General features: G+C 58.8%; 2 protein-coding genes across 4 annotated transcripts; one reads left to right on the top strand and one right to left on the bottom strand.

Moving 5' to 3' along the window:
• Nucleotides 1-28,185: 28,185 nt before the first annotated feature.
• Nucleotides 28,186-34,798, top strand: LOC148138333 (leukocyte cysteine proteinase inhibitor 1-like). Of its 2 annotated transcripts, XR_015753899.1 has the most exons (4): nt 28,186-28,346; nt 28,625-28,726; nt 33,440-33,961; nt 34,205-34,798. XR_015753899.1 is itself a non-coding variant. In XM_087981542.1 (3 exons), exons 1-3 carry the CDS (start codon nt 28,266-28,268, stop codon nt 33,563-33,565), a joined length of 309 nt encoding a protein of 102 aa, XP_087837668.1. In that variant the 5' UTR covers nt 28,186-28,265; the 3' UTR covers nt 33,566-34,798. The 2 variants fall into 2 exon arrangements, 1 of the variants encoding a protein (XP_087837668.1); XM_087981542.1 differs by having other exon boundaries at nt 33,440-34,798.
• A 4,818-nt stretch (nt 34,799-39,616) lies between these two features.
• Nucleotides 39,617-58,350, bottom strand: LOC122546382 (FACT complex subunit SSRP1-like). 2 transcript variants are annotated; one of them, XM_087981759.1, is made up of 9 exons: nt 58,290-58,350; nt 57,415-57,487; nt 54,173-54,305; nt 52,850-52,895; nt 49,098-49,227; nt 47,601-47,777; nt 43,320-43,417; nt 42,494-42,641; nt 39,617-39,812 (listed from the first exon to the last, which is right to left on the bottom strand). In XM_087981759.1, the coding sequence occupies exons 2-9, from the start codon at nt 57,421-57,423 to the stop codon at nt 39,756-39,758; spliced, it is 798 nt and encodes a 265-aa protein (XP_087837885.1). In that variant the 5' UTR covers nt 57,424-57,487; nt 58,290-58,350; the 3' UTR covers nt 39,617-39,755. The 2 variants fall into 2 exon arrangements, with proteins under 2 accessions (XP_087837885.1, XP_087837886.1); XM_087981760.1 differs by lacking the exon at nt 58,290-58,350 and adding an exon at nt 57,726-57,773.
• Between the last annotated feature and the right edge of the window lie 9,449 nt (nt 58,351-67,799).

Raw genomic sequence — 67,799 nt, forward strand, 5'->3', positions numbered from 1 at the left:
TCGAGGGGTTAGGGTGTGGAACGTGCTGCCTGAGAGTGTGGGGGAGACAGGGTCATTCGAGGGGTTAGGGTGTGGGACGTGCTGCCTGGGAGTGTGGGGGAGACAGGGTCATTCGAGGGGTTAGGGTGTGGGACGTGCTGCCTGAGAGCGTGGGGGAGACAGGGTCATTCGAGGGGTTAGGGTGTGGGACGTGCTGCCTGAGGGTGTGGGGGAGACAGGGTCATTCAAGGGGTTAGGGTGTGGGACGTGCTGCCTGAGAGTGTGGGGGAGACAGGGTCATTCGAGGGGTTAGGGTGTGGGACGTGCTGCCTGAGAGTGTGAGGGAGACAGGGTCATTCGAGGGGTTAGGGTGTGGGACGTGCTGCCTGAGGGTGTGGGGGAGACAGGGTCATTCGAGGGGTTAGGGTGTGGGACGTGCTGCCTGAGAATGTGGGGGAGGGAGGGTCATTCGAGGGGTTAGGGTGTGGGACGTGCTGCCTGAGAGTGTGGGGGAGACAGGGTCATTCGAGGGGTTAGGGTGTGGGACGTGCTGCCTGAGAGTGTGGGGGAGACAGGGTCATTCGAGGGGTTAGGGTGTGGGACGTGCTGCCTGAGAGTGTGTGGGAGACAGCGTCATTCGAGGGGTTAGGGTGTGGGACGTGCTGTCTGAGAGTGGGGGGAGACAGGGTCATTCGAGGGGTTAGGGTGTGGAACGTGCTGCCTGAGAGTGTGGGGGAGACAGGGTCATTCGAGGGGTTAGGGTGTGGGACGTGCTGCCTGAGAGTGTGGGGGAGGGTGGGTCATTCGAGGGGTTAGGGTGTGGGACGTGCTGCCTGAGAGTGTGGGGGAGGGAGGGTCATTCGTGGGGTTAGGGTGTGGGACGTGCTGCCTGAGAGTGTGGGGGAGACAGGGTCATTCGAGGGGTTAGGGTGTGGGACGTGCTGCCTGAGAGTGTGGGGGAGACAGGGTCATTCGAGGGGTTAGGGTGTGGGACGTGCTGCCTGAGAGTGTGGGGGAGGGAGGGTCATTCGAGGGGTTAGGGTGTGGAACGTGCTACCTGAGAGTGTGTGGGGGAGACAGGGTCATTCGAGGGGTTAGGGTGTGGGACGTGCTGCCTGAGAGTGTGGGGGAGGGTGGGTCATTCGAGGGGTTAGGGTGTGGAACGTGCTGCCTGAGAGTGTGGGGGAGACAGGGTCATTCGAGGGGTTAGGGTGTGGGACGTGCTGCCTGAGAGTGTGGGGGAGACAGGGTCATTCGAGGGGTTAGGGTGTGGAACGTGCTGCCTGAGAGTGTGGGGGAGACAGGGTCATTCGAGGGGTTAGGGCGTGGGACGTGCTGCCTGAGGGTGTGGGGTAGACAGGGTCATTCGAGGGGTTAGGGTGTGGGACGTGCTGCCTGAGAGTGTGGGGGAGGGAGGGTCATTCGAGGGGTTAGGGTGTGGGACGTGCTGCCTGAGGGTGTGGGGGAGACAGGGTCATTCGAGGGGTTAGGGTGTGGGACGTGCTGCCTGTGAGTGTGGGGGAGGGAGGGTCATTCGAGGGGTTAGGGTGTGGGACGTGCTGCCTGAGGGTGTGGGGGAGACAGGGTCATTCGAGGGGTTAGGGTGTGGGACGTGCTGCCTGAGAGTGTGGGGGAGGGTGGGTCATTCGAGGGGTTAGGGTGTGGAACGTGCTGCCTGAGAGTGTGGGGGAGACAGGGTCATTCGAGGGGTTAGGGTGTGGGACGTGCTGCCTGAGAGTGTGGGGGAGACAGGGTCATTCGAGGGGTTAGGGTGTGGGACGTGCTGTCTGAGGGTGTGGGGGAGACAGGGTCATTCGAGGGGTTAGGGTGTGGGACGTGCTGCCTGAGAGTGTGGGGTAGACAGGGTCATTCGAGGGGTTAGGGTGTGGGACGTGCTGCCTGAGAGTGTGGGGGAGGGAGGGTCATTCAAGGGGTTAGGGTGTGGGACGTGCTGCCTGAGGGTGTGGGGGAGACAGGGTCATTCGAGGGGTTAGGGTGTGGGACGTGCTGCCTGTGAGTGTGGGGGAGGGAGGGTCATTCGAGGGGTTAGGGTGTGGGACGTGCTGCCTGAGGGTGTGGGGGAGACAGGGTCATTCGAGGGGTTAGGGTGTGGGACGTGCTGCCTGAGAGTGTGGGGGAGACAGGGTCATTCGAGGGGTTAGGGTGTGGGACGTGCTGCCTGAGAGTGTGAGGGAGACAGGGTCATTCGAGGGGTTAGGGTGTGGGACGTGCTCCCTGAGGGTGTGGGGGAGGGAGGGTCATTCGAAAGGGTTAGGGTGTGGGACGTGCTGCCTGAGGGTGTGGGGGGGAAAGGGTCATTCGAGGGGTTAGGGTGTGGGACGTGCTGCCTGAGAGTGTGGGGGAGACAGGGTCATTCAAGGGGTTAGGGTGTGGGACGTGCTGCCTGAGAGTGTGGGGGAGACAGGGTCATTCGAGGGGTTAGGGTGTGGGACGTGCTGCCTGAGAGTGTGAGGGAGACAGGGTCATTCGAGGGGTTAGGGTGTGGGACGTGCTGCCTGAGGGTGTGGGGGAGACAGGGTCATTCGAGGGGTTAGGGTGTGGGACGTGCTGCCTGAGAATGTGGGGGAGGGAGGGTCATTCGAGGCGTTAGGGTGTGGGACGTGCTGCCTGAGAGTGTGGGGGAGACAGGGTCATTCGAGGGGTTAGGGTGTGGGACGTGCTGCCTGAGAGTGTGGGGGAGACAGGGTCATTCGAGGGGTTAGGGTGTGGGACGTGCTGCCTGAGAGTGTGGGGGAGGGAGGGTCATTCGAGGGGTTAGGGTGTGGGACGTGCTGTCTGAGAGTGGGGGGAGACAGGGTCATTCGAGGGGTTAGGGTGTGGAACGTGCTGCCTGAGAGTGTGGGGGAGACAGGGTCATTCGAGGGGTTAGGGTGTGGGACGTGCTGCCTGAGAGTGTGGGGGAGGGTGGGTCATTCGAGGGGTTAGGGTGTGGGACGTGCTGCCTGAGAGTGTGGGGGAGGGAGGGTCATTCGAGGGGTTAGGGTGTGGGACGTGCTGCCTGAGAGTGTGGGGGAGGGAGGGTCATTCGAGGGGTTAGAGTGTGGGACGTGCTGTCTGAGAGTGGGGGGAGACAGGGACATTCGAGGGGTTAGGGTGTGGGACGTGCTGCCTGAGAGTGTGGGGGAGGGTGGGTCATTCGAGGGGTTAGGGTGTGGGACGTGCTGCCTGAGAGTGTGGGGGAGACAGGGTCATTCGAGGGGTTAGGGTGTGGGACGTGCTGTCTGAGAGTGGGGGGAGACAGGGTCATTCGAGGGGTTAGGGTGTGGGACGTGCTGCCTGAGGGTGTGGGGGAGACACGGACATTCGAGGGGTTAGGGTGTGGGACGTGCTGCCTGAGAGTGTGGGGGAGGGAGGGTCATTCGAGGGGTTAGGGTGTGGAACGTGTTGCCTGAGAGTGTGTGGGGGAGACAGGGTCATTCGAGGGGTTAGGGTGTGGGACGTGCTGCCTGAGGGTGTGAGGGAGACAGGGTCATTCGAGGGGTTAGGGTGTGGAACGTGCTGCCTGAGAGTGTGGGGGAGGGAGGGTCATTCGAGGGGTTAGGGTGTGGGACGTGCTTCCTGAGAGTGTGGGGGAGACAGGGTCATTCGAGGGGTTAGGGTGTGGGAACGTGCTGCCTGAGATTGTGGTGGAGACAGGGTCATTCGAGGGGTTAGGGTGTGGGACGTGCTGCCTGGGACTGTGGGGGAGACAGGGTCATTCGAGGGGTTAGGGTGTGGAACGTGTTGCCTGAGAGTGTGTGGGGGAGACAGGGTCATTCGAGGGGTTAGGGTGTGGGACGTGCTGACTGAGGGTGTGGGGGAGACAGGGTCATTCGAGGGGTTAGGGTGTGGGACGTGCTGCCTGAGAGTGTGGGGGAGGGAGGGTCATTCGAGGGGTTAGGGTGTGGGACGTGCTGCCTGAGATTGTGGTGGAGACAGGGTCATTCGAGGGGTTAGGGTGTGGGACGTGCTGCCTGAGAGTGTGGGGGAGACAGGGTCATTCGAGGGGTTAGGGTGTGGGACGTGCTGCCTGAGAGTGTGGGGGAGACAGGGTCATTCGAGGGGTTAGGGTGTTGGACGTGCTGACTGAGGGTGTGAGGGAGACAGGGTCATTCGAGGGGTTAGGTTATGGAACGTGCTGCCTGAGAGTGTGGGGGAGGCAGGGTCATTCGAGGGGTTAGAGTGTGGGACGTGCTGCCTGAGAGTGTGGGGGAGACAGGGTCATTCGAGGGGTTAGGGTGTGGAACGTACTGCCTGAGAGTGTGGGGGAGGGAGGATCATTCGAGGGATTAGGGTGTGGAACGTGCTGCCTGAGAGTGTGGGGGAGGGAGGGACATTCGAGGAGTTAGGGTGTGGGACGTGCTCCCTGAGAGTGTGGGGGAGGGAGGGTCATTCGAGGGGTTAGGGTGTGGGACGTGCTGCCTGAGAGTGTGGGGGAGACAGGGTCATTCGAGGGGTTAGGGTGTGGGACGTGCTGCCTGAGAGTGTGGGGGAGACAGGGTCATTCGAGGGGTTAGGGTGTGGGACGTGCTGCCTGAGAGTGTGGGGGAGACAGGGTCATTCGAGGGGTTAGGGTGTGGAACGTGCTGCCTGAGGGTGTGGGGGAGACAGGGTCATTCGAGGGGTTAGGGTGTGGGACGTGCTGCCTGAGAGTGTGGGGGAGGGAGGGTCATTCGAGGGGTTAGGGTGTGGAACGTGCTGCCTGAGAGTGTGGGGGAGGGAGGGTCATTCGAGGGGTTAGGGTGTGGAACGTGCTGCCTGAGAGTGTGGGGGAGACAGGGTCATTCGAGGGGTTAGGGTGTGGGACGTGCTGCCTGAGAGTGTGGGGGAGACAGGGTCATTCGAGGGGTTAGGGTGTGGAACGTGCTGCCTGAGGGTGTGGGGGAGACAGGGTCATTCGAGGGGTTAGGGTGTGGGACGTGCTGCCTGAGAGTGTGGGGGGGACAGGGTCATTCGAGGGGTTAGGGTGTGGAACGTGCTGCCTGAGAGTGTGGGGGAGGGAGGGTCATTCGAGGGGTTAGGGTGTGGGACGTGCTGCCTGAGAGTGTGGGGGAGGGAGGGTCATTCGAGGGGTTAGGGTGTGGGACGTGCTGCCTGAGGGTGTGGGGGAGACAGGGTCATTCGAGGGGTTAGGGTGTGGGACGTGCTGCCTGAGGGCGTGGGGGAGACAGGGTCATTCAAGGGGTTAGGGTGTGGGACGTGCTGCCTGAGAGTGTGGGGGAGACAGGGTCATTCGAGGGGTTAGGGTGTGGGACGTGCTGCCTGAGAGTGTGGGGGAGGGTGGGTCATTCGAGGGGTTAGGGTGTGGGACGTGCTGCCTGAGAGTGTGGGGGAGGGCGGGTCATTCGTGGGGTTAGGGTGTGGGACGTGCTGTCTGAGAGTGGGGGGAAACAGGGTCATTCGAGGGGTTAGGGTGTGGGACGTGCTGCCTGAGAGTGTGGGGGAGGGTGGGTCATTCGAGGGGTTAGGGTGTGGAACGTGCTGCCTGAGGGTGTGGGGGAGACAGGGTCATTCGAGGGGTTAGGGTGTGGGACGTGCTGCCTGAGAGTGTGGGGGAGACAGGGTCATTCGAGGGGTTAGGGCGTGGGACGTGCTGCCTGAGGGTGTGGGGTAGACAGGGTCATTCGAGGGGTTAGGGTGTGGGACGTGCTGCCTGAGAGTGTGGGGGAGGGAGGGTCATTCGAGGGGTTAGGGTGTGGGACGTGCTGCCTGAGGGTGTGGGGGAGACAGGGTCATTCGAGGGGTTAGGGTGTGGGACGTGCTGCCTGTGAGTGTGGGGGAGGGAGGGTCATTCGAGGGGTTAGGGTGTGGGACGTGCTGCCTGAGGGTGTGGGGGAGACAGGGTCATTCGAGGGGTTAGGGTGTGGGACGTGCTGCCTGAGAGTGTGGGGGAGGGTGGGTCATTCGAGGGGTTAGGGTGTGGAACGTGCTGCCTGAGAGTGTGGGGGAGACAGGGTCATTCGAGGGGTTAGGGTGTGGGACGTGCTGCCTGAGAGTGTGGGGGAGGGTGGGTCATTCGAGGGGTTAGGGTGTGGGACGTGCTGTCTGAGGGTGTGGGTTAGACAGGGTCATTCGAGGGGTTAGGGTGTGGGACGTGCTGCCTGAGAGTGTGGGGGAGGGAGGGTCATTCAAGGGGTTAGGGTGTGGGACGTGCTGCCTGAGGGTGTGGGGGAGACAGGGTCATTCGAGGGGTTAGGGTGTGGGACGTGCTGCCTGTGAGTGTGGGGGAGGGAGGGTCATTCGAGGGGTTAGGGTGTGGGACGTGCTGCCTGAGGGTGTGGGGGAGACAGGGTCATTCGAGGGGTTAGGGTGTGGGACGTGCTGCCTGAGGGTGTGGGGGAGACAGGGTCATTCGAGGGGTTAGGGTGTGGGACGTGCTGCCTGAGAATGTGGGGGAGGGAGGGTCATTCGAGGGGTTAGGGTGTGGGACGTGCTGCCTGAGAGTGTGGGGGAGACAGGGTCATTCGAGGGGTTAGGGTGTGGGACGTGCTGCCTGAGAGTGTGGGGGAGACAGGGTCATTCGAGGGGTTAGGGTGTGGGACGTGCTGCCTGAGAGTGTGTGGGAGACAGCGTCATTCGAGGGGTTAGGGTGTGGGACGTGCTGTCTGAGAGTGGGGGGAGACAGGGTCATTCGAGGGGTTAGGGTGTGGAACGTGCTGCCTGAGAGTGTGGGGGAGACAGGGTCATTCGAGGGGTTAGGGTGTGGGACGTGCTGCCTGAGAGTGTGGGGGAGGGTGGGTCATTCGAGGGGTTAGGGTGTGGGACGTGCTGCCTGAGAGTGTGGGGGAGGGAGGGTCATTCGTGGGGTTAGGGTGTGGGACGTGCTGCCTGAGAGTGTGGGGGAGACAGGGTCATTCGAGGGGTTAGGGTGTGGGACGTGCTGCCTGAGAGTGTGGGGGAGACAGGGTCATTCGAGGGGTTAGGGTGTGGGACGTGCTGCCTGAGAGTGTGGGGGAGGGAGGGTCATTCGAGGGGTTAGGGTGTGGAACGTGCTACCTGAGAGTGTGTGGGGGAGACAGGGTCATTCGAGGGGTTAGGGTGTGGGACGTGCTGCCTGAGAGTGTGGGGGAGGGTGGGTCATTCGAGGGGTTAGGGTGTGGAACGTGCTGCCTGAGAGTGTGGGGGAGACAGGGTCATTCGAGGGGTTAGGGTGTGGGACGTGCTGCCTGAGAGTGTGGGGGAGACAGGGTCATTCGAGGGGTTAGGGTGTGGAACGTGCTGCCTGAGAGTGTGGGGGAGACAGGGTCATTCGAGGGGTTAGGGCGTGGGACGTGCTGCCTGAGGGTGTGGGGTAGACAGGGTCATTCGAGGGGTTAGGGTGTGGGACGTGCTGCCTGAGAGTGTGGGGGAGGGAGGGTCATTCGAGGGGTTAGGGTGTGGGACGTGCTGCCTGAGGGTGTGGGGGAGACAGGGTCATTCGAGGGGTTAGGGTGTGGGACGTGCTGCCTGTGAGTGTGGGGGAGGGAGGGTCATTCGAGGGGTTAGGGTGTGGGACGTGCTGCCTGAGGGTGTGGGGGAGACAGGGTCATTCGAGGGGTTAGGGTGTGGGACGTGCTGCCTGAGAGTGTGGGGGAGGGTGGGTCATTCGAGGGGTTAGGGTGTGGAACGTGCTGCCTGAGAGTGTGGGGGAGACAGGGTCATTCGAGGGGTTAGGGTGTGGGACGTGCTGCCTGAGAGTGTGGGGGAGACAGGGTCATTCGAGGGGTTAGGGTGTGGGACGTGCTGTCTGAGGGTGTGGGGGAGACAGGGTCATTCGAGGGGTTAGGGTGTGGGACGTGCTGCCTGAGAGTGTGGGGTAGACAGGGTCATTCGAGGGGTTAGGGTGTGGGACGTGCTGCCTGAGAGTGTGGGGGAGGGAGGGTCATTCAAGGGGTTAGGGTGTGGGACGTGCTGCCTGAGGGTGTGGGGGAGACAGGGTCATTCGAGGGGTTAGGGTGTGGGACGTGCTGCCTGTGAGTGTGGGGGAGGGAGGGTCATTCGAGGGGTTAGGGTGTGGGACGTGCTGCCTGAGGGTGTGGGGGAGACAGGGTCATTCGAGGGGTTAGGGTGTGGGACGTGCTGCCTGAGAGTGTGGGGGAGACAGGGTCATTCGAGGGGTTAGGGTGTGGGACGTGCTGCCTGAGAGTGTGAGGGAGACAGGGTCATTCGAGGGGTTAGGGTGTGGGACGTGCTCCCTGAGGGTGTGGGGGAGGGAGGGTCATTCGAAAGGGTTAGGGTGTGGGACGTGCTGCCTGAGGGTGTGGGGGGGAAAGGGTCATTCGAGGGGTTAGGGTGTGGGACGTGCTGCCTGAGAGTGTGGGGGAGACAGGGTCATTCAAGGGGTTAGGGTGTGGGACGTGCTGCCTGAGAGTGTGGGGGAGACAGGGTCATTCGAGGGGTTAGGGTGTGGGACGTGCTGCCTGAGAGTGTGAGGGAGACAGGGTCATTCGAGGGGTTAGGGTGTGGGACGTGCTGCCTGAGGGTGTGGGGGAGACAGGGTCATTCGAGGGGTTAGGGTGTGGGACGTGCTGCCTGAGAATGTGGGGGAGGGAGGGTCATTCGAGGCGTTAGGGTGTGGGACGTGCTGCCTGAGAGTGTGGGGGAGACAGGGTCATTCGAGGGGTTAGGGTGTGGGACGTGCTGCCTGAGAGTGTGGGGGAGACAGGGTCATTCGAGGGGTTAGGGTGTGGGACGTGCTGCCTGAGAGTGTGGGGGAGGGAGGGTCATTCGAGGGGTTAGGGTGTGGGACGTGCTGTCTGAGAGTGGGGGGAGACAGGGTCATTCGAGGGGTTAGGGTGTGGAACGTGCTGCCTGAGAGTGTGGGGGAGACAGGGTCATTCGAGGGGTTAGGGTGTGGGACGTGCTGCCTGAGAGTGTGGGGGAGGGTGGGTCATTCGAGGGGTTAGGGTGTGGGACGTGCTGCCTGAGAGTGTGGGGGAGGGAGGGTCATTCGAGGGGTTAGGGTGTGGGACGTGCTGCCTGAGAGTGTGGGGGAGGGAGGGTCATTCGAGGGGTTAGAGTGTGGGACGTGCTGTCTGAGAGTGGGGGGAGACAGGGACATTCGAGGGGTTAGGGTGTGGGACGTGCTGCCTGAGAGTGTGGGGGAGGGTGGGTCATTCGAGGGGTTAGGGTGTGGGACGTGCTGCCTGAGAGTGTGGGGGAGACAGGGTCATTCGAGGGGTTAGGGTGTGGGACGTGCTGTCTGAGAGTGGGGGGAGACAGGGTCATTCGAGGGGTTAGGGTGTGGGACGTGCTGCCTGAGGGTGTGGGGGAGACACGGACATTCGAGGGGTTAGGGTGTGGGACGTGCTGCCTGAGAGTGTGGGGGAGGGAGGGTCATTCGAGGGGTTAGGGTGTGGAACGTGTTGCCTGAGAGTGTGTGGGGGAGACAGGGTCATTCGAGGGGTTAGGGTGTGGGACGTGCTGCCTGAGGGTGTGAGGGAGACAGGGTCATTCGAGGGGTTAGGGTGTGGAACGTGCTGCCTGAGAGTGTGGGGGAGGGAGGGTCATTCGAGGGGTTAGGGTGTGGGACGTGCTTCCTGAGAGTGTGGGGGAGACAGGGTCATTCGAGGGGTTAGGGTGTGGGAACGTGCTGCCTGAGATTGTGGTGGAGACAGGGTCATTCGAGGGGTTAGGGTGTGGGACGTGCTGCCTGGGACTGTGGGGGAGACAGGGTCATTCGAGGGGTTAGGGTGTGGAACGTGTTGCCTGAGAGTGTGTGGGGGAGACAGGGTCATTCGAGGGGTTAGGGTGTGGGACGTGCTGACTGAGGGTGTGGGGGAGACAGGGTCATTCGAGGGGTTAGGGTGTGGGACGTGCTGCCTGAGAGTGTGGGGGAGGGAGGGTCATTCGAGGGGTTAGGGTGTGGGACGTGCTGCCTGAGATTGTGGTGGAGACAGGGTCATTCGAGGGGTTAGGGTGTGGGACGTGCTGCCTGAGAGTGTGGGGGAGACAGGGTCATTCGAGGGGTTAGGGTGTGGGACGTGCTGCCTGAGAGTGTGGGGGAGACAGGGTCATTCGAGGGGTTAGGGTGTTGGACGTGCTGACTGAGGGTGTGAGGGAGACAGGGTCATTCGAGGGGTTAGGTTATGGAACGTGCTGCCTGAGAGTGTGGGGGAGGCAGGGTCATTCGAGGGGTTAGAGTGTGGGACGTGCTGCCTGAGAGTGTGGGGGAGACAGGGTCATTCGAGGGGTTAGGGTGTGGAACGTACTGCCTGAGAGTGTGGGGGAGGGAGGATCATTCGAGGGATTAGGGTGTGGAACGTGCTGCCTGAGAGTGTGGGGGAGGGAGGGACATTCGAGGAGTTAGGGTGTGGGACGTGCTCCCTGAGAGTGTGGGGGAGGGAGGGTCATTCGAGGGGTTAGGGTGTGGGACGTGCTGCCTGAGAGTGTGGGGGAGACAGGGTCATTCGAGGGGTTAGGGTGTGGGACGTGCTGCCTGAGAGTGTGGGGGAGACAGGGTCATTCGAGGGGTTAGGGTGTGGGACGTGCTGCCTGAGAGTGTGGGGGAGACAGGGTCATTCGAGGGGTTAGGGTGTGGAACGTGCTGCCTGAGGGTGTGGGGGAGACAGGGTCATTCGAGGGGTTAGGGTGTGGGACGTGCTGCCTGAGAGTGTGGGGGAGGGAGGGTCATTCGAGGGGTTAGGGTGTGGAACGTGCTGCCTGAGAGTGTGGGGGAGGGAGGGTCATTCGAGGGGTTAGGGTGTGGAACGTGCTGCCTGAGAGTGTGGGGGAGACAGGGTCATTCGAGGGGTTAGGGTGTGGGACGTGCTGCCTGAGAGTGTGGGGGAGACAGGGTCATTCGAGGGGTTAGGGTGTGGAACGTGCTGCCTGAGGGTGTGGGGGAGACAGGGTCATTCGAGGGGTTAGGGTGTGGGACGTGCTGCCTGAGAGTGTGGGGGGGACAGGGTCATTCGAGGGGTTAGGGTGTGGAACGTGCTGCCTGAGAGTGTGGGGGAGGGAGGGTCATTCGAGGGGTTAGGGTGTGGGACGTGCTGCCTGAGAGTGTGGGGGAGGGAGGGTCATTCGAGGGGTTAGGGTGTGGGACGTGCTGCCTGAGGGTGTGGGGGAGACAGGGTCATTCGAGGGGTTAGGGTGTGGGACGTGCTGCCTGAGGGCGTGGGGGAGACAGGGTCATTCAAGGGGTTAGGGTGTGGGACGTGCTGCCTGAGAGTGTGGGGGAGACAGGGTCATTCGAGGGGTTAGGGTGTGGGACGTGCTGCCTGAGAGTGTGGGGGAGGGTGGGTCATTCGAGGGGTTAGGGTGTGGGACGTGCTGCCTGAGAGTGTGGGGGAGGGCGGGTCATTCGTGGGGTTAGGGTGTGGGACGTGCTGTCTGAGAGTGGGGGGAAACAGGGTCATTCGAGGGGTTAGGGTGTGGGACGTGCTGCCTGAGAGTGTGGGGGAGGGTGGGTCATTCGAGGGGTTAGGGTGTGGAACGTGCTGCCTGAGGGTGTGGGGGAGACAGGGTCATTCGAGGGGTTAGGGTGTGGGACGTGCTGCCTGAGAGTGTGGGGGAGACAGGGTCATTCGAGGGGTTAGGGCGTGGGACGTGCTGCCTGAGGGTGTGGGGTAGACAGGGTCATTCGAGGGGTTAGGGTGTGGGACGTGCTGCCTGAGAGTGTGGGGGAGGGAGGGTCATTCGAGGGGTTAGGGTGTGGGACGTGCTGCCTGAGGGTGTGGGGGAGACAGGGTCATTCGAGGGGTTAGGGTGTGGGACGTGCTGCCTGTGAGTGTGGGGGAGGGAGGGTCATTCGAGGGGTTAGGGTGTGGGACGTGCTGCCTGAGGGTGTGGGGGAGACAGGGTCATTCGAGGGGTTAGGGTGTGGGACGTGCTGCCTGAGAGTGTGGGGGAGGGTGGGTCATTCGAGGGGTTAGGGTGTGGAACGTGCTGCCTGAGAGTGTGGGGGAGACAGGGTCATTCGAGGGGTTAGGGTGTGGGACGTGCTGCCTGAGAGTGTGGGGGAGGGTGGGTCATTCGAGGGGTTAGGGTGTGGGACGTGCTGTCTGAGGGTGTGGGTTAGACAGGGTCATTCGAGGGGTTAGGGTGTGGGACGTGCTGCCTGAGAGTGTGGGGGAGGGAGGGTCATTCAAGGGGTTAGGGTGTGGGACGTGCTGCCTGAGGGTGTGGGGGAGACAGGGTCATTCGAGGGGTTAGGGTGTGGGACGTGCTGCCTGTGAGTGTGGGGGAGGGAGGGTCATTCGAGGGGTTAGGGTGTGGGACGTGCTGCCTGAGGGTGTGGGGGAGACAGGGTCATTCGAGGGGTTAGGGTGTGGGACGTGCTGCCTGAGAGTGTGGGGGAGGGAGGGTCATTCGAAAGGGTTAGGGTGTGGGACGTGCTGCCTGAGAGTGTGGGGGAGACAGGGTCATTCGAGGGGTTAAGGTGTGGGACGTGCTGCCTGAGAGTGTGGGGGAGACAGGGTCATTCGAGGGGTTAGGGTGTGGGACGTGCTGCCTGAGAGTGTGGGGGAGACAGGGTCATTCGAGGGGTTAGGGTGTGGGACGTGCTGCCTGAGAGTGTGGGGGAGACAGCGTCATTCGAGGGGTTAGGGTGTGGGACGTGCTGTCTGAGAGTGGGGGGAGACAGGGTCATTCGAGGGGTTAGGGTGTGGAACGTGCTGCCTGAGAGTGTGGGGGAGACAGGGTCATTCGAGGGGTTAGGGTGTGGGACGTGCTGCCTGAGAGTGTGGGGGAGGGTGGGTCATTCGAGGGGTTAGGGTGTGGGACGTGCTGCCTGAGAGTGTGGGGGAGGGAGGGTCATTCGAGGGGTTAGGGTGTGGGACGTGCTGCCTGAGAGTGTGGGGGAGGGAGGGTCATTCGAGGGGTTAGGGTGTGGGACGTGCTGTCTGAGAGTGGGGGGAGACAGGGACATTCGAGGGGTTAGGGTGTGGGACGTGCTGCCTGAGAGTGTGGGGGAGGGTGGGTCATTCGAGGGGTTAGGGTGTGGGACGTGCTGCCTGAGAGTGTGGGGGAGGGAGGGCCATTCGAGGGGTTAGGGTGTGGGACGTGCTGCCTGAGAGTGTGGGGGAGGGAGGGTCATTCGAGGGGTTAGGGTGTGGGACGTGCTGTCTGAGAGTGGGGGGAGACAGGGTCATTCGAGGGGTTAGGGTGTGGGACGTGCTGCCTGAGGGTGTGGGGGAGACACGGACATTCGAGGGGTTAGGGTGTGGGACGTGCTGCCTGAGAGTGTGGGGGAGGGAGGGTCATTCGAGGGGTTAGGGTGTGGAACGTGTTGCCTGAGAGTGTGTGGGGGAGACAGGGTCATTCGAGGGGTTAGGGTGTGGGACGTGCTGCCTGAGGGTGTGAGGGAGACAGGGTCATTCGAGGGGTTAGGGTGTGGAACGTGCTGCCTGAGAGTGTGGGGGAGGGAGGGTCATTCGAGGGGTTAGGGTGTGGGACGTGCTTCCTGAGAGTGTGGGGGAGACAGGGTCATTCGAGGGGTTAGGGTGTGGGACGTGCTGCCTGAGAGTGTGGGGGAGGGAGGGTCATTCGAGGGGTTAGAGTGTAGGACGTGCTGACTGGGAGTGTGGGGGAGACAGGGTCATTCGAGGGGTTAGGGTGTGGGAACGTGCTGCCTGAGATTGTGGTGGAGACAGGGTCATTCGAGGGGTTAGGGTGTGGGACGTGCTGCCTGGGAGTGTGGGGGACACAGGGTCATTCGAGGGGTTAGGGTGTGGAACGTGTTGCCTGAGAGTGTGTGGGGGAGACAGGGTCATTCGAGGGGTTAGGGTGTGGGACGTGCTGCCTGAGAGTGTGGTGGAGACAGGGTCATTCGAGGGGTTAGGGTGTGGGACGTGCTGCCTGAGAGTGTGGGGGAGACAGGGTCATTCGAGGGGTTAGGGTGTGGGACGTGCTGCCTGAGAGTGTGGGGGAGACAGGGTCATTCGAGGGGTTAGGGTGTGGGACGTGCTGCCTGAGAGTGTGGGGGAGACAGGGTCATTCCAGGGGTTAGGGTGTGGGACGTGCTGCCTGAGGGTGTGGGGGAGACAGGGTCATTCGATGGGTTAGGGTGTGGAACGTGCTGCCTGAGAGTGTGGGGGAGACAGGGTCATTTGAGGGGTTAGGTTGTGGAACGTGCTGCCCGAGAGTGTGGGGGAGGGAGGGTCATTCGAGGGGTTCGGGTGTGGAACGTGCTGCCTGAGAGTGTGGGGGAGACAGGGTCATTTGAGGGGTTAGGGTGTGGGACGTGCTGCCTGGGAGTGTGGGGGAGACAGGGTCATTCCAGGGGTTAGGGTGTGGGACGTGCTGCCTGAGAGTGTGGGGGAGGGAGGGTCATTCGAGGGGTTAGGGTGTGGGACGTGCTGCCTGAGAGTGTGGGGGAGACAGGGTCATTCGAGGGGTTAGGGTGTGGGACGTGCTGTCTGAGAGTGGGGGGAGACAGGGTCATTCGAGGGGTTAGGGTGTGGAACGTGCTGCCTGAGAGTGTGGGGGAGACAGGGTCATTCGAGGGGTTAGGGTGTGGGACGTGCTGCCTGGGAGTGTGGGGGAGACAGGGTCATTCGAGGGGTTAGGGTGTGGGACGTGCTGCCTGAGAGCGTGGGGGAGACAGGGTCATTCGAGGGGTTAGGGTGTGGGACGTGCTGCCTGAGAGCGTGGGGGAGACAGGGTCATTCGAGGGGTTAGGGTGTGGGACGTGCTGCCTGAGGGTGTGGGGGAGACAGGGTCATTCGAGGGGTTAGGGTGTGGGACGTGCTGCCTGAGAGTGTGAGGGAGACAGGGTCATTCGAGGGGTTAGGGTGTGGGACGTGCTGCCTGAGAGTGTGAGGGAGACAGGGTCATTCGAGGGGTTAGGGTGTGGGACGTGCTGCCTGAGAGTGTGGGGGAGGGAGGGTCATTCGAGGGGTTAGGGTGTGGAACGTGCTGCCTGAGGGTGTGGGGGAGACAGGGTCATTCGAGGGGTTAGGGTGTGGGACGTGCTGTCTGAGAGTGGGGGGAGACAGGGTCATTCGAGGGGTTAGGGCGTGGAACGTGCTGCCTGAGAGTGTGGGGGAGACAGGGTCATTCGAGGGGTTAGGGTGTGGGACGTGCTGCCTGGGAGTGTGGGGGAGACAGGGTCATTCGAGGGGTTAGGGTGTGGGACGTGCTGCCTGAGAGCGTGGGGGAGACAGGGTCATTCGAGGGGTTAGGGTGTGGGACGTGCTCCCTGAGAGTGTGAGGGAGACAGGGTCATTCGAGGGGTTAGGGTGTGGGACGTGCTGCCTGAGGGTGTGGGGGAGACAGGGTCATTCAAGGGGTTAGGGTGTGGGACGTGCTGCCTGAGAGTGTGGGGGAGACAGGGTCATTCGAGGGGTTAGGGTGTGGGACGTGCTGCCTGAGAGTGTGAGGGAGACAGGGTCATTCGAGGGGTTAGGGTGTGGGACGTGCTGCCTGAGAGTGTGGGGAGACAGGGTCATTCGAGGGGTTAGGGTGTGGGACGTGCTGCCTGAGAGTGTGTGGGAGACAGCGTCATTCGAGGGGTTAGGGTGTGGGACGTGCTGTCTGAGAGTGGGGGGAGACAGGGTCATTCGAGGGGTTAGGGTGTGGAACGTGCTGCCTGAGAGTGTGGGGGAGACAGGGTCATTCGAGGGGTTAGGGTGTGGGACGTGCTGCCTGAGAGTGTGGGGGAGGGTGGGTCATTCGAGGGGTTAGGGTGTGGGACGTGCTGCCTGAGAGTGTGGGGGAGGGAGGGTCATTCGTGGGGTTAGGGTGTGGGACGTGCTGCCTGAGAGTGTGGGGGAGACAGGGTCATTCGAGGGGTTAGGGTGTGGTACGTGCTGCCTGAGAGTGTGGGGGAGACAGGATCATTCGAGGGGTTAGGGTGTGGGACGTGCTGCCTGAGAGTGTGGGGGAGGGAGGGTCATTCGAGGGGTTAGGGTGTGGGACGTGCTGCCTGAGACTGTGGGGGAGGGAGGGTCATTCGAGGGGTTAGGGTGTGGGACGTGCTGCCTGAGAGTGTGGGGGAGGGAGGGTCATTCGAGGGGTTAGGGTGTGGAACGTGCTGCCTGAGAGTGTGTGGGGGAGACAGGGTCATTCGAGGGGTTAGGGTGTGGGACGTGCTGCCTGAGAGTGTGGGGGAGGGTGGGTCATTCGAGGGGTTAGGGTGTGGAACGTGCTGCCTGCGAGTGTGGGGGAGACAGGGTCATTCGAGGGGTTAGGGTGTGGGACGTGCTGCCTGAGAGTGTGGGGGAGACAGGGTCATTCGAGGGGTTAGGGCGTGGGACGTGCTGCCTGAGGGTGTGGGGTAGACAGGGTCATTCGAGGGGTTAGGGTGTGGGACGTGCTGCCTGAGAGTGTGGGGGAGGGAGGGTCATTCGAGGGGTTAGGGTGTGGGACGTGCTGCCTGAGGGTGTGGGGGAGACAGGGTCATTCGAGGGGTTAGGGTGTGGGACGTGCTGCCTGTGAGTGTGGGGGAGGGAGGGTCATTCGAGGGGTTAGGGTGTGGGACGTGCTGCCTGAGGGTGTGGGGGAGACAGGGTCATTCGAGGGGTTAGGGTGTGGGACGTGCTGCCTGAGAGTGTGGGGGAGGGTGGGTCATTCGAGGGGTTAGGGTGTGGGACGTGCTGCCTGAGGGTGTGGGGTAGACAGGGTCATTCGAGGGGTTAGGGTGTGGGACGTGCTGCCTGAGAGTGTGGGGGAGGGAGGGTCATTCAAGGGGTTAGGGTGTGGGACGTGCTGCCTGAGGGTGTGGGGGAGACAGGGTCATTCGAGGGGTTAGGGTGTGGGACGTGCTGCCTGTGAGTGTGGGGGAGGGAGGGTCATTCGAGGGGTTAGGGTGTGGGACGTGCTGCCTGAGGGTGTGGGGGAGACAGGGTCATTCGAGGGGTTAGGGTGTGGGACGTGCTGCCTGAGAGTGTGGGGGAGGGAGGGTCATTCGAAAGGGTTAGGGTGTGGGACGTGCTGCCTGAGGGTGTGGGGGGGAGGGTCATTCGAGGGGTTAGGGTGTGGGACGTGCTGCCTGAGAGTGTGGGGGAGACAGGGTCATTCGAGGGGTTAGGGTGTGGGACGTGCTGCCTGAGAGTGTGGGGGAGACAGCGTCATTCGAGGGGTTAGGGTGTGGGACGTGCTGTCTGAGAGTGGGGGGAGACAGGGTCATTCGAGGGGTTAGGGTGTGGAACGTGCTGCCTGAGAGTGTGGGGGAGACAGGGTCATTCGAGGGGTTAGGGTGTGGGACGTGCTGCCTGAGAGTGTGGGGGAGGGTGGGTCATTCGAGGGGTTAGGGTGTGGGACGTGCTGCCTGAGAGTGTGGGGGAGGGAGGGCCATTCGAGGGGTTAGGGTGTGGGACGTGCTGCCTGAGAGTGTGGGGGAGGGAGGGTCATTCGAGGGGTTAGGGTGTGGGACGTGCTGTCTGAGAGTGGGGGGAGACAGGGTCATTCGAGGGGTTAGGGTGTGGGACGTGCTGCCTGAGGGTGTGGGGGAGACACGGACATTCGAGGGGTTAGGGTGTGGGACGTGCTGCCTGAGAGTGTGGGGGAGGGAGGGTCATTCGAGGGGTTAGGGTGTGGAACGTGTTGCCTGAGAGTGTGTGGGGGAGACAGGGTCATTCGAGGGGTTAGGGTGTGGAACGTGCTGCCTGAGAGTGTGGGGGAGGGAGGGTCATTCGAGGGGTTAGGGTGTGGGACGTGCTTCCTGAGAGTGTGGGGGAGACAGGGTCATTCGAGGGGTTAGGGTGTGGGAACGTGCTGCCTGAGATTGTGGTGGAGACAGGGTCATTCGAGGGGTTAGGGTGTGGGACGTGCTGCCTGGGAGTGTGGGGGAGACAGGGTCATTCGAGGGGTTAGGGTGTGGAACGTGTTGCCTGAGAGTGTGTGGGGGAGACAGGGTCATTCGAGGGGTTAGGGTGTGGGACGTGCTGCCTGAGAGTGTGGTGGAGACAGGGTCATTCGAGGGGTTAGGGTGTGGGACGTGCTGCCTGAGAGTGTGGGGGAGACAGGGTCATTCGAGGGGTTAGGTTATGGAACGTGCTGCCTGAGGGTGTGAGGGAGACAGGGTCATTCGAGGGGTTAGGTTATGGAACGTGCTGCCTGAGAGTGTGGGGGAGACAGGGTCATTCGAGGGGTTAGGGTGTGGGACGTGCTGCCTGAGAGTGTGGGGGAGACAGGGTCATTCGAGGGGTTAGGGTGTGGAACGTACTGCCTGAGAGTGTGGGGGAGGGAGGGTCATTCGAGGGATTAGGGTGTGGAACGTGCTGCCTGAGAGTGTGGGGGAGGGAGGGTCATTCGAGGGCTTAGGGTGTGGGACGTGCTGCCTGAGAGTGTGGGGGAGACAGGGTCATTCGAGGGGTTAGGGTGTGGGACGTGCTGCCTGGGAGTGTGGGGGAGGGTGGGTCATTCGAGGGGTTAGGGTGTGGGACGTGCTGCCTGAGTGTGGGGGAGACACGGCCATTCGAGGGGTTAGGGTGTTGGACGTGCTGCCTGAGAGTGTGGGGGAGGGAGGGTCATTCGAGGGGTTAGGGTGTGGAACGTGCTGCCTGAGGGTGTGGGGGAGACAGAGTCATTCGAGGGGTTAGGGTGTGGGACGTGCTGTCTGAGAGTGTGTGGGAGACAGGGTCATTCGAGGGGTTAGGGTGTGGAACGTGCTGCCTGAGAGTGTGGGGGAGACAGGGTCATTTGAGGGGTTAGGTTTTGGAACGTGCTGCCCGAGAGTGTGGGGGAGGGAGGGTCATTCGAGGGGTTCGGGTGTGGAACGTGCTGCCTGAGAGTGTGGGGGAGACAGGGTCATTCGAGGGGTTAGGGTGTGGAACGTGCTGCCTGAGAGTGTGGGGGAGGGAGGGTCATTCGAGGGGTTAGGGTGTGGGACGTGCTGCCTGAGAGTGTGGGGGAGACAGGGTCATTCGAGGGGTTAGGGTGTGGGACGTGCTGCCTGAGAGTGTGGGGGAGACAGGGTCATTCGAGGGGTTAGGGTGTGGAACGTGCTGCCTGAGAGTGTGGGAGAGACAGGGTCATTCGAGGGGTTAGGGTGTGGGACGTGCTGCCTGTGAGTGTGGGGGAGACATGGTCATTCGAGGGGTTAGGGTGTGGAACGTGCTGCCTGAGAGTGTGGGGGAGGGAGGGTCATTCGAGGGGTTAGGGTGTGGAACGTGCTGCCTGAGAGTGTGGGGGAGACAGGGTCATTCGAGGGGTTAGGGTGTGGGACGTGCTGCCTGAGAGTGTGGGGTAGGGAGGGTCATTCGAGGGGTTAGGGTGTGGAACGTGCTGCCCGAGAGTGTGGGGGAGGGAGGGTCATTCGAGGGGTTCGGGTGTGGAACGTGCTGCCTGAGAGTGTGGGGGAGACAGGGTCATTCGAGGGGTTAGGGTGTGGAACGTGCTGCCTGAGAGTGTGGGGGAGGGAGGGTCATTCGAGGGGTTAGGGTGTGGGACGTGCTGCCTGAGAGTGTGGGGGAGGGAGGGTCATTCGAGGGGTTAGGGTGTGGGACGTGCTGCCTGAGAGTGTGGGGGAGGGAGGGTCATTCGAGGGGTTAGGGTGTGGGACGTGCTGCCTGAGAGTGTGGGGGAGGGAGGGTCATTCGAGGGGTTAGGGTGTGGGACGTGCTTCCTGAGAGTGTGGGGGAGACAGGGTCATTCGAGGGGTTAGGGTGTGGGAACGTGCTGCTTGAGATTGTGGTGGAGACAGGGTCATTCGAGGGGTTAGGGTGTGGGACGTGCTGCCTGAGAGTGTGGGGGAGACAGGGTCATTCGAGGGGTTATGGTGTGGGACGTGCTGCCTGAGGGTGTGAGGGAGACAGGGTCATTCGAGGGGTTAGGGTGTGGGACGTGGTGCCTGAGAGTGTGGGGGAGACAGGGTCATTCGAGGGGTTAGGGTGTGGGACGTGCTGCCTGAGAGTGTGGGGGAGACAGGGTCATTCGAGGGGTTAGGGTGTGGAACGTGCTGCCTGAGAGTGTGGGGGAGGGAGGGTCATTCGAGGGCTTAGGGTGTGGGACGTGCTGCCTGAGAGTGTGGGGGAGACAGGGTCATTCGAGGGGTTAGGGTGTGGGACGTGCTGCCTGGGAGTGTGGGGGAGGGTGGGTCATTCGAGGGGTTAGGGTGTGGGACGTGCTGCCTGAGTGTGGGGGAGACACGGCCATTCGAGGGGTTAGGGTGTGGGACGTGCTGCCTGAGAGTGTGGGGGAGGGAGGGTCATTCGAGGGGTTAGGGTGTGGAACGTGCTGCCTGAGGGTGTGGGGGAGACAGAGTCATTCGAGGGGTTAGGGTGTGGGACGTGCTGTCTGAGAGTGTGTGGGAGACAGGGTCATTCGAGGGGTTAGGGTGTGGAACGTGCTGCCTGAGAGTGTGGGGGAGACAGGGTCATTCGAGGGGTTAGGGTGTGGAACGTGCTGCCTGAGAGTGTGGGGGAGACAGGGTCATTCGAGGGGTTAGGGTGTGGAACGTGCTGCCCGAGAGTGTGGGGGAGGGAGGGTCATTCGAGGGGTTCGGGTGTGGAACGTGCTGCCTGAGAGTGTGGGGGAGACAGGGTCATTCGAGGGGTTAGGGTGTGGAACGTGCTGCCTGAGAGTGTGGGGGAGGGAGGGTCATTCGAGGGGTTAGGGTGTGGGACGTGCTGCCTGAGAGTGTGGGGGAGGGAGGGTCATTCGAGGGGTTAGGGTGTGGGACGTGCTGCCTGAGAGTGTGGGGGAGGGAGGGTCATTCGAGGGGTTAGGGTGTGGGACGTGCTGCCTGAGAGTGTGGGGGAGGGAGGGTCATTCGAGGGGTTAGGGTGTGGGACGTGCTGCCTGAGAGTGTGGGGGAGACAGGGTCATTCGAGGGGTTAGGGTGTGGGACGTGCTGCTTGAGAGTGTGGGGGAGACAGGGTCATTCGAGGGGTTAGGGTGTGGAACGTGCTGCCTGAGAGTGTGGGGGAGACAGGGTCATTCGAGGGGTTAGGGTGTGGGACGTGCTGCTTGAGAGTGTGGGGGAGACAGGGTCATTCGAGGGGTTAGGGTGTGGGACGTGCTGCCTGAGAGTGTGGGGGAGACAGGGTCATTCGAGGGGTTAGGGTGTGGGACGTGCTGCCTGAGAGTGTGGGGGAGACAGGGTCATTCGAGGGGTTAGGGTGTGGGACGTGCTGCCTGAGAGTGTGGGGGAGACAGGGTCATTCGAGGGGTTAGGGTGTGGGACGTGTTGCCTGAGAGTGTGTGGGGGAGACAGGGTCATTCGAGGGGTTACGGTGTGGGACGTGCTGCCTGAGAGTGTGAGGGGGAGACACGGTCATTCGAGGGGTTAGGGTGTTGGACGTGCTGCCTGAGAGTGTGGGGGAGACAGGGTCATTCGAGGGGTTAGGGTGTGGGACGTGCTGCCTGAGGGTGTGAGGGAGACAGGGTCATTCGAGGGGTTAGGGTGTGGAACGTGCTGCCTGAGAGTGTGGGGGAGACAGGGTCATTCGAGGGGTTAGGGTGTGGGACGTGCTGCCTGAGAGTGTGGGGGAGACAGGGTCATTCGAGGGGTTAGGGTGTGGAACGTGCTGCCTGAGAGTGTGGGGGAGGGAGGGTCATTCGAGGGGTTAGGGTGTGGAACGTGCTGCCTGAGAGTGTGGGGGAGACAGGGTCATTCGAGGGGTTAGGGTGTGGGACGTGCTGCCTGAGAGTGTGGGGGAGGGAGGGTCATTCGAGGGGTTAGGGTGTGGAACGTGCTGCCTGAGAGTGTGGGGGAGACAGGGTCATTCGAGGGGTTAGGGTGTGGAACGTGCTGCCTGAGAGTGTGGGGGAGACAGGGTCATTCGAGGGGTTAGGGTGTGGGACGTGCTGCCTGAGGGTGTGGGGGAGACAGGGTCATTCGAGGGGTTAGGGTGTGGAACGTGCTGCCTGAGAGTGTGGGGGAGACAGGGTCATTCGAGGGGTTAGGGTGTGGAACGTGCTGCCTGAGAGTGTGGGGGAGACAGGGTCATTCGAGGGGTTAGGGTGTGGGACGTGCTGCCTGAGAGTGTGGGGGAGGGAGGGTCATTCGAGGGGTTAGGGTGTGGAACGTGCTGCCTGAGAGTGTGGGGGAGACAGGGTCATTCGAGGGGTTAGGGTGTGGAACGTGCTGCCTGAGAGTGTGGGGGAGACAGGGTCATTCGAGGGGTTAGGGTGTGGAACGTGCTGCCTGAGAGTGTGGGGGAGGGAGGGTCATTCGAGGGGTTAGGGTGTGGGACGTGCTGCCTGAGAGTGTGGTGGAGACAGGGTCATTTGAGGGGTTAGGGTGTGGAACGTGCTGCCTGAGATTATGGGGTAGGGAGGGTCATTCGAGGGGTTAGGGTGTGGAACGTGCTGCCTGAGAGTGTGGGGGAGACAGGGTCATTCGAGGGGTTAGGGTGTGGGACGTGCTGCCTGAGAGTGTGGGGGAGGGAGGGTCATTCGAGGGGTTAGGGTATGGGACGTGCTGCCTGAGGGTGTGGGGGAGACAGGGTCATTCGAGGGGTTAGGGTGTGGGACGTGCTGCCTGAGAGTGTGGGGGAGACAGGGTCATTCGAGGGGTTAGGGTGTGGGAACGTGCTGCCTGAGAGTGTGTGGGAGACAGGGTCATTCGAGGGGTTAGGGTGTGGGACGTGCTGCCTGAGAGTGTGGGTGGAGACAGGGTCATTCGATGGGTTAGGGTGTGTAACGTGCTGCCTGAGAGTGTGTGGGAGACAGGGTCATTCGAGGGGGTAGGGTGTGGGACGTGCTGCCTGAGGGTGTGGGGGAGACAGGGTCAATCAGGAGCGTCCAGAGTGATATTGCAAGGGAACTGAGGAAGGACAGATTTGCAGGAGGTTGACCCGAAACAGTACGTGATGCAGCTGAGGTGTGGTCGGTGGGATGTATGGCAGCGATCCCTATCAGAGTCAGCAATCTGAGGTTGCACCTGGTTGTGGGAACGCTGACGCAGTCTCCAATCGATTGTGTTTTTCAGAAATTTGGAAATTCCGGCAATTTTCCCAGCATAATGCTGCATTAAAAACAGACAGCTCATCAAAATCCCCTCCCCATGAGCAGTTCAGACACGTTCTGTTTCTGTCGGCTGGGGAAATATCTGACACACATTGAAAACCTGCCAGCATCCTCCCACTCTGAGGCAGCTTCAGGCAGTTAGACACCATCTGCTCAGAACCTGCTTCCCTCAGCACTGACCCTCCAACAGTACGGCTCTCCCTCAGCACTGACCCTCCGACAGTGCCCACTCCCTCAGCACTGACCCTCCAACAGTACGGCTCTCCCTCAGCACTGACCCTCCGACAGTGCCCACTCCCTCAGCACTGACTCTCTGACAGTGCCCACTCCCTCAGCACTGACCCTCCGACAGTGCCCTCTCCCTCAGCACTGACCCTCCGACAGTGCGGCACTCCCTCAGCACTGACCCTCCGACAGTGCCCACTCCCTCAGCACTGACCCTCCAACAGTACGGCTCTCCCTCAGCACTGACCCTCCGACAGGGCCCACTCCCTCAGCACTGACCCTCCAACAGTACGGCTCTCCCTCAGCACTGACCCTCCGACAGTGCGGCGCTCCCTCAGCACTGACTCTCTGACAGTGCCCACTCCCTCAGCACTGACTCTCCGACAGGGCCCACTCCCTCAGCACTGACCCTCCGACAGGGCCCACTCCCTCAGCACTGACCCTCCGACAGTGCGGCACTCCCTCAGCACTGACCCTCCGACAGTGCCCACTCCCTCAGCATTGACCCTGCCACAGTGCGGCACTCTGAAGGTGATATGAGTAGCCAGTGAGGGGGTGTTAGGGTGTGGAATGCTCTGTGTGGATGTGTAGAGGTGTCAGGTTGCATTTAGCGTTTGGAGAGGGCTCTTTCGGGTATAAAAGTGGGGTGCAGGAACATGAGGGAAATGCGCAAGGTTAGCTATCCGGAATCCTGCTCCATTATATAGGCCTTCGCAGACAGAGTAACTCCTCTCTGCTCTGTAGCCATTCTGTAATACAGAGAGAGAGGTACCGAGAGAGAGAGAGAGAGGGACAGAGAGAGGGAGAGGGAGGGATAGACAGAGGGAGAGACTGACTGAGAGGGACAGAGAGAGAGAGAGGGGGGCTGACAGAGAGGGACACAGAGAGAGTGGGACAGAGAGAGAGAGAGGGACAGAGAGAGAGGGACTGAGCGAGAGAGAGAGGGACAGAGAGAGAGAGAGAGAGGGGCTGACAGAGAGGGACACAGAGCGAGTGGGACAGAGAGAGAGAGGGACAGAGAGAGAGGGACTGAGCGAGAGAGAGAGAGGGACAGAGAGAGAGAGAGAGAGAGGGGCTGACAGAGAGGGACACAGAGAGAGTGGGACTGAGAGAGAGAGGGACAGAGAGAGAGGGACTGAGCGAGAGAGAGAGAGGGACAGAGAGAGAGAGAGAGGGGCTGACAGAGAGGGACACAGAGAGAGTGGGACTGAGCGAGAGAGAGAGAGAGAGAGGGACTGATGGTAAAAGACAGAAGAGAAAGGAAGAGTATTTGCCCAGGAGGACAACCACTAACAGTCAGAGGGAAATTGAGAAACAAACTTGTAAGGAGATCTCAGCAATCTGTCAGAATAATAGGGTGGTTATGGTAGGGGATTTTAACTTTCCAAACATCGACTGGGACTGCCACAGTGTTAAAGGTTTAGATGGAGGGGAATTTATTAAGTGTGTACAAGACAATTTTCTGATTCAGTATGTGGATGTACCGACTAGAGAAGGTGCAAAACTTGACCTACTCTTGGGAAATAAGGCAGGGCAGGTGACGGAGGTGTCAGTGGGGGAGCACTTTGGGGCCAGCGACCATAATTCTATTAGATTTAAAATAGTGATGGAAAAGTTGAAGTTCTAAATTGGAGAAAGGCCAATTTTGACGGTATTAGGCAAGAACTTTGGAAAGCTGATTGGAGGCAGATGTTCGCAGATAAAGGGGCGGCTGGAAAATGGGAAGCCTTCAGAAATGAGATAACAAGAATCCAGAGAAAGTATATTCCTGTCAGGGTGAAAGGAAAGGCTGGTAGGTATAGGGAATGCTGGATGACTAAAGAAATTGAGGGTTTGGTTAAGAAAAAGAAGGAAGCATATGTCAGGTATAGACAGGAGAGATCGAGTGAATCCTTAGAAGAGTATAAAGAAAGTAGGAGTATACTTAACAGGGAAATCAGGAGGACAAAAAGGGGACATGAGATAGCTTTGGCAAGTAGAATTAAGGAGAAACCAAAGGGTTTTTACAAATATATTAAGGACAAAATGGTAACTAGGGAGAGAATAGGGTCCCTCAAAGATCAGCAAGGCAGCCTTTATGTGGAGCCACAGAAAATGGGGGAGATACTAAATGAATATTTTGCATCAGTATTTACTGTGGAAAAGGATATGGAAGATATAGACTGAAGGGAAATAGATGGTGACATCTTGCAAAATGTCCAGATATACAGAGGAGGAAGTGCTGGATGTCTTGAATCAGTTAAAGGTGGATAAATCCCCAGGACCTGATCAGGTGTACCTGAGAACTCTGTGGGAAGCTAGAGAAGTGATTGCTGGGCCTCTTGCTGAGATATTTGTATCATCGATAGTCACAGGTGAGGTGCCGGAAGACTGGAGGTTGGCAAACGTGGTGCCACTGTTTAAGAAGGACGGTAAAGACAAGCCAGGGAACTATAGACCAGTGAGCCTGACCTCGGTGGTGGGCAAGTTGTTGGAGGGAATCCTGAGGGACAGGATGTACATGTATTTGGAAAGGCAAGGACTGATTAGGGATAGTCAACATGGCTTTGTGCGTGGGAAATCATGTCTCGCAAACTTGGTTGAGTTTTTTGAGGAAGTAACAAAGAAGATTGATGAGGGCAGAGCGGTAGATGTGATCTATGTGGACTTCAGTAAGGCGTTCGACAAGGTTCCCCATGGGAGACTGATTAGCAAGGTTAGAGCTCATGGAATACAGGGAGAACTAGCCACTTGGATACAGAACTGGCTCAAAGGTAGAAGACAGAGGGTGGTGGTGGAGGGTTGTTTTTCAGACTGGAGGCCTGTGACCAGTGGAGTGCCACAAGGATCGGTGCTGGGCCCTCTACTTTTTGTCATTTACATAAATGATTTGGATGCGAGCATAAGAGGTACAGTTAGTAAGTTTGCAGATGACACCAAAATTGGAGGTGTAGTGGACAGCGAAGAGGGTTACCTCAGATTACAACAGGATCTGGACCAGACGGGCCAATGGGCTGAGAAGTGGCAGATGGAGTTTAATTCAGATAAATGTGAGGTGCTGCATTTTGGGAAAGCAAATCTTAGCAGGACTTATACACTTAATGGTAAGGTCCTAGGGAGTGTTGCTGAACAAAGAGACCTTGGAGTGCAGGTTCATAGCTCCTTGAAAGTGGAGTCGCAGGTAGATAGGATAGTGAAGAAGGCGTTTGGTATGCTTTCCTTTATTGGTCAGAGTATTGAGTACAGGAGTTGGGAGGTCATGTTGCGGCTGTACAGGACATTGGTTACGCCACTGTTGGAATATTGTGTGTAATTCTGGTCTCCTTCCTATCGGAAAGATGTTGTGAAACTTGAAAGGGTTCAGAGGAGATTTACAAGGATGTTGCCAGGGTTGGAGGATCTGAGCTACAGGGAGAGGCTGAACAGGCTGGGGCTGTTTTCCCTGGAGCGTCGGAGGCTGAGGGGTGACCTTATAGAGGTTTACAAAATTATGAGGGACATGGATAGGGTTAATAGGCCAAGTCTTTTCCCTGGGGTGGGGGGAGCCCAGAACTAGAGGGCATAGGTTTAGGATGAGAGGGGAAAGATATAAAAGAGACCTAAGGGGCAACGTTTTCACACAGAGGGTGGTACGTGTATGGAATGAGCTGCCAGAGGATGTGGTGGAGGCTGGTACAATTGCAATATTTAAGAGGCATTTGGATGGGTATATGAATAGGAAGGGTTTGGAGGGATATGGGCCGGGCGCTGGCAGGTGGGACTAGATTGGGTTGGGATATCTGGTCGGCATGGACGGGTTGGACCGAAGGGTCTGTTTCCGTGCTGTACATCTCTATGACTCTATGACTCTAAAGGAACGTGAGATTTTAAAAGGTGGGAATGTGGACTTTTTCTCTGGACTTCAGCCAGGCATTTGATAAGGTTCCCCATGGTAGGCTCATTCAGAAGGTCAGGAGGAATGGGATTCAGGAGAACTTAGCTGTCTGGATACAGAATTGGCTGGCCAACAGAAGACAGCGAGTGGTAGTAGAAGGAAAATATTCTGCCTGGAAGTCAGTGGTGAGTGGTGTTCCACAGAGCTCTGTCCTTGGGCCTCTACTGTTTGTAATTTTTATTAATGACTTGGATGAGGAGATTGAAGGATGGGTCAGCAAGTTTGCAGATGACACAAAGGTTGGAGGTGTCGTTGACAGTATAGAGGGCTGTTGTTGGCTGCAGCGGGACATTGACAGGATGCAGAGATGGGCTGAGAGGTGGCAGATGGAGTTCAACCTGGATAAATGCGGGGTGATGCATTTTGGAAGATCGAATTTGAAAGCTGAGTACAGGATTAAGGATAGGATTCTTGGCAGTGTGGAGGAACAGAGGGATCTTGGAGTGCAGGTACATAGATCCCTTTGAATGGCCACCCAAGTGGACAGGGTTGTTAAGAAAGCATATGGTGTTTTGGCTTTCATTAACAGGGGGATTGAGTTTAAGAGTCGTGAGATCTTGTTGCAGCTCTATAAAACTTTGGTTAGACCGCACTTGGAATACTGCGTCCAGTTCTGGTCGCCCTATTATAGGAAAGATGTGGAGGCTTTGGAGAGGGTTCAGAGGAGGTTTACCAGGATGCTGCCTGGACTGGAGGGCTGATCTTATGAGGAGAGGTTGACTGAGCTCGGACTTTTTTCATTGGAGAAAAGGAGGAGGAGAGGGGACCTAATTGAGGTGTACAAGATAATGAGAGGCATAGATAGAGTCGATAGCCTGAGACTACTTCCCAGGGCAGAAATGGCTAATACGAGGGGTCATAGTTTTAAGCTGGTTGGAGGAAAGTATAGAGGGGATGTCAGAGGCGGGTTCTTTACACAGGGAGTTGTGAGAGCATGGAATGCGTTGCCAGCAGCAGTTGTGGAGGCAGGGTCTTTGGGGACATTTCTGAGACTCCTGGACATGCATATGGTCACGGAGATTTGAGGGTGCATACATGAGGATCAGTGGTCGGCACAACATGGTGGGCTGAAGGGCCTGTTCTGTGCTGTACTGTTCTATGTTCTATGCGTGAGAGAGAGAAATGTTGAGGTAAGGCAGCCAGGTGGCCTGAGGGAGGGGTGCGGCTGGAATCAGGTAAGTTTAAGAAGCGCAGGATTCAGAATTGTAATCAGAGAGAGAGAGACAGAGAGAGAGAGAGAGAGAGAAAACGCTGAAGTCTGCTGAGGACAGAGACAGAGAGACCGACGGACAGAGGGCGAGACAGAGAGAATATGGAACCCAGTCAGCGTGTTATGGGTGGTTATGGGACGGTCCAGGCAGTCAGTGAGGAAATGCAGGACCTGGCCCAGAAGGTCAGCCTTTCTCCTTCGGAATGACTTCTATATCTCCCACAAACTCCCCGAGCTGTCTCTCCGTAATGGTCCCAGAACGTGGGACATCCGAGCCAGGCCAGTGAGGGGCTCACTCAGGCGGGTGATCAGTGTTGCCGTGGGGAAAAGGTTCAGGGTGGGGGCCATCCTGGGCACAGGAAGATCCCAGAGAGGAAGGAAATCTGAGATGGCAGCCCAGCACTGCCCCAGGACCGACCAGGCACTCATGACATGTTTTTTTTTCTGAAACTTTCTTTCAGCTCAAGCCGCAAGTTGAAAGTAAACTGAATTGCAAATTCGAGATTTTTCACGCAATCTCTTACCGCAGTCAGGTGGTGGCTGGAATGAACTACGCTCTGAAGGTGTGTAAACGTCAAGGGAGGGGGTTACAGAGACAGGGAGGGGGTTACAGAGACAGGGAGGGGGTTACAGAGAGAGGGAGGGGGTTACAGAGATAAGGAGGGGGTTACAGAGAGAGGGAGGGGGTTACAGAGACAGGGAGGGGGTTACAGTGATAGGGAGGGGGTTACAGAGAGAGGGAGGGGGTTACAGAGATAAGGAGGGGGTTACAGAGAGAGGGAGGGGGTTACAGAGACAGGGAGGGGGGTTACAGAGACAGGGAGGGGGGTTACAGAGAGAGGGAGGGGGTTACAGAGACAGGGAGGGGGTTACAGAGATAAGGAGGGGGTTACAGAGACAGGGAGGGGGTTACAGAGATAAGGAGGGGGTTACAGAGACAGGGAGGGGGTTACAGAGATAAGGAGGGGTTTACAGAGAGAGGGAGGGGGTTACAGAGACAGGGAGGGGTTACAGAGACAGGGAGGGGGTTACAGAGAGAGGGAGGGGGTTACAGAGACAGGGAGGGGTTACAGAGAGAGGGAGGGGGTTACAGAGACAGGGAGGGGGTTACACAGATAAGGAGGGGGTTACAGAGAGAGGGAGGGGGTTACAGAGACAGGGAGGGGGTTACGGAGATAAGGAGGGGGTTACAGAGATAGGGAGGTGGTGTAGGGGCTGGAGGGGGTAACAGAGATAGGGAGGGGGTGTAGGGAGTTACCGAGATAGGGAGGGGGTGTAGGGGCTGGAGGAGGTTACAGAGATAGGGAGGGGGTGTAGGGGGTTACAGAGATAGGGAGGGGGTGTAGGGGCTGGAGGGGGTAACAGAGATCGGGAGGGGGTGTAGGGGCTGGAGGGGGTAACAGAGATAGGGAGGGGGTGTAGGGGGTTACAGAGATAGGGAGGTGGGTAGGGGCTGGAGGGGGTTACAGAGATAGGGAGGGGGTGTAGGGGGTTACAGAGATAGGGAGGGGGTGTAGGGGCTGGAGGAGGTTACAGAGATAGGGAGGGGGTGTAGGGGGTTACAGAGATAGGGAGGGGGTGTAGGGGCTGGAGGGGGTTACAGAGATCGGGAGGGAGTGTAGGGGCTGGAGAGGGTAACAGAGATAGGGAGGGGATAGAGGGGGTTACAGAGATAGGGAGGGGGTGTAGGGGCTGGAGGGGGTAACAGAGATCGGGAGGGGGTGTAGGGGCTGGAGGGGGTAACAGAGATAGGGAGGGGGTGTAGGGGCTGGAGGGGGTAACAGAGATCGGGAGGGGGTGTAGGGGCTGGAGGGGGTAACAGAGATAGGGAGGGGGTGTAGGGGCTGGAGGAGGTTACAGAGATAGGGAGGGGGTGTAGGGGGTTACAGAGATCGGGAGGGGGTGTAGGGGCTGGAGGGGGTAACAGAGATCGGGAGGGGGTGTCTTTGCTAACGTTGCTAAAGAGTTAGTCCGTGTGCTGGTTACAACTGAACTTGCCATGACTTGCCCAAACGTGTGCCCGTGTTTGTAAAGTTGTGAATATAACGGCTGTGTTTAAGAATATGGTGGGTGAAATGAACCAGGCACCTGTGCGATTGTCAGGCTGAGCTCAATAGTGAGGACTGTTTCTGAAACCGAGCCCTGAAGTGATCCTCGCTGAGTTAGTCAGGAAGTTTTGGCGGCGAGTATTGAAAGGGAAATGGTGTTGAACAAATTTACTGTAGTTCTTTGAAGGGTTAACGCGTTCTGTGGCTGATAGACAGTCTGTCGGTGTGAGATATTGGGATTTCAGATAAAGTACCACATCAGGGACTCTTACACCGAAGGAAAGCCTGTGGTATCAGAGGGCTCACATTTTCAACATTGAATGAAGACTGGCCGGCCAGGGGAAAACTGAGAGTGTGGCTGACAGGTCATAGGCCAATCCTTCCCAATTCACACCAACCACTCAGACAGCAGGAGGGAAGTCACAGTCGGTTCAATTTCCAGTGACCCCAGGATGGGTGGGAACGTATGTTCGGAATTGAGGAGTGTGGTGCTGAGAAAGCACAGCCGGTCAGGCAGCATCCGAGGAGCAGGAGGGTCAACGTTTCGAGCATAAGCCCTTCATCAGGGAATGAGGCTGAGAGATAAATGGGAAGTGGGGGGGGTTGGGGTGAGGCTGGGGGTGGGCAAGGTCACTGGGAATACGATAGGTAGGTAAAGGTGGGGGGGTGAAGGTGATAGGTCAGAGGGGTGGGTGCAGCGGATAGGTGGGAAGGAACAAGGGCAGGTAAGACAGTTCAAGGTGGGGGGGGGGGGGTACCGAGTTGGAGGTTTGGAACTGGGATAAGGTGGGTGCAGGGGAGATTAGGAAACCGTGTGGTTGGAGGGTCCCCAGGTGGGAGATGAGGTGCTCTTCCTCCAGGCGTGGGGTGGCTTGGATTTGGCGATGGAGGAGACCCAGGACTTGTGTTGTCCTCGGCAGAGTGGGAGGGGGGAGTTGAAGTGTTCGGCCACGGGGCGGTGGGCTTGGTTGATCCGGGTGTTCCCGGAGATGTTATCTGGAATGTTCCGCGAGTTGGCTTCCCTTCAAAGGAATTGGCTACCCTTTATTACAAAGTGAGGAGGCTATGCTTCAGATATACAGGGTGTTAGTGAGATCACTTCTCCAGTACTGTGTGGAGTTTCAAAACCATAAGAAATAGGAAGTAGGCCATTCGGCCCTCTGAGACTGACCCACCATACAGTATGATCATGGCTGACCATACAATCTCAGTGTCCCACTCTCCCACCCTCTCTCCATACCTCTTATCCCTTTAGCCCCATGCATCACATCCAGCTCCCTCTTGACGATATCGAATGAACTGGCCCCTAACAGTTTCCTGTGGGGTAGATTTCCACAGGGTTCACAACTCTCCGAGTGAAGGAAATCCTCCTCATCTCACTCCTGAATGGCTTACCTCTTTATCCTTAGGCCGTGACCCCGAGTTCAGGACTTCCCCGCCATCAGGAACATTATTCCCACACATCTAGCCTGCCCGTCCCATCAGGATTTTATAGGTTTCTGTGAGATCATCCCCCATTCCCCTAAATTCCAGGTCCAGCAGACCAGAATTGCATGAGGTGCTCCAAACGTGGACTTCCCAATCGTCTGGGGAAGAAGGATTCCTCTTGTGGGTCAGCTCGGAACGTGGGCAAACAGTTTCAGAATTCCAAGCTGCACTCTCAAGACAAGGAAAAGGAGAATTTTTCTCCGGGTGCTCCGGTTTCCTCCCACGGCCCAAAGATGATCAGGTTAGGGTGGGTTGGCTGTGGGAAATTACCCGTAGTGCCCAGGGATGTGCAGGTTAGTGAGGGTTGGCCGTGGGAAATTGCCCCATAGTGTCCAGGGATGTGCAGGTTAGGGTGGGATTGGCCGTGGGAAATTGCCCCATAGTGTCCAGGGATGTGCAGGTTAGGGTGGATTGGCCATGGGAAATTGTCCCATAGTGCCCAGGGATGTGCAGGTTAGTGTGGGTTGGCCATGGGAAATTGTCCCATAGTGCCCAGGGATGTGCAGGTTAGTGAGGGTTGGCCGTGGGAAATTGCCCCATAGTGTCCAGGGATGTGCAGGTTAGGGTGGGATTGGCCGTGGGAAATTGCCCCATAGTGTCCAGGGATGTGCAGGTTAGGGTGGATTGGCCATGGGAAATTGTCCCATAGTGCCCAGGGATGTGCAGGTTAGTGAGGGTTGGCCATGGGAAATTGTCCCATAGTGTCCAGGGATGTGCAGGTTAGGGTGGGATTGGCCATGCTAAATTGTCCTATAGTGCCCAGGGATGTGCAGGTTAGGGTGGATTGGCCATGGGAAATTGTCCCATAGTGCCCAGGGATGTGCAGGTTAGGGTGGGATTGGCCGTGCTAAATTGTCCTATAGTGCCCAGGGATGTGCAGGTTAGGGTGGATTGGCCATGGGAAATTGTCCCATAGTGCCCAGGGATGTGCAGGTTAGGGTGGGATTGGCCGTGGGAAATTGTCCCATAGTGCCCAGGGATGTACAGGTTAGGGTGGGATTGGCTGTGGGAAATTGTCCCATAGTGCCCAGGGATGTGCAGGTTAGGGTGGAGTAGCCGTGGGAAATTGTCTCATCGTGCCCAGGGATGTGCAGGTTAGGGTGGATTGGCCGTGGGAAATTGTCCCATAGTGCCCAGGGATGTGCAGGTTAGGGTGGAGTAGCCGTGGGAAATTGTCCCATAGTGCCCAGGGATGTGCAGGTTAGGGTGGAGTAGCCGTGCTAAATTGTCCTATAGTGCCCAGGGATGTGCAGGTTAGGGTGGATTGGCCGTGGGAAATTGTCCCATAGTGCCCAGGGATGTGCAGGTTAGGGTGGATTGGCCATAGGAAATTGTCCCATAGTGCCCAGGGATGTGCGGGTTAGGGTGGATTGGCCATGGGAAATTGTCCCATAGTGCCCAGGGATGTGCAGGTTAGGGTGGGATTGGCCGTGGGAAATGCAGGGTTGCAGGGACAGGGTAGGGGTGTCGATCTGGGTGGGATGCCCTTCGGAGCACCGCGGTGTGGACGGGTTGGGCCGAATGGCCCGTTGCCTCACTCTGCGATTCTCTGAGGGTCTCTGTACCTTCGCGAACCGCCTGCACAGAAGAGTGGGCCATCGAACGCTCTGAAGCCGGATTCTTGTCAGGCCTGGGAACGGGAGGTGCTCGGAGAATGGGATAGTATTGAAAGGTAGAGCAGGTGTTTGTATGAATGAATGGTGCCCTCAGCTCGCTCTGACCTGTCTGCACTCTCCGCAGATCGTTGTAGGTCGTGGTGATGATTACATCCACATGAAAGTACACCAGCCTCTGGCCTGCTCAGGGAACCCGGCCAAGCTCACCGACGTCCAGACGGGGAAGAAGCTGTTTGACGATATCGAGTGACCATCTCCGTCTGTCAGTCTTCACCCAGAAACTCTCTCCCCCAAACCCTCAAACCCCTTTCCATTTATCATCCCGGGTTCAGTCTCTCCACACCTATCGCATATCACCCATTCAGCCCCTTCCCCCAGCCTGTCCCACAGGGGAACAGCAGGAGGCCATTCAGCCCCTTCCCCCAGCCTGTCCAACAGGGGAACAGCAGGAGGCCATTCAGCCCCTTCCCCAGCCTGTCACACAGGGGGAACAGCAGGAGGCCATTCAGCCCCTTCCCCTAGCCTGTCCCACTGGGGGAACAGCAGGAGGCCATTCAGCCCCTTCCCCCAGCCTGGCCCACAGGGGGAACAGCAGGAGGCCATTCAGCCCCTTCCCCAGTCTGTCATACAGGGGGAACAGCAGGAGGCCATTCAGCCCCCTCCCCAGCCTGTCACACAGGGGGAACAGCAGGAGGCCATTCAGCCCCTTCCCCAGCCTGTCACACAGGGGGAACAGCAGGAGGCCATTCAGCCCCCTCCCCAACCTGTCACACAGGGGGAACAGTAGGAGGCCATTCAGCCCCCTTCCCCAGCCTGTCCCACACAGGGGGAACAGCAGGAGACCATTCAGCCCCTTCCCCAGCCTGTCACACAGGGGGAACAGCAGGAGGCCATTCAGCCCCTTCCCCAAGCCTGGCCCACAGGGGAACAGCAGGAGGCCATTCAGCCCCTTCCCCAAGCCTGGCCCACAGGAGAACAGCAGGAGGCCATTCAGCCCCTTCCCCCAGCCTGGCCCACAGGGGAACAGCAGGAGGCCATTCAGCCCCTTCCCCAGCCTGTTACACATTGGGAACAACAGGAGGCCATTCAGCCCCTTCCCCAGCCTGTCACACAGGGGGAACAGCAGGAGGCCATTCAGCCCCTTCCCCAGCCTGTCACACAGGGGGAACAGCAGGAGGCCATTCAGCCCCTTTTCCAGCCTGTCACACAGGGGGAACAGCAGGAGGCCTTCCCAGGATCGTGCCCCTACCCCCGCCCCCGAAAAAGTGCACCATGTTCCTTTCTGGAACCAAAGAACATCGTTAACATGGCAGTGGGATGTTGCTGTGCGCAAACCTGCTTTCCCTCTCCAGCACGCCAGGTGAAGGGGTACTGAGGTGCCGAACGGAGTAATCCTTCCTGTTGCCTTCCACAAAACACCATTCCCGCTGTTCGACTGCGGTATCTTCACAAAACGCTCAATAAAATCATTCTGAAAAGTAAACTTCCAAATCTTTATTTCGATTGTCTGTGACTGGCGAGGGAGGGAAGGAGGTAGCCGTGATAATGGTGGGTGGGCAGGGTGGGGGGGCACTTGCCAATACTGCGGGTGTTTCACCAGGCTGGGAGTGGGTGGCTGTTCCAATCGACTTTGGTTGGGGGAAGGTGGCTCGGACAGGAAGACGGGGATTATTATCTGAACGGTAAGGAAAAGGGAGAGGTGCAACAAGACAGGGGCATCCCTCAGACACCAGTCACTGAGGATGAGCATTACAAGAGGTGGAGGGGGTACAGCAGGCAGTAAAGCAAGCTAAAAGCATGCTGGCCTTCCGAACAAGAGGAATTGAGCAAAGAGGTCCTTCTGCAGCTGTACAGGGCCCTGGTGAGGCCGCACCCGGAGTATTGTGAGCAGTTCTGGTCTCCAAATTTGAGGAAGGACATTCTGGCTATTGAGGGAGTGCAGCGTAGGTTCACGAGGTCAAACCACGGAATGGCGGGATTACCTTACACTGAAAGACTGGAGCGACTGGGCTTGTGTACCCTTGAGTTTAGAAGACTGAGAGGGGATCTGATTGAGACGTGTAAGGTTATTAAAGGATTGGATACTCTGGAGGCAGGAAACATGTTTCCGCTGATGGGGGAGCCCAGAGCCAGAGGACACGGCTTAAAAATAAGGGGCAGACCACTTAAAACAGAGGTGAGGAGAAACGGTGGGCAGCACGGTGGTTAGCACTGCTACCTCACAGCGCCAGAGACCTGCGTTCAATTCCTGCCTCGGGCAACTGTCGGTGTGGAGTTTGCACATTCTCCCATTGGGTTTCCTCTGCGTGCTCCTGTTTCCTCCCACAGTCCAAAAGACAAATGTTAGGTGGCACGGCTGTGTTAAATTGCCCGTAACGGGTCTGCTCCGAGTGACGGTGCGGGCTGTTCTGCGTGAAGGAAGACGCAATTACAAAAGGGTACCCTCCCCCGGTTACACTGGGCACCCGCAGAGAAATGGAGGGAGAGCCTCCAAACATTCCCTCGCCTCAAGTCCCAAGGACACGTACCCCCATCATCACAATTCCCAAACCCCTATGTGAGGGGAACTTGCGGGGGGGGGGGGGGGGGTGTTCCCATGTATCTGCTGCCCCTTGTCCTTCTGGGTGGAAGGGGCCGTGGGTTTGGAAGGTGCTGCCTGAGGGTCTTCGGTGATCCTGCAGGGCATCTTGTAGCAGGTACAACACTGCTGCTACTGAGTGTCGGTGGGGGGGGATGTTTGTGGGTGTGGTCCCAATCCGGGGGGGGGGGGGGCTGTTTTATCCCGGGATGGTACACACTGCTGTTACTGAGTGTCGGTGGGGGGGGAGGGAATGTTTGTGGGTGTGGGGTCAATCCGGGGGGGGAGCTGTTTTACCCCGGGATGGTACACACTGCTGTTACTGAGTGTCGGTGGGGGGGAGGGAGTGAGGGGATGTTTGTGGGTGTGGTCCCAATCCGGGGGGAGCTGTTTTACCCCGGGATGGTACACACTGCTGTTACTGAGTGTCGGTGGGGGGGGGAGGATGTTTGTGGGTGTGGTCCCAATCCGGGGGGGGGGGGGGCTGTTTTACCCCGGGATGGTACACACTGCTGTTACTGAGTGTCGGTGGGGGGGGGGGGGGGGGGAGGGGGTGAGGGGATGTTTGTGGGTGTGGTCCCAATCCGGGGGGAGCTGTTTTATCCCGGGATGGTACACACTGCTGTTATTGAGTGTCGGTGGGGGGGGAGGGAGTGAGGGGATGTTTGTGGGTGTGGTCCCAATCCTGGGGGGGGGCTGTTTTACCCCGGGATGGTACACACTGCTGTTACTGAGTGTCGGTGGAGGGGGTGGGGGGGGGGGGGGAGTGAGGGGATGTTTGTGGGTGTGGGGTCAATCCGGGGGGGGCTGTTTTATCCCGGGATGGTACACACTGCTGTTACTGAGTGTCGGTGGTGGGGGGGGGGGGGGGAGGGAGTGAGGGGATGTTTGTGGGTGTGGTCCCAATCCGGGGGGAGCTGTTTTATCCCGGGATGGTACACACTGCTGTTACTGAGTGTCGGTGGGGGGGGGGGGGGGAGGATGTTTGTGGGTGTGGTCCCAATCCGGGGGGGGGGGGGGGGGGGCTGTTTTATCCCGGGATGGTACACACTGCTGTTATTGAGTGTCGGTGGGGGGGGGAGGGAGTGAGGGGATGTTTGTGGGTGTGGGGTCAATCCGGGGGGGGCTGTTTTACCCCGGGATGGTACACACTGCTGTTACTGAGTGTCGGTGGGGGGGGGGGGGAGTGAGGGGATGTTTGTGGGTGTGGTCCCAATCCGGGGGGGGCTGTTTTATCCCGGGATGGTACACACTGCTGTTACTGAGTGTCGGTGGGGGGGGGGGGGAGTGAGGGGATGTTTGTGGGTGTGGTCCCAATCCGGGGGGGGCTGTTTTATCCCGGGATGGTACACACTGCTGTTACTGAGTGTCGGTGAGGGGGGGTGGGGGGGTGAGGGGATGTTTGTGGGTGTGGTCCCAATCCAGGGGGGGGCTGTTTTATCCCGGGATGGTACACACTGCTGTTACTGAGTGTCGGTGGGGGGGGGGGGGGGGGGAGTGAGGGGATGTTTGTGGGTGTGGTCCCAATCCGGGGGGGGGGGGCTGTTTTATCCCGGGATGGTACACACTGCTGTTACTGAGTGTCGGTGGGTGGGGGGGGGGGGGATGTTTGTGGGTGTGGTCCCAATCCGGGGGGGGGGGGCTGTTTTATCCCGGGATGGTACACACTGCTGTTACTGAGTGTCGGTGGGGAGGGAGTGAGGGGATGTTTGTGGGTGTGGTCCCAATCCTGGGGGGGGGCTGTTTTACCCCGGGATGGTACACACTGCTGTTACTGAGTGTCGGTGGAGGGGGTGGGGGGTGAGGGGATGTTTGTGGGTGTGGTCCCAATCCAGGGGGGGGCTGTTTTATCCCGGGATGGTACACACTGCTGTTACTGAGTGTCGGTGGGGGGGGGGGGGGGGGGGGGGGGGGGGGAGTGAGGGGATGTTTGTGGGTGTGGTCCCAATCCAGGGGGGGGCTGTTTTACCCCGGGATGGTACACACTGCTGTTACTGAGTGTCGGTGGGGGGGGGGAGTGAGGGGATGTTTGTGGGTGTGGTCCCAATCCGGGGGGGGAGCTGTTTTACCCCGGGATGGTACACACTGCTGTTACTGAGTGTCGGTGGGGGGAGGGGGAGGATGTTTGTGGGTGTGGTCCCAATCCGGGGGGAGCTGTTTTATCCCGGGATGGTACACACTGCTGTTACTGAGTGTCGGTGGGGGGGGGGGGAGGATGTTTGTGGGTGTGGTCCCAATCCGGGGGGGGGGGGGGGTGTTTTATCCCGGGATGGTACACACTGCTGTTACTGAGTGTCGGTGGGGGGGGAGGGGAGTGAGGGGATGTTTGTGGGTGTGGTCCCAATCCGGGGGGGGGGGGGGGGGCTGTTTTATCCCGGGATGGTACACACTGCTGTTACTGAGTGTCGGTGGAGGGGGGGGGGGGGGGGGGGGGGCGTGAGGGGATGTTTGTGGGTGTGGTCCCAATCCGGGGGGGGGGGGGGGGGGCTGTTTTATCCCGGGACGGTACACACTGCTGTTATTGAGTGTCGGTGGGGGGGGGAGGGAATGTTTGTGGGTGTGGGGTCAATCCGGGGGGGGCTGTTTTACCCCGGGATGGTACACACTGCTGTTACTGAGTGTCGGTGGTGGGGGTGGGGGGGGGGAGTGAGGGGATGTTTGTGGGTGTGGTCCCAATCCGGGGGGAGCTGTTTTATCCCGGGATGGTACACACTGCTGTTACTGAGTGTCGGTGGGGGGGGTGGGGGGGGGGGGTGAGGGGATGTTTGTGGGTGTGGTCCCAATCCGGGGGGAGCTGTTTTATCCCGGGATGGTACACACTGCTGTTACTGAGTGTCGGTGGGGGGGAGGGGGGGGGGGGAGTGAGGGGATGTTTGTGGGTGTGGGGTCAATCCGGGGGGAGCTGTTTTATCCCGGGATGGTACACACTGCTGTTACTGAGTGTCGGTGGGGGGGGGGGAGGGAGTGAGGGGATATTTGTGGGTGTGGTCCCAATCCGGGGGGGGCTGTTTTATCCCGGGATGGTACACACTGCTGTTACTGAGTGTCGGTGGGGGGGTTGGGGGGGTGAGGGGATGTTTGTGGGTGTGGTCCCAATCCGGGGGGGGCTGTTTTATCCCGGGATGGTACACACTGCTGTTACTGAGTGTCGGTGGGGGGGGGGGAGGGAGTGAGGGGATGTTTGTGGGTGTGGTCCCAATCCGGGGGGAGGGGGCTGTTTTATCCCGGGATGGTACACACTGCTGCTACTGAGTGTCGGTGGGGGGGGGGGGGGAGGGGATGTTTGTGGGTGTGGTCCCAATCCGGGGGGAGGGGGCTGTTTTATCCCGGGATGGTACACACTGCTGTTACTGAGTGTCGGTGGAGGGGGGTGGGGGGGAGTGAGGGGATGTTTGTGGGTGTGGTCCCAATCCGGGGGGGGCTGTTTTATCCCGGGATGGTACACACTGCTGTTACTGAGTGTCGGTGGGGGGGGGAGTGAGGGGATGTTTGTGGGTGTGGTCCCAATCTGGGGGGGGCTGTTTTATCCCGGGATGGTACACACTGCTGTTACTGAGTGTCGGTGGGGGGGGTGGGGGGGGGGAGTGAGGGGATGTTTGTGGGTGTGGTCCCAATCTGGGGGGGGCTGTTTTATCCCGGGATGGTACACACTGCTGTTACTGAGTGTCGGTGGAGGGGGGTGGGGGGTGGGAGAGGGAGGGTGTTTAAACAGAAAGCGAGAAATTGTTGAAAAAAGCCACTTTATTGAAACTCTCCCGTCAGACTAACACGTATCGCGCGGGGCGGGGTGGGTCCAGAGGAAGCAAATAAAAAGAAGCGAAGGACCGTCGGCAAATCGACCACGAAGGCTTCACCCACCCGGCTAGTCAGAGCCAGATTCCTCAGAGCTGGCTGGTGTGCTGGCTGCCTTCCCAGAGCCCTGTGGGGAGAGAGGGGGGGAGGGAGGAGAGGGAGAGAGAGAGGGGGGGGAGAGAGGGGGGAAAGAGAGCGCGGGGGGGGGGGGAGAAGGGAGCGCGGGGGGGGGGGAACAGAGAGAGGGGGGGAGAGACAAGTAAATGAGAACATTATCCTGCAGAAATGGCACAACCAGAATTTATTGAGGTTTGTGAGAAAGGCAGTGCGGTCTTAGTATCAACAGGAAAACACACTGGGGGGGGGGGGGGGGGGGGGGTAAAACACAGTCTGGGGGCGGGGGGGAACACAGTCTGGGGGGGGGGACACAGTCTGGGGGGGGGGGACACAGTCTGGGGGGGGGGGACACAGTCTGGGGGGGGGGACACAGTCTGGGGGGGGGGGACACAGTCTGGGGGGGGGGGAACACAGTCTGGGGGGGGGAACACAGTCTGGGGGGTGGGGACACAGTCTGGGGGGGGGGGACACAGTCTGGGGGGGGGGAACACAGTCTGGGGGGGGGGGAACACAGTCTGGGGGGGGGGGAACACAGTCTGGGGGGGGGGGACACAGTCTGGGGGGGGGGGACACAGTCTGGGAGGGGGGGACACAGTCTGGGAGGGGGGGACACAGTCTGGGAGGGGGGGACACAGTCTGGGAGGGGGGGACACAGTCTGGGGGGGGGGAAACACAGTCTGGGGGGGGGAAACACAGTCTGGGGGGGGGAAACACAGTCTGGGGGGGGGGAAACACAGTCTGGGGGGGGGAAACACAGTCTGGGGGGGGGAAACACAGTCTGGGGGGGGAACACAGTCTGGGGGGGGAACACAGTCTGGGGGGGGGGAACACAGTCTGGGGGGGGGGAACACAGTCTGGGGGGGGGGGAACACAGTCTGGGGGGGGGGAACACAGTCTGGGGGGGGACCTGCTGGTGTTGTGGGATTTCCAACTCAGCCCAGTTGAGGCTGTCCTGTTGAATGTTTTTACGGCGATGACAGACTTTTGAACAGGAAAGTAATGAAGGGTTATGGTGAGAGGGCGGGGATGTGGGGATGAGGCCAGAAAGAGGATAGCTAAATGGCTGGAAGGACCGAATGGCCAATTCCTGCACCTAGTTCTTATGTTAGAGCTCGTCAGGAAATTTACATTCACAATCACGGGAGATTTTATTCTAAAGAGACGGGAAACTCAGATGGGCAAAGCTTCACCTCAGTCATGGAGTCCGACAGCACACAGACAGGCCCTTCAGCCCAGATGGGTCCATGCTAACCCGCACTTGGATTAGAAAGTGCAGGGAAACGGGGTTGGCGTGGATGGACATTTTGGTCAGCATGAATCCATCTGGGCTGAAGGGTCTGTCTCCGTGCTGTCGGACTCAATCAGAAAGTGCCTAGTTTGGCAGGAAGAATAAATAAGCAGCCTTTTATCGAAACTGGGTCAAAGAGCTGGACAGCAGGGAAATGGACCCTTCGGTCCAACCCGTCCATGCTGACCCAGATATCCCAACCCAATCTAGTCCCACCTGCCAGCACCCGGCCCATATCCCTCCAAACCCTTCCTATTCATATACCCATCCAAATGCCTCTTAAATGTTGTAATTCTACCAGCCTCCACCACATCCTCTGGCAGCTCATTCCATACACGTACCACCCTCTGGGTGAAAAAGTTGCCCCTTAGGTCTCTTTTATATCTTTCCCCTCTCACCCTAAACCTATGCCCCTCTAGTTCTGGACTCCCCCACCCCAGGGAAAAGACTTTGCCTATTTATCCTATCCATGCCCCTCATGATTTTATAAACCTCTATAAGGTCACCCCTCAGCCTCCGACGCTCCAGGGAAAACAGCCCCAGCCTGTTCAGCCTCTTTCTATAGCTAAAACCCTCCAACCCTGGCAACATCCTTGTAAATCTTTTCTGAACTCTTTCAGGTTTCACAACACCCTTCCTACGCAGAAAGATCTGGGTGCGCGAGTGCACGAATCACAGGGGGTTATTGCCACAAGGACTTCAAGCAATCAGGGAAGCTAGTAAAATGCGGTGTGTTTGTGGAGCGGGGTGGGGGGGGAAGAGTTGAGTACAAGAGTAGGGAGGTTGGGTAGTAGCTACACAGTCTCTATAGAGCACTGCGTATGGGACCAGGCACCCTGTTTCAGGATGCATGTGAAGGTGGATGGAATAGCTCAGGGGAGGTGCATGAGTCTCATCGTTGAGGAGGTCTGTACCCAAACCCACTGCTGTTCAGGAGAACAACAGGTTACCAGAGCAGACAGAGTTCAAACTCACACAACACCAGGTTAGAGTCCAACAGGTTTAATTGGAAGCTTTCGGAGCGCTGTTCCACAACCACCTGATGAAGGAGCAGCGCTCCGAAAGCTAGCGCTTCCAAATAAACCTGTTGGGACTGTAACCTGGTGTTGTGTGACTTTGAACTTTGTCCATCCCAGTGTCTCCCAGTCGGAATAGACACGGTACGGAACCCCACAGGTTCAATACTGGGACAATGCTTCCCCCCTTATGGGAGAATCCAGGACCACAGCTCACCCTGAAGAAGAAAGGAATTCCCAGGGGAGTTGCGGGTGGGTGGCGGGAGTAGCTGGATGTTACTGAACGAGGGTGCAGCCAGCAAGGGGTTGAATGGCCTCCCCCTCCTGCTGCTGACTGAGGTGCAGTCCTGGTCACACCCCTGCTTTCCCGCTCTCCCTCACACTCACCTCACTCTCGGACGAACTCTCATCACTCGACACAAACTCCTTGCTCTTGAAGCTGTCCCCGTTCCCCTTGACGGGGCTTTTTGAGACGGCGTTCCTGGGAGCGGCCTGCTTCCCACCTTTCCCCTTCGGCTTGGTCTTCTGGGCGTCCCTACAGAGGGACGCAGAGAGAGAGAGAGAGACAGGCAGCAGGTCAGTCGCTCAGGGTCACAGGGGAGGGGGGGTCAGTGAAGGAGACACAGAGCGAAAGAGACACACACACAGACGCGCACACGCACACAGACACACACGCACACAGACACACACACACACATAGACACACACACACAGGCAGACACACACAGGCAGACACACACAGGCAGACACACACAGGCAGACACACACAGGCAGACACACACACAGACACACACACAGACACACACACAGACACACACACAGACACACACACAGACACACACACAGACACACACACAGACACACACACAGACACACACACAGACAGAGACACACAGACAGAGACACACAGACAGAGACACACACAGAGACAGACACACACAGACAGACAGACGCGCACAGACAGACAGGCGCGCACAGACAGACAGGCGCGCACAGACAGACAGGCGCGCACAGACAGACAGGCGCACAGACAGACAGAGACAAACAGGCAGGCGCAGGCACAGACAGACACACACACGCAGACAGACGCACGCACAGACAGACAGAGACAGGCAGGCAGGCGCACACAGACAGGCAGGCACAGACACACACACACACACACACACACAGACAAACACACACACACAGGGGGAGCACTCCCCCCATCACTCACTTCTTCTTCTGGAAGGACTCGGCCTTCCCGCTCCTCTTGTATTCCTCCATCTTCTTCTCATACTCCTTCTTGGCTGCGGCTGCCCGGGCATCCCACTCCTACAGGGACGGGGGGGTGGGGGGGGTAGAGAGAGGGGGGGGTAGAGAGAGAGAGGGGGGTAGAGAGAGAGAGGGGAGTAGAGAGAGAGAGGGGGGTAGATAGAGAGAGAGAGAGAGAGAGAGAGAGAGAGAGAGAGAGAGAGAGAGAGAGAGAGAGAGAGAGAGAGAGTGTGAGAGAGAGGCAGCACAAGAGCGAGAGAGGGGTCAGACAGGGGAGAGAGATCAGACACAAAACCTTCTTTCACATCGTCCATGGACCCAGTTTTTAACCTCCCACACCAACCATCTTCCTTTATCACCCATATCCCCACCATTAAACCGTAGGGGGAGGGGAGGGGGGGGGGGTCCTGAAAGGGGGAGGGGTGGCCCGACAGCTTAAATTTAGGCACCTGACGGGACAGCACAGCCACTGATGGAGCAACGGGAACCCGGGCATGTTCAACAGGCTGGAGGGGGTTACAGAGATAGGGAGGGGGTGTCGGGGCTGGAAGGGGTTACAGAGATCGGGAGGGGGTGTAGGTGATAGAGGGGGTTACAGAGATAGGGAGGGGGTTACAGAGATAGGGAGGGGGGTGTAGGGGCTGGAGGGGGTTACAGAGATAGGGAGGGGGTGTCGGGGCTGGAGGGGGTTACAGAGATAGGGAGGGGGTGTAGGGGATGGAGGGCATTACAGAGATATGGAGGGGGTGTAGGGGCTGGACGGGGTTACAGAGATAGGGAGGGGGTGTAGGGGCTGGAGGGGGTTACAGAGATAGGGAGGGGGTGTCGGGGCTGGAGGGGGTTACAGAGATAGGGAGGGGGTTAGAGAGATAGGGAGGGGGGTGTAGGGGCTGGAGGGGGTTACAGAGATAGGGAGGGGGTGTCGGGGCTGGAGGGGGTTACAGTGATAGGGAGGGGGTTACAGAGATAGGGAGGGGGTTACAGAGATAGGGAGGGGGTTACAGAGATAGGGAGGGGGTGTCGGGGCTGGAGGGGGTTACAGAGATAGGGAGGGGGTTACAGAGATAGGGAGGGGGTTACAGAGATAGGGAGGGGGTGTCGGGGCTGGAGGGGGTTACAGAGATAGGGAGGGGGTTACAGTGATAGGGAGGGGGTTACAGTGATAGGGAGGGGGTTACAGTGATAGGGAGGGGGTTACAGTGATAGGGAGGGGGTTACAGTGATAGGGAGGGGGTGTCGGGGCTGGAGGGGGTTACAGAGATGGGGAGGGGGTTACAGAGATGGGGAGGGGGTTACAGAGATGGGGAGGGGGTTACAGTGATGGGGAGGCGGTTACAGTGATGGGGAGGCGGTTACAGTGATGGGGAGGCGGTTACAGTGATGGGGAGGCGGTTACAGTGATGGGGAGGCGGTTACAGTGATGGGGAGGGGGTTACAGTGATGGGGAGGCGGTTACAGTGATGGGGAGGCGGTTACAGTGATGGGGAGGCGGTTACAGTGATGGGGAGGCGGTTACAGTGATGGGGAGGCGGTTACAGTGACAGGGAGGCGGTTACAGTGATAGGGAGGCGGTTACAGTGATAGGGAGGCGGTTACAGTGATAGGGAGGCGGTTACAGTGATAGGGAGGCGGTTACAGTGATAGGGAGGCGGTTACAGTGATAGGGAGGCGGTTACAGTGATAGGGAGGCGGTTACAGTGATAGGGAGGCGGTTACAGTGATAGGGAGGCGGTTACAGTGATAGGGAGGCGGTTACAGTGATAGGGAGGCGGCGTAGGGGGTTACAGAGATAGGGAGGGGGTGTAGGGGGCTGGAGGGGATTACAGAGATAGGGAGTGGGTGTAGGGGCCAGAGGGGATTACAGAGATAGGGCGGGGGTTACAGTGATAGGGAGGGGGTTACAGTGATAGGGAGGGGGCGTAGGGGTTTACAGAGATAGGGAGGAGGTGTAAGGGGTTACAGAGATAGTGAGGGGGCGTATGGGGTTACAGAGATAGGGAGGGGGTGTAGGGGGTTACAGAGATAGGGAGGGGGGGTAGGGGTTACAGAGATAGGAAGGGGGTGTAGGGGGTTACAGAGATAGGGAGGGGGCGTAGGGGGTCACAGAGATAGGGAGGGGGTATAGGGGCTGGAGGGGGTTAGAGATAGGGAGGGGGTGTAGGGGAGGGAGGGAGGTTACAGAGATAGGGAGGGGTGTAGGGGCTAACAGAGATAGGGAGGGGGTGTCGGGGCTGGAGAGGATTACAGAGATAGGGAGGGGGTGTAGGGGAGTGAGGGAGGTTACAGAGATAGGGAAGGGGTGTAGGGGCTGGAGGAGGTTACAGAGATAGGGAGGGAGTGTAGGGGCTGGAAGGGGTTACAGAGATAGGGAGGGCGTGTGGGAGCTGGAGGGGGTTACAGAGATAGGGAGGGGGTGTAGGGGCTGGTGGGTGTTACAGAGATAGGGAGGGGCGTAGGGGGCTACTGAGATAGGGAGGGGTATAGAGGGTTACTGAGATAGGGAGGGGATGTAGAGGGTTACTGAGATAGGGAGGGGGCATAGGGGGTTACTGAGATAGGGAGTGGGCATAGGGGGTTACTGAGATACGGAGGGGGCATGGGGGTTACTGAGATAGGGAGGGGCTCGAGGGGGTTACTGAGATAGGAAAGGGCTGGAGGGGGTTACTGAGATAGGGAGGGAGTGTAGGGGGTTACGGAGATAGGGATGGGGTGTGTAGTGGGTTACTGAGATAGGGAGGGGGTGTAGAGGGTTACGGAGATAGGGATGGGGTGTGTAGTGGGTTACTGAGATAGGGAGGGGGTGTAGAGGGTTACTGAGATAGGGAGGGGGCATAGGGGTTTACTGAGATAGGGAGGGGGTGTAGAGGGTTACTGAGATAGGGAGGGGGCATAGGGGGTTACTGAGATAGGGAGGGGGCGTAGGGGGTTACAGAGACAGGGAGGGGGTGTGGGGGTTAGAGACAGGGAGGGGGCGTAGGGGGTTATTGAAATAGGGAGGGGGTGTAGGGGGTTACAGAGATAGGGAGGGGGTGTAGGGGGTTACTGAAATAGGGAGGGGGTGTAGGGGGTTACTGAGATAGGGAGGGGGTGTAGGGGGTTACAGAGATAGTGAGGAGGTGTAGGGGGGTTACAGAGATAGGGAGGGGGTGTACGGGCTGGAGGGGGTTACAGAGATAGGGCGGGGCTGGAGGGGTTACAGAGATAGGGAGGGGGTGTAGGGGGTTACTGAGATAGGGAGGGGGTGTACGGGCTGGAGGGGGTTACAGAGATAGGGAGGGGGTGTAGGGGGTTACTGAGATAGGGAGGGGGTGTACGGGCTGGAGGGGGTTACAGAGATAGGGCGGGGCTGGAGGGGTTACAGAGATAGGGAGGGGGTGTAGGGGGGTTACAGAGATAGGGAGGGGGTGTAGGGGGTTACTGAGATAGGGAGGGGGTGTAGGGGGTTACAGAGATAGGGAGGGGGTGTAGGGGGTTACAGAGATAGGGAGGGGGTGTAGGGGGTTACTGAGATAGGGAGGGGGTGTACGGGCTGGAGGGGGTTACAGAGATAGGGCGGGGCTGGAGGGGTTACAGAGATAGGGAGGGGGTGTAGGGGGGTTACAGAGATAGGGAGGGGGTGTAGGGGGTTACTGAGATAGGGAGGGGGTGTAGGGGGTTACAGAGATAGGGAGGGTGTGTAGAGGGTTACAGAGATAGGGAGGGGGTGTACGGGCTGGAGGGGGTTACAGAGATAGGGAGGGGCTGGAGGGGCTTACAGAGATAGGGAGGGGGGTGTAGGGGGGCTGGAGAAGCAGAGTTGTAGACAACGTGGGGGATGTTTGGACGGGCTGGGTGTTAGCAGTATGAGCTTAAAAATATGTTGCTGGAAAAGAGCAGCAGGTCAGGCAGCTTCAAAGGAGCAGGAGAATCGACGTTTCGGGCATGGGCCCTTCTTCAGGAAATCGGCTTGTGCCCGAAACGTCGATTCTCCTTCTCCTTGGATGCTGCCTGACCTGCTGCGCTTCTCCAGCAACACATTTTTAAGCTCTAATCTGCAGCCCTGAGTTTCTCCTGTTGGCAGTCGGAGCCAGGGAACACAGCGCGGTGAGGAGTCGTGTGGGGCTGTGTGGGATGTTGGTGGGTGGTGAGGATCGAGGAGCGGTGAAGTGTTGAGGGAAGGAGGGTGGCCGAGCTGGTAGATCCTGCAGACGCAGTGCAGTCAGGATGAGGGCCCAGACACCGAGCCGGAAGAAAATTCCCCCACCTCCTTCTTATCCTTGGTCATGGATTTCCAGAGTTCACCAGCTTTCTTCGACAGCTCCGTCACGCTAATCCCGGGATTGTCAGCTTTGATCTTCTCGCGGTTGGCGTTCAGCCACAGCATGTAGGTCGACATGGGACGCTTCGGGGCTAAAGGGTCCTTATCCTTCGACTTCTTCCCCTGTTCAATCAGGGACAGCACAGGGTCAGACACAAGGGAAAGCTCCCTCTACACTGTCCCCATCACTCACTCCCAGAGCAGGGACAGCACAGGGTCAGACACAAGGGAAAGCTCACTCTACACTGTCCCCAACACACACTCCCAGAGCAGGGACAGCACAGGGTCAGACACAAGGGAAAGCTCACTCTACACTGTCCCCAACACACACTCCCAGAGCAGGGACAGCACAGGGTCAGACACAAGGGAAAGCTCACTCTACACTGTCCCCAACACACACTCCCAGAGCAGGGACAGCACAGGGTCAGACACAAGGGAAAGCTCACTCTACACTGTCCCCAACACACACTCCCAGAGCAGGGACAGCACAGGGTCAGACACAAGGGAAAGCTCCCTCTACACTGTCCCCAACACACACTCCCAGAGCAGGGACAGCACAGGGTCAGACACCAGGGAAAGCTCCCTCTACACTGTCCCCAACACACACTCCCAGGACAGGGACAGCACAGGGTCAGACACAAGGGAAAGCGCCCTCTACATGTCCCCCCATCACACACTCCCAGGACAGGGACAGCACAGGGTCAGACACAAGGGAAAGCTCCCTCTACACTGTCCCCATTACACACTCCCAGAGCAGGGACAACACGGGGTTAGATACAAGGGAAAGCTCCCTCTACACTGTCCCTCCATCAAACACTCCCAGGACAGGGACAGGACGGGTTAGATACAGAGTAAAGCTTCCTCTACACTGTCCCCCCATCAAACACTTCCAGGGCAGGGACAGTACAGGGTTAGATACAGGGGAAAGCTCGCTCTACACTGCCCCCAACACACACTCCCAGGGCAGGGACAGAATGGGGTTAGATACAGAGTAATGTTTCCTCTACACCACCCCCCATCACACACTCCCAAGACAGGGCCAGCATGATATTAAGAGTAAAGCTCCCTCTACACTGTCCCCATCAAACCATCCCAGGACAGGGACAGCATGGGGTTAGATAGAGTAAAGCTCCCTCTACACTGTCCCATCTCACATTCCCAGGGACAGGGACAGCATGGGGTTAGATACAGAGTAAAGCTCCCTCTACACTGTCCCCCCATCACACACTCCCAGGGACAGGGACAGCACAGTGTTAGATACAGAGTAAAGCTCCCACTACACTGTCCCCCATCAAACACTCCCAGGGACAGGGACAGCACAGGGTTAGATACAGAGTAAAGCTCCCTCTACACTGCCCCCCATGGAACCCTCCCAGGACAGAGATAGAGTGGCGGTGCATCTAACGCTGTAACTGACCACAGCGGGGATGTGGGGGGGAATACCTCAGCCTTTCTCTTGGTGGGTTTCTCCTTGACGACCTTGGCTTTCTTTGCCGGAACGTTCCGGGATTTCTCGTTGCCGCTCTCGTCTTCATTGCTGCTGGAGGAGCTGCCCCCAGCGTTACTGTCGTACCTGGGGGGGGGGAGGGGGAGAGTATCATCGTCAATTGGGCACAATCACAGCTGAACCCACTCAGTCCACACTGACCGCCTGAAGAGCATCACATCCAGACCCATCCCTCCTCCCCAATCCCTGGAACCCTGCAATTCCCACAGCCAATCCCACCCTGACCTGCACATCCCTGGGCTCTATGGGACAATTTCCCACGGCCAATCCCACCCTAACCTGCACATCCCTGGGCTCTATGGGACAATTTCCCACGGCCAATCCCACCCTAACCTGCACATCCCTGGGCACTATGGGACAATTTCCCATGGCCAATCCCACCCTAACCTGCACATCCCTGGGCTCTATGGGACAATTTCCCACGGCCAATCCCACCCTAACCTGCACATCCCTGGGCACTATGGGACAATTTCCCATGGCCAATCCCACCCTAACCTGCACATCCCTGGGCTCTATGGGACAATTTCCCATGGCCAATCCCACCCTAACCTGCACATCCCTGGGCTCTATGGGACAATTTCCCATGGCCAATCCACCCTAACCTGCACATCCCTGGACACTATGGGACAATTTCCCACGGCCAATCCCCCCTAACCTGCACATCCCTGGGCACTATGGGACAATTTCCCATGGCCAATCCACCCTAACCTGCACATCCCTGGGCACTATGGGACAATTTCCCACGGCCAATCCACATTAACCTGCACATCCCTGGGCACTATGGGACAATTTCCCACGGCCAATCCACACTAACCTGCACATCCCTGGGCACTATGGGACAATTTCCCATGGCCAATCCACCCTAACCTGCACATCCCTGGGCACTATGGGACAATTTCCCATGGCCAATCCACCCTAACCTGCACATCCCTGGGCACTATGGGACAATTTCCCATGGCCAATCCACTCTAACCTGCACATCCCTGGGCACTATGGAACAATTTCCCACGGCCAATCCACCCTAACCTGCACATCCCTGGGCACTATGAGACAATTTCCCACGGCCAATCCCACCCTAACCTGCACATCCCTGGGCACTATGGGACAATTTCCCATGGCCAATCCACCCTAACCTGCACATCCCTGGGCACTATGGCACAATTTCCCATGGCCAATCCCACCCTGACCTGCACATCCCTGGGCACTATGGGACAATTTCCCATGGCCAATCCCACCCTAACCTGCACATCCCTAGACACTATGGGACAATTTCCCACGGCCAATCCACCCTAACCTGCACATCCCTGGGCACTATGAGACAATTTCCCACGGCCAATCCACCCTAACCTGCACATCCCTGGGCACTATGAGACAATTTCCCACGGCCAATCCCACCCTAACCTGCACATCCCTGGGCACTATGGGACAATTTCCCATGGCCAATCCACCCTAACCTGCACATCCCTGGGCACTATGGCACAATTTCCCATGGCCAATCCCACCCTGACCTGCACATCCCTGGGCACTATGGGACAATTTCCCGTGGCCAATCCCACACTAACCTGCACATCCCTGGGCACTATGGGACAATTTCCCATGGCCAATCCCACACTAACCTGTACATCCCTGGGCACTATGGGACAATTTCCCACGGCCAACCCACCCTAACCTGCACATCCCTGGGCACTATGGGACAATTTCCCACGGGCAATCCCACCCTAACCTGCACATCCCTGGGCACTATGGGACAATTTCCCATGGCCAATCCCACCCTAACCTGCACATCCCTGGGCACTATGGGACAATTTCCCACGGCCAACCCACCCTAACCTGCACATCCCTGGGCGCTATGGGACAATTTCCCATGGCCAATCCCACCCTAACCTGCACATCCCTGGGCACTATGGGACAATTTCCCATGGCCAATCCACCCTAACCTGCACATCCCTGGGCACTATGGGACAATTTCCCATGGCGAACCCACCCTAACCTGCACATCCCTGGGCGCTATGGGACAATTTCCCACGGCCAATCCCACCCTAACTGCACATCCCTGGGCACTATGGGACAATTTCCCATGGCGAATCCACCCTAACCTGCACATCCCTGGGCGCTATGGGACAATTTCCCATGGCGAATCCACCCTAACCTGCACATCCCTGGGCGCTATGGGACAATTTCCCATGGCCAATCCCACCCTAACTGCACATCCATGGGCACGATGGGACAATTTCCCATGGCCAATCCCACCCTAACCTGCACATCCATGGGCACGATGGGACAATTTCCCATGGCCAATCCCACCCTAACTGCACATCCATGGGCACGATGGGACAATTTCCCATGGCCAATCCACCTGAACCTGCAGATCTTTGGACTGTGGGAGGAAACCGGAGCACCCGGAGGAAACCCACGTTTATTTCCAAATGCGCTGTTTCTCTAACAGTGCAGACCTTGATCAAGCCTGCTCCAGACCCATCTCCCTCCAGACCTTCCTCTCTGTGTACTTATCCACATACTTGTGAAACGTTGGAACTGCACCCACATCCACCACACCCTCTGGCATCTCATTCCCCACACGAATCACTCTCTGTGTAAAACAATTGGCCTTGAAACCTTAAAATCTTAATCCTCTCACCTTCAAAACAAGCCCACCTTCGTCTGGAAACGCTCCACCCTGGGGCAAAGACACCTGCTACTCAATATATCTCTGTCTCTCATTGTTTCATAAACCTCTATGGAGTCAGCTGTCAGCCTCCCAACGCTGCAGTGAAACAATGCCAGCCTATCAATTCTAACTCAACCCCATCAGCAACATCCTGGTAGATCGCTTCTGAATCCTCTCCTGTTTCAAAATATCCTTCCGGTAACAGCGAGGTCCGAACTGGACACTGCAGTCCAGAAGGTGGCCTCACCAATGTCCTGTACAAGCTCAGCATGACAAAGAACAACGAGAATGTACAGCCCAGGAACAGGCCCTTCGGCCCCTCCAAGCCTGAACCCATCCAAACCCACTGTCTAAACCTGTCGCCCAATTCCAGAGCATCTGTATCCCTCTGCTCCCCACCTACTCCTGCATCTGTCCAGATCCATCTTAAATGAATCTCCCGTACCTATCTCTACTACCTCTGCTGGCAACGCGTTCCAGACACCCACCATCCTCTGTGTGTGAGGCACTTGCCGTGTGTATCCCCCTTAAACTTTCCACCTCTCACCTTGAGAGCGTGTCCTCTCATTAATGAATCCCTCACCCTGGGGAAAAGCTCGTCTCTATCCACCCTGTCTATACCCTTCATGATTTTGTAAACCTCAATCAGGTCCCCCCTCAATCTCCTTTTTTCTAATGAAAATAAACCTAACCTGCTCAACCTCTCTTCATAGCCAGCACCTTCCATACCAGGCAACATCTCCGTAAACCTTGTCTGCACCCTCTCCAAAGCGTCCACATCCTGTTGGAAGTGTGGTGCCCAGAATTGTGCACAGTAAAGATGCCCCAACACCGACACTCGAAGGTCTGAGCGACGACAGCAAGTGTGCCCACCTCCCCTGTCCACGCGTTACAAACTCCCTGCACCCCTGATCTCTCTGCTGTGCAGCACTACCCAGGGCCCTCTGAGACAGGGGCCACTGCACGACAGGGTGTTCCCCCAGCCCCACATTACCAACCCAGCCCCAAACCAATACTCACTCCTCGTCCACTTCATCCTCCTCCTCGCCAGGATTAAAGGATTCATCTACAAAACAAACACAGCCTATCAGGACGCTGCTCCCTGACCGATTCCCGTCCAATCATACGGCAGCCTCTCACCGGGTCAGCCCTGAACATCTGCGCAACGGCGGCTGGAAATTCTCTCGCTGAGCAGGCCCAGCGTGTGATTCCTCCCCGTCCCCAGTTGCCCCCCACACCCCCCTACCCCTTGAGAGGGTGGGGCTGAGCTGCCTCCCTGAACCATGTGCTGTAGGGTAGACCCACAGTGTCCCTGAGGGAGGGAATCCCAGGATTCTGACCCAGGAGGGAACGGAGAGAGATTTCCGAGTGAGGGGCTCGGAGGGGAACTTGCAGGTGGGGTGGGGGTGGGGTAGGGGGCTGGGGGTGGTGTTCCCATGTATCTGCTGCCCCTTGTCCTTCTGGGTGGAAGGGGCCGTGGGTTTGGAAGGTGCTGCCTGAGGGTCTTCGGTGATCCTGCAGGGCATCTTGTAGCAGGTACAACACTGCTGCTACTGAGTGTCGGTGGGGGGGGATGTTTGTGGGTGTGGTCCCAATCCGGGGGGGGGGGGGGGCTGTTTTATCCCGGGATGGTACACACTGCTGTTACTGAGTGTCGGTGTGTGGGGGGGGGGGGGGGAGTGAGGGGGTGTTTGTGGGTGTGGTCCCAATCCGGGGGGGGCTGTTTTATCCCGGGATGGTACACACTGCTGTTACTGAGTGTCGGTGGGGGGGGGGGAGAGTGAGGGGGTGTTTGTGGGTGTGGTCTCAATCCGGGGGGGGCTGTTTTATCCCGGGATGGTACACACTGCTGTTACTGAGTGTCGGTGGGGGGGGGGGGGGAGGGAGTGAGGGGATGTTTGTGGGCGTTGAGCTTCTCGAGTGTTGTTGGAGCTGCCCCCATCCAGGGGAAGTGGGAGTGTTCCCTCACCCTCCCTCCTGTGCCTTGTCGATGGTGGGACAGACTTTGGAGGGGGGGACAGGAGGGGAGTTACTCGCTGCAGGGTTCCCAGCCTCTGACCCTGCCCTTGTAACCGCTGGGTTGCAGTGGTGAGTCAGCCGGGGGGGATTCAGTGATGGGAACGCTTGTGGGGTTTTTCGGGAGAGTTGGGTCATCCCTGAGTCAGAGACGGAGAGCCAACGCAGTGTGCAGAAGCAGGAAGCAACGTCCCGCCACACCACGGACCTCTCCAGTCCGCCATGGAGCAGGAGCAGTGAACCCTCTCCCGGCCCCTATCGGTGGCTGCGATACTGTCCCTCCACTCAGCCACGACACCCACCCCCACACTGCCCTCGGTCAGTTACCCGTCTCCTCGCCAGAGTCGCTGTCATTGGCTGCCTCCTCACGGATTCGGCCCTCGGCTTTCACCTGCTCCAGGTAAGCATCATGTTGGTCCTCATCCGAATCAGCGTAATCATCATAGTTCTGTTTGATACTCTGCACGGAAGAGGGGGATGGTTAACCCAACGGCAAGCAGGAGCCAGCAGGGGGACCGAGGGGACAGCGGGGGGACAGGGGGGACCGAGGGGACAGCGGGGGGACAGGGGGGACCGAGGGGACAGCGGGGGGACCGAGGGGGGACAGCGGGGGGACCGAGGGGACACCGAGGGCCAGCGGGGACCGAGGGGACAGCGGGGGGACAGCGGGGGGACAGGGGGGACCGAGGGGACAGCAGGGGGACAGGGGGGACCGAGGGGGGACAGGGGGGACCAAGGGGACAGCGGGGGGACAGAGGGCCAGCGGGGGGACAGGGGGGACCGAGGGGACAGCGGGGGGACTGAGGGGACCGAGGGGACAGCGGGGGGACCGAGGGGACCGAGGGGACAGCGGGGGGACCGAGGGGACAGCGGGGGGACAGCGGGGGGACCGAGGGGACAGCGGGGACCGAGGGGACAGCGGGGACCGAGGGAGAGACAGTGACCCAGTGGGACAGGGGAGAGAGAGAGAACGAGGGGACAGAGAGAGAGACAGTGGCCCAGTAGGACAGGGGAGAGAGAGAGAGAGAGAGAGAGAGAGAGAACGAGGGGACAGAGAGAGAGACAGTGGCCCAGTAGGACAGGGGAGAGAGAGAGAGAGAGAGAGAGAGAGAGAGAGAACGAGGGGACAGAGAGAAAGACAGTGACCCAGTGGGACAGGGGAGAGAGAGCATGAGTGGGCAGAGGGTCAGTGAGACAGGGAGGGAGCAGTTTGAGGAAGGCCCCGTCTTGTGCTCACATCCTCCCTGGTATTTTTTTGGATGGTATACACTGCTGCTCCACACACACACACACACACAGACTGGCAGCATGTCATACTGGAGTCCTGGTGGGGATCTGGGCTGTGATCTAACAACTTTGAGGACAGTGACTGAAGATGTGGTGGAGGCTATATTTGCAGATGTTACGAGAACAGGCAAGTTGCGAAGGAGGACATGACAGAGCTAACACCAGGTTTGGATCCTTACTGAGCGAGCGGGCAACAATCTGTTGTGTAATGTCAGAAACCCGCGAAGTTATGCACTTTGGCAGGAGGAACAAAAAAAAAGCAGGGTTTTTGTTAAAGTAAGAATGACTCCAAAATTCCAAATCCACAGGGATTCGAGCTTGCTGGTCACACAGAGTTCGGAGGTAAGCACAGCAGATAATCAGGAATGCTGGTGGAGTACTATCCTTTCATTAGCAGAAAAACCGACCACAACAATAATGACATTCCCCTTCTGTTACACAGGGCCACGTCATGTATACTGCGTGCAGTTCCGGCCTGGGTAATGATGGAGAGATGGGAATCACCAGACTGATACCTGGATGAAGCAGGCGGCCTGACAGAGTGGGCTGGTTCCCAGGAGGGTTAAGGCAGCAGCGGCGGCAGGGCTGATTTGGTTGTGGTAGGTAAGCTGCTGAATGGTCCTGACAGAGTGGACAAAACATGGATGTGCGGCAGTGCAGAGCACAGAGACCGGGTGAATGTTATTCCTCTTAAAGAGGGCTGAAAGACTTTGGGATTCAGCCTCAGAAAAGGGGTGGAGGTGAGTCACTGAATGTTGTGAAGGTAGAGGTGGACAGATTTGATCAGACGGGGGAGATGAAAGGTTTTCAGGGCAAAAGGGAACGCGGAAATTGGCTTTCAGAAACTCGGCCCTGAGCGTGTTCAGGCACAGATCATGCGTGTAGGACAGATCACGCGCACATATACACACATATGCGTGTAGGCCACATCACGTGCACGTATACACACATACGTGTTCAGGAACAGATCACGTGCAAATATACACACATACACATGCAGGCCAGATCACATGCACATATACACGCATACGCGTGTAGGCCACATCACGTGCACATATACACACAAGTGTGCAGGCCAGAGCAAGTGCACATGTAAACGCATACGCGTGCAAGCACAGATCACGTGCACATATACACACATAAGTGTACAGGCCAGATCACGTGCACATATACACGTGTAGGCCAGATCACGTGCACATATACACGCATACGTGTGCAGGCTAGATCACATGCACATATACACACATACGAATGCAGGCACAGATCACGCACACATATACACACAGACGCGTGCAGGCACAGGTCACACGCACATATACACGCATACGCGTGTAGGCCACATCACGTGCACGCCAGATCATGTGCACATATACACGCATACGCGTGCAGGCCAGATCACGTGCACATACACACGCATACGCAAGCAGGCCAGATCACGTGCACATACACACGCATACGCAAGCAGGCCAGATCACGTGCACGTATACACACACACACGTGTGCAGGCCAGATCACATGCACATATACACGCATACGCGTGCAGGCCAGATCACGTGCACATATACAGGCATATGCGTGCAGGCACAGATCACACGCACATATACATGCATACGCGTGCAGGCCAGATCATGTGCACATATACACGCATACGTGTGCAGGCCAGATCACAGGCACATATACACGCATACGCGTGCAGGCACAGATCACGTGCACATGTACACGTGTGTGTGTGCAGGCACAGATCCCGCTCACATATACACGGGTACGCATGTAGGCCAGATCACGTGCACATATACACGCATACGTGTGCAGGCACAGATCACGTGCACATATACGCTTATAGGCTAGATCATGTGCACACACACGCGCACATGGGCGCAGGCCAGATCTCTCTCTCACGTGCAGGCCAGATCACGCACTAAAAGACACGTGCATACCAGGTTCGGAACAGATAGGCACACTTACATGCCAAGTCACATGCAGAGATACACACCCACACACACGCAGGCCACGTCAAGTGCAGCCTCACATGCCAGCTTCCAGACTCAAATGTCCACACACCACCCCTGGTGTACAAACCTCATCTCTCTAAAAGGGAAGGGTGGGGTTGGGGGAAAATGAGAGAGACAGGGTGAGGAGATTTAGAATGTGAACAGAAATGATGGGGGCGTGCACACACACAGACACAGCTAGCGTTGCTCTCAGGGTCACACCAGAGTCCGAGCTGAGAGTCGGAGGAGCAGAGGGACACAAGGATCCGATCGCGGGCTGGGTCAGCTTACCTCCTTCATCCCGCGATTCTTGATGTTGAGTTTTTTGGCGTTGACAAAGTCAAAGAGTTTCCCATATTCCTCCCTGGGAAGAGCGAGAGATCAAGCTGTATCAATCCCTGGGACCACTGACACAAACCTGCCATTCCCTCCCAATTCCCAGACCATTCCCTGGAAACCGCCCAGGGAGAACCCTCCGTTTAAACCTGCAGCCCTTACCCCCCCCCCTCTCCCCAGCCCCACTCAGGGTCGCAGCATCCTTTCCACAAGATGCACTCCACTTCCTGAGGCCTTCCCCAGTCGATCAGCCCTCTCTCACTCACCTCTCGATGCTGCTGAAGGTGTACAGGCTGCCTTCCCCAGTCGATCAGCCCTCTCTCACTCACCTCTCGATGCTGCTGAAGGTGTATAGGCCACCTTCCCCAGTCGATCAGCCCTCTCTCACTCACCTCTCGATGCTGCTGAAGATGTACAGACTGCCTTCCCCAGTCGACCAGCCCTCTCTCACTCACCTCTTGATGCTGCTGAAGGTGTACAGGCCGCCTTCCCCAGTCGATCAGCCCTCTCTCACCCTCACGATGTTGCTGAAGGTGTACGGACTGCCTTCCCCAGTCGACCAGCTCTCTCTCACTCACCTCTCGATGCTGCTGAAGGTGTACAGACTGCCTTCCCCAGTCGACCAGTCCTCTCTCACTCACCTCTCGATGCTGCTGAAGGTGTACAGGCCGCCTTCCCCAGTCGACCAGCCCTCTCTCACTCACCTCTCGATGCTGCTGAAGGTGTACAGGCCGCCTTCCCCAGTCGACCAGCCCTCTCTCACTCACCTCTCGATGCTGCTGAAGGTGTACAGGCCGCCTTCCCCAGTCGACCAGTCCTCTCTCACTCACCTCTCGATGCTGCTGAAGGTGTACAGGCTGCCTTGCTTGGTCTCGATCTCAAAGTCAAAGGAGCGGGTGGTCGTGGTGCCTCTGGCGAAGTTGACGTGGGAGATCTCGTCAAAGCGGATGTGAACCGGGGGTTTGTGGACGTAGATGAACCCCCGTTCGAGGGGATACAGGAGACCCGAACTGGCTTTGTAAGAACACGTGATGCAGTGGGCCCCGGAGTTACTGTAGGGTGGCAGGGGGTGCATCGGGAAACACAAACAGAGAGAACATTGAATTCAAACAGAGCTCCAATTTCACAGGACTGCACTATCAGAAACCCTGCCTGCAACTGAGGACAGGTACCTGAGCAGCTCCTTCCCCTATCCCTCCGCTGCAGTCTGCTGGGCAGTTCTGGGCCCCAGATTACAGCAAAGGCCTCAACACACTGGAGAGCACGTGCAGGAACGATTCACAACAACGGTCCCAGGGATGAAAACAGGGAGGCGATGCTGCAGCTGGGTAGGGAGCCTGTGAGGCTACACCTGGAGGACTGCGTGCAGTTTTGGTCTCCTTCCTTGGGAAAGGATGTACTGGCACTGGAGGGGCTGCACAGGAGGTTCACTGGGTTAATTCCGGACAGGGTTGGCTTATAGAACATAGAAACGTACAGCACAGAACACGCCCTTCGGCCCACGATGCTGTGCCAAGGTTTAATCCTAATGTAAAACATAGTAACTTAACCTGCGCAGCCCTCAACTCACTGCTCTCCGTGGGTATGCCCAGCAGTCGCTTAAATGTCCCCAATGACTCTGCTCCCACCACCACCGCTGGGAACACATTCCATGCTCTCACAACTCTCTGCCGAAAGAACCTACCTCTGACGTCTCTTTTATACCTTCCTCCTAATATCTTCGTGGGCGGCACGGTGGCACAGTGGTTAACACTGCTGCCTCACAGCGCCAGGGACCCGGGTTCAATTCCCGACTCAGGCGACTGTGTGTGGAGTTTGCACATTCTCCCAGTGTCTGCGTAGGTTTCCTCCGGGTGCTCCGGTTTCCTCCCACAGTCCAAAGATGTGCAGGTCAGGTGAATTGGCCATGCTAAATTGCCCGTAGTGTTAGGGGCAGGGGTAAATGTAGGGGTCTGGGTGGGTTGCGCTTCGGCGGGTCGGTGTGGATTTGTTGGGCCGAAGGGCCTGTTTCCACATTAAGTAATATAAATCTAATCTTCAAACTATGACCCCTTGTCCCAGTCAATCCTGCCCTGGGGAAAAGTCTCTGGCTATTACCTTGTACACCTCAATCACGCTACCTCTCTTCCTCCTTCTCTCCAGAGAGAAAAGTCCAAGCCTGTTCAACCTCTCTTCATAAGGCGATCCCTCCAGTCCAGGCAGCATCCTGGTAAACCTTCTTTGTACCCTCTCCAAAGCCTCTGTATCTTTCCTGTAGTAGGGCGACCAGAACTGGACACAATATTCTGAGTGTGGTCTCACCAGGGACTTGCAGAGCTGCACCAAAACCTCGCGGCTCTTAGGAGGAGAGATTGAGTAGAATGGGACTACACTGAATGGAATTCAAAAGAATAAGGGGAGGGGGGATTTTATAGAAACATAAAATGACGAAGGAAATAAATAAGATCGAGGCAGGGAGGTTGTTCCTATGAGTGGATGAAACTAGAATGAGGTGGTGCACAGCCTCAAAATAAGAGGGAGGCAGATTTCGGGTGGGGCTGAGGGGAACTGCTTCACCCAGAGGGTTGGGAATCTGTGGGGGAATACCCCGGCCAGCTGAGGCGACCGCGTTTTAAGGCCAAGATCGCTGGGTTGTTGAACAGCAGGGGAACGAAGGGTCGCGGTGGGCTGGCGGGTCAGTGCAGCTGAGGGCACACCAAGGTCAGCCGCGGTCTGACTGAACGGGAGAGCAAACTCGACGGGCCGAGTGGCCTGCTCCTCCGCGAAGCCTCAGCGACGTAGAGGGATCGAAGACGCTGGGGGACTGTTCCCCTCGGGAGAGGAGGAGATTGAGACGGAGATCTGACAAGAGGCTTTCAAAATCATTTGCGGGGGGGGGGGAACTAGACAGAGTAGACCGAGAGAATCTGTTCCCAATGGTGAAAGGAACAAGGAGGAAAGGTTCTCCAATTTAAAGGGACGCGCTAATGAAGCAAAGGGGATGGGAGGAAAACACAGGAAAACACCCAGTAAGGGATTAGGGCCTGGAAACGCGGGGGAAGGCACTCCGGATGGGATTTGGGCGGCAGTTTGGGCGCAGGCAGAGGGGCAGAAGACTGGCACGGGGGATCAGACGCAGTGCAGACACACTCGCGATCATCGTGCACGTGACTCCTTCCCGGATCGCCCAAGAACAGAAGCTGCCGGTGTGGACTGACTGACGTGGTCGGTTACTGCAGCAAGATGCTCTCCTTGTGATTTTCCACTTGCTGAACAAGAAATTAAAAACCCCTCGGTCCAAGGTCACCATCCCTGAGAGATTCACGGGTCAATAGGGCCACCTTCCTGTCTGCTTTTAAACAGCACCACAATGATAGGTGGTGAACAAATGGGCTACAAGAAATACACAAAAATCTCTACCAGGGAGGAGCAAGTGAAACAAATGTAGAGACAGGGTCATTCGAGGGGTTAGGGTGTGGGACGTGCTGCCTGAGAGTGTGGGGGAGGGAGGGTCATTCGAGGGGTTAGGATGTGGGACGTGCTGCCTGAGAGTGTGGGGGAGGGAGGGTCATTCCAGGGGTTAGAGTGTGGGACGTGCTGCCTGAGAGTGTGGGGGAGACAGGGTCATTCGAGGGGTTAGGGTGTGGGACGTGCTGCTCGAGAGTGTGGGGGATGGAGGGTCATTCGAGGGGTTAGGGTGTGGGACGTGCTCCCTGAGAGTGTGGGGGAGGGAGGGTCATTCGAGGGGTTAGGGTGTGGGGCGTGCTGCCTGAGTGTGTGGGGGAGACAGGGTCATTCGAGGGGTTAGGGTGTGGGACGTGATGCCTGAGAGTGTGGGGGAGGGAGGGTCATTCGAGGGGTTAGGGTGTGGGACGTGCTGCCTGAGAGTGTGGGGGAGGGAGGGTCATTCGAGGGGTTAGGGTGTGGGACGTGCTGCCTGAGAGTGTGGGGGAGACAGGGTCATTCGAGGGGTTAGAGTGTGGGACGTGCTGCCTGAGAGTGTGGGGGAGGGAGGGTCATTCGAGGGGTTACGGTGTGGGACGTGCTGCCTGAGAGTGTGGGGGAGACAGGGTCAATCGAGGGGTTAGGGTGTGGGACGTGCTGCCTGAGAGTGTGGGGGAGGGAGGGTCATTCGAGGGGGTAGGGTGTGGGACGTGCTGCCTGAGAGTGTGGGGGAGACAGGGTCATTCGAGGGGTTAGGGTGTGGGACGTGCTGCCTGAGAGTGTGGGGGAGACAGGGTCATTCGAGGGGTTAGGGTGTGGGACGTGCTGCCTGAGAGTGTGGGGGAGGGAGGGTCATTCGAGGGGTTAGGGTGTGGGACGTGCTGCCTGAGAGTGTGGGGGAGACAGGGTCATTCGAGGGGTTAGGGTGTGGGACGTGCTGCCTGAGAGTGTGGGGGAGGGAGGGTCATTCGAGGGGTTAGGGTGTGGGACGTGCTGCCTGAGAGTGTGGGGGAGACAGGGTCATTTGAGGGGTTAGGGTGTGGAACGTGCTGCCTGAGAGTGTGAGGGAGGGAGGGTCATTCGAGGGGTTAGGGTGTGGGACGTGCTGCCTGAGAGTGTGGGGGAGACAGAGTCATTCGAGGAGTTAGGGTGTGGGACGTGCTGCCTGAGAGTGTGGGGGAGGGAGGGTCATTCGAGGGGTTAGGGTGTGGGACGTGCTGCCTGAGAGTGTGGGGGAGGGAGGGTCATTCGAGGGGTTAGGGTGTGGGACGTGCTGCCTGAGAGTGTGGGGGAGACAGGGTCATTCGAGGGGTTAGGGTGTGGAACGTGCTGCCTGAGAGTGTGGGGGAGACAGGGTCATTCGAGGGGTTAGGGAGTGGGACGTGCTGCCTGAGAGTGTGGGGGAGGGAGGGTCATTCGAGGGGTTAGGGAGTGGGACGTGCTGCCTGAGAGTGTGGGGGAGGGAGGGTCATTCGAGGGGTTAGGGAGTGGGACGTGTTGCCTGAGAGTGTGGGGGAGGGAGGGTCATTCGAGGGGTTAGGGTGTGGAACGTGCTGCCTGAGAGTGTGGGGGAGACAGGGTCATTCGAGGGGTTAGGGTGTGGGACGTGCTGCCTGAGAGTGTGGGGGAGACAGGGTCATACGAGGGGTTAGGGTGTGGAACGTGCTGCCTGAGAGTGTGGGGGAGGGAGGGTTATTCGAGGGGTTAGGGTGTGGGACGTGCTGCCTGAGAGTGTGGGGGAGGGAGGGTCATTCGAGGGGTAAGGGTGTGGGACGTGCTGCCTGAGAGTGTGGGGGAGGGAGGGTCATTCGAGGGGTTAGGGTGAGGGACGTGCTGCCTGAGAGTGTGGGGGAGGGAGGGTCATTCGAGGGTTTAGGGTGTGGGACGTGCTGCCTGAGAGTGTGAGGGAGGGAGGGTCATTCGAGGGGTTAGGGTGTGGGACGTGCTGCCTGAGAGTGTGGGGGAGGGAGGGTCATTCGAGGGGTTAGGGTGTGGGACGTGCTGCCTGAGAGTGTGGGGGAGGGAGGTCATTCGAGGGGTTAGGGTGTGGGACGTGCTGCCTGAGAGTGTGGGGGAGGGAGGGTCATTCGAGGGGTTAGGGTGTGGGACGTGCTGCCTGGGGGTGTGGGGGAGGGAGGGTCATTCGAGGGGTTAGGGTGTGGGACGTGCTGCCTGAGAGTGTGGGGGAGACAGGGTCATTCGAGGGGTTAGGGTGTGGGACGTGCTGCCTGAGAGTGTGGGGGAGGGAGGGTCATTAGAGGGGTTAGGGTGTGGGACGTGCTGCCTGGGGGTGTGGGGGAGGGAGGGTCATTCGAGGGGTTAGGGTGTGGGACGTGCTGCCTGAGAGTGTGGGGGAGACAGGGTCATTCGAGGGGTTAGGGTGTGGGACGTGCTGCCTGAGAGTGTGGGGGAGGGAGGGTCATTCGAGGGGTTAGGGTGTGGGACGTGCTGCCTGAGAGTGTGGGGGGAGACAGGGTCATTCGAGGGGTTAGGGTGTGGAACGTGCAGCCTGAGAGTGTGAGGGAGGGTCATTCGAGGGGTTAGGGTGTGGGACGTGCTGCCTGAGAGTGTGGGGGAGACAGGGTTATTCGAGGGGTTAGGGTGTGGGACGTGCTGCCTGAGAGTGTGGGGGAGACAGGGTCATTCGAGGGGTTAGGGTGTGGAACGTGCTGCCTGAGAGTGTGGGGGAGACAGGGTCATTGGAGGGGTTAGGGTGTGGAACGTGCTGCCCGAGAGTGTGGGGGAGACAGGGTCATTCGAGGGGTTAGGGTGTGGGACGTGCTGCCTGAGAGTGTGGGGGAGACAGGGTCATTCGAACGTTAGGGTGTGGGACGTGCTGCCTGAGACTGTGGGGGAGGGAGGGTCATTCGAAGGGTTAGGATGTGGGACGTGCTGCCTGAGAGTGTGGGGGAGGGAGGGTCATTCGAGGGGTTAGGGTGTGGGACGTGCTGCCTGAGAGTGTGGGGGAGGGAGGGTCATTCGAGGGGTTAGGATGTGGGACGTGCTGCCTGAGAGTGTGGGGGAGGGAGGGTCATTCGAGGGGTTAGGGTGTGGGACGTGCTGCCTGAGAGTGTGGGGGAGGGAGGGTCATTCGAGGGGTTAGGATGTGGGACGTGCTGCCTGAGAGTGTGGGGGAGACAGGGTCATTCGAGGGGTTAGGGTGTGGGACGTGCTGCCTGAGAGTGTGGGGGAGGGAGGGTCATTCGAGGGGTTAGGGTGTGGGACGTGCTGCCTGAGAGTGTGGGGGAGACAGGGTCATTCGAGGGGTTAGGGTGTGGGACGTGCTGCCTGAGAGTGTGGGGGAGGGAGGGTCATTCGAGGGGTTAGGGTGTGGGACGTGCTGCCTGAGAGTGTGGGGGAGGGAGGGTCATTCGAGGGGTTAGGGTGTGGGACGTGCTGCCTGAGAGTGTGGGGGAGACAGGGTCATTCGAGGGGTTAGGGTGTGGAACGTGCTGCCTGAGAGTGTGGGGGAGACAGGGTCATTCGAGGGGTTAGGGTGTGGGACGTGCTCCCTGAGAGTGTGGGGGAGGGAGGGTCATTCGAGGGGTTAGGGTGTGGGGCGTGCTGCCTGAGTGTGTGGGGGAGACAGGGTCATTCGAGGGGTTAGGGTGTGGGACGTGCTGCCTGAGAGTGTGGGGGAGGGAGGGTCATTCGAGGGGTTAGGGTGTGGGACGTGCTGCCTGAGAGTGTGGGGGAGGGAGGGTCATTCGAGGGGTTAGGGTGTGGGACGTGCTGCCTGAGAGTGTGGGGGAGACAGGGTCATTCGAGGGGTTAGAGTGTGGGACGTGCTGCCTGAGAGTGTGGGGGAGGGAGGGTCATTCGAGGGGTTACGGTGTGGGACGTGCTGCCTGAGAGTGTGGGGGAGACAGGGTCAATCGAGGGGTTAGGGTGTGGGACGTGCTGCCTGAGAGTGTGGGGGAGGGAGGGTCATTCGAGGGGGTAGGGTGTGGGACGTGCTGCCTGAGAGTGTGGGGGAGACAGGGTCATTCGAGGGGTTAGGGTGTGGGACGTGCTGCCTGAGAGTGTGGGGGAGACAGGGTCATTCGAGGGGTTAGGGTGTGGGACGTGCTGCCTGAGAGTGTGGGGGAGGGAGGGTCATTCGAGGGGTTAGGGTGTGGGACGTGCTGCCTGAGAGTGTGGGGGAGACAGGGTCATTCGAGGGGTTAGGGTGTGGGACGTGCTGCCTGAGAGTGTGGGGGAGGGAGGGTCATTCGAGGGGTTAGGGTGTGGGACGTGCTGCCTGAGAGTGTGGGGGAGACAGGGTCATTTGAGGGGTTAGGGTGTGGAACGTGCTGCCTGAGAGTGTGAGGGAGGGAGGGTCATTCGAGGGGTTAGGGTGTGGGACGTGCTGCCTGAGAGTGTGGGGGAGACAGAGTCATTCGAGGAGTTAGGGTGTGGGACGTGCTGCCTGAGAGTGTGGGGGAGGGAGGGTCATTCGAGGGGTTAGGGTGTGGGACGTGCTGCCTGAGAGTGTGGGGGAGGGAGGGTCATTCGAGGGGTTAGGGTGTGGGACGTGCTGCCTGAGAGTGTGGGGGAGACAGGGTCATTCGAGGGGTTAGGGTGTGGAACGTGCTGCCTGAGAGTGTGGGGGAGACAGGGTCATTCGAGGGGTTAGGGAGTGGGACGTGCTGCCTGAGAGTGTGGGGGAGGGAGGGTCATTCGAGGGGTTAGGGAGTGGGACGTGCTGCCTGAGAGTGTGGGGGAGGGAGGGTCATTCGAGGGGTTAGGGAGTGGGACGTGTTGCCTGAGAGTGTGGGGGAGGGAGGGTCATTCGAGGGGTTAGGGTGTGGAACGTGCTGCCTGAGAGTGTGGGGGAGACAGGGTCATTCGAGGGGTTAGGGTGTGGGACGTGCTGCCTGAGAGTGTGGGGGAGACAGGGTCATACGAGGGGTTAGGGTGTGGAACGTGCTGCCTGAGAGTGTGGGGGAGGGAGGGTTATTCGAGGGGTTAGGGTGTGGGACGTGCTGCCTGAGAGTGTGGGGGAGGGAGGGTCATTCGAGGGGTAAGGGTGTGGGACGTGCTGCCTGAGAGTGTGGGGGAGGGAGGGTCATTCGAGGGGTTAGGGTGAGGGACGTGCTGCCTGAGAGTGTGGGGGAGGGAGGGTCATTCGAGGGTTTAGGGTGTGGGACGTGCTGCCTGAGAGTGTGAGGGAGGGAGGGTCATTCGAGGGGTTAGGGTGTGGGACGTGCTGCCTGAGAGTGTGGGGGAGGGAGGGTCATTCGAGGGGTTAGGGTGTGGGACGTGCTGCCTGAGAGTGTGGGGGAGGGAGGTCATTCGAGGGGTTAGGGTGTGGGACGTGCTGCCTGAGAGTGTGGGGGAGGGAGGGTCATTCGAGGGGTTAGGGTGTGGGACGTGCTGCCTGGGGGTGTGGGGGAGGGAGGGTCATTCGAGGGGTTAGGGTGTGGGACGTGCTGCCTGAGAGTGTGGGGGAGACAGGGTCATTCGAGGGGTTAGGGTGTGGGACGTGCTGCCTGAGAGTGTGGGGGAGGGAGGGTCATTCGAGGGGTTAGGGTGTGGGACGTGCTGCCTGGGGGTGTGGGGGAGGGAGGGTCATTCGAGGGGTTAGGGTGTGGGACGTGCTGCCTGAGAGTGTGGGGGAGACAGGGTCATTCGAGGGGTTAGGGTGTGGGACGTGCTGCCTGAGAGTGTGGGGGAGGGAGGGTCATTCGAGGGGTTAGGGTGTGGGACGTGCTGCCTGAGAGTGTGGGGGGAGACAGGGTCATTCGAGGGGTTAGGGTGTGGAACGTGCAGCCTGAGAGTGTGAGGGAGTGTCATTCGAGGGGTTAGGGTGTGGGACGTGCTGCCTGAGAGTGTGGGGGAGACAGGGTTATTCGAGGGGTTAGGGTGTGGGACGTGCTGCCTGAGAGTGTGGGGGAGACAGGGTCATTCGAGGGGTTAGGGTGTGGAACGTGCTGCCTGAGAGTGTGGGGGAGACAGGGTCATTGGAGGGGTTAGGTTGTGGAACGTGCTGCCCGAGAGTGTGGGGGAGACAGGGTCATTCGAGGGGTTAGGATGTGGGACGTGCTGCCTGAGAGTGTGGGGGAGACAGGGTCATTCGAACGTTAGGGTGTGGGACGTGCTGCCTGAGACTGTGGGGGAGGGAGGGTCATTCGAAGGGTTAGGATGTGGGACGTGCTGCCTGAGAGTGTGGGGGAGGGAGGGTCATTCGAGGGGTTAGGATGTGGGACGTGCTGCCTGAGAGTGTGGGGGAGGGAGGGTCATTCGAGGGGTTAGGGTGTGGGACGTGCTGCCTGAGAGTGTGGGGGAGGGAGGGTCATTCGAGGGGTTAGGATGTGGGACGTGCTGCCTGAGAGTGTGGGGGAGACAGGGTCATTCGAGGGGTTAGGGTGTGGGACGTGCTGCCTGAGAGTGTGGGGGAGGGAGGGTCATTCGAGGGGTTAGGGTGTGGGACGTGCTGCCTGAGAGTGTGGGGGAGACAGGGTCATTCGAGGGGTTAGGGTGTGGGACGTGCTGCCTGAGAGTGTGGGGGAGGGAGGGTCATTCGAGGGGTTAGGGTGTGGGACGTGCTGCCTGAGAGTGTGGGGGAGACAGGGTCATTCGAGGGGTTAGGGTGTGGAACGTGCTGCCTGAGAGTGTGGGGGAGACAGGGTCATTCGAGGGGTTAGGGTGTGGGACGTGCTGCCTGAGACTGTGGGGGAGGGAGGGTCATTCGAGGGGTAAGGGTGTGGGACGTGCTGCCTGAGACTGTGGGGGAGGGAGGGTCATTCGACACTGTACAGAGAGAACAATGTGCTGAGTTACAGAAGGAAAGAGTTGAATTGTTTCCTTGGACAGCGAGTGCAGACATGATCAGCGAAACGTCCCCCTCCTGTACACTCACCACCACCCACTCCCACAAATCCCTCCACCAGCACTTACCCCACGAAGTTCCCGGGCACTGTGATCTTGCGACTGAC

This window comes from Chiloscyllium plagiosum, unplaced genomic scaffold (genome assembly GCF_037043375.1).
Source record: "Chiloscyllium plagiosum isolate Xiang-an unplaced genomic scaffold, Cpla_swu_hap1 HiC_scaffold_40, whole genome shotgun sequence".
Classification (NCBI taxonomy): Eukaryota; Metazoa; Chordata; class Chondrichthyes; order Orectolobiformes; family Hemiscylliidae; genus Chiloscyllium; species Chiloscyllium plagiosum.

Coding starts and splice junctions, on each gene's coding strand:
- LOC148138333 (XM_087981542.1), top strand. CDS start 28,266: ATGGAACCCAGTCAGCGTGTTATGGGTGGTTATGGGACGGTCCAGGCA. Junction 28,347..28,624: donor TGCAGGACCTGGCCCAGAAG/GTCAGCCTTTCT, acceptor ACTTTCTTTCAG/CTCAAGCCGCAAGTTGAAAG. Junction 28,727..33,439: donor GAATGAACTACGCTCTGAAG/GTGTGTAAACGT, acceptor CACTCTCCGCAG/ATCGTTGTAGGTCGTGGTGA.
- LOC122546382 (XM_087981759.1), bottom strand. Junction 47,778..49,097: donor CCACCAAGAGAAAGGCTGAG/GTATTCCCCCCC, acceptor CTGATTGAACAG/GGGAAGAAGTCGAAGGATAA. Junction 39,813..42,493: donor AGAGTTCGTCCGAGAGTGAG/GTGAGTGTGAGG, acceptor CTCTCCCCACAG/GGCTCTGGGAAGGCAGCCAG.